At 41.0% G+C, this 72089-nt stretch overlaps 1 protein-coding gene across 3 annotated transcripts; it reads right to left on the bottom strand.

Moving 5' to 3' along the window:
- Nucleotides 1-19752: 19752 nt before the first annotated feature.
- On the bottom strand, nt 19753-47982 carry RBM46 (RNA binding motif protein 46). Of its 3 annotated transcripts, XM_038755238.1 has the most exons (7): nt 47837-47982; nt 46216-46314; nt 43940-44101; nt 41622-42089; nt 38898-39683; nt 27663-27726; nt 20585-20667 (listed from the first exon to the last, which is right to left on the bottom strand). In XM_038755238.1, the coding sequence occupies exons 3-6, from the start codon at nt 44088-44090 to the stop codon at nt 27671-27673; spliced, it is 1461 nt and encodes a 486-aa protein (XP_038611166.1). In that variant the 5' UTR covers nt 44091-44101; nt 46216-46314; nt 47837-47982; the 3' UTR covers nt 20585-20667; nt 27663-27670. The 3 variants fall into 3 exon arrangements, with proteins under 3 accessions (XP_038611164.1, XP_038611165.1, XP_038611166.1); XM_038755236.1 differs by lacking the exon at nt 27663-27726 and having other exon boundaries at nt 19753-20667; nt 47837-47981; XM_038755237.1 differs by lacking the exons at nt 27663-27726; nt 47837-47982 and adding an exon at nt 47513-47602 and having other exon boundaries at nt 19753-20667.
- Between the last annotated feature and the right edge of the window lie 24107 nt (nt 47983-72089).

The raw sequence follows: 72089 nt of genomic DNA, 5'->3' as shown, positions 1-72089 counted from the left end.
TTATTATGTCACAGAAGGTGTGTTAGCTCAGCCGAGGAAAGACTTTTTTCAGCATGACAACCCCAAAAAGCACCTACATATTAACCATCGATATGACTTAATTGCAGAATCCTCATGCATATCTTCAACTTGATCAATAAAGTGCCTATCACTGGCACCCAGTGCATTTTAAAAATGAACTTGATTTTCTCAGGAAAAATATTCAGCATAATAGAACTATAAGTTCTATCACAGTACAGGGTCAGGGTGACCAGACAGAATATACCAGGGGCTCACTGAAACACAAAGAAATGCAATAATTCTGTAAAAAGCTGAAAAAACAACCTTCAATAACAGAATCCTTTAATACCTGCCCAGTTTGAGTTCAATCGCTGTCTTATCTGTCAAGATGGTGTACTTTTAAGAAAGACACATAAAGCATATTCCCTCTCTATCCCCTCACACCCATAGAAACTGCTATCCCCAGGAGTTAGAAGATTGGAAAGACTGTGGCAGTTTCTCAGCCAGGACTGTTGGACTGGTGTAGTAAACTTCCAAGACACTGTGCCCTATGAAGAGAGTTAAACTGACAAATTTTGCATGTTTGGATAGTTACTTTTTACCGTGCTGTCACTGTGTTCCCATGATATTCCTTCGTTTTAGTAGTCTGTCTTCCCAACTTAGATTGTGAGTCCCTTGCGGGCTAGCAGATGAGTCTTAATTGAAATTTTCATTTAATTACCTCAGTGTTTAGGTCGGTGCTTTCTGAGCCCTTGGTTGACGTTAGTAAGAGCAATAATAATAATGATGATGAGATCATAATTCCAGGGTTACAAGAAGTACTGTGGGAATAAATATAAGCAACAGAAAAAAGAGGAGATATAAATGGAGGTAAATCCTATATATAAATAAGTTATTTGCCACTTAACAAAACATGCAGTGCCTGAATTGCAACTCAGTGATGATACCTACCCTAACTGCAGATTTAAAGACAGAGCTGTGAATAACAAAAGACTCTACGTCGAAGGTGATGGGCAGAGCCAAAGCTCATCATAACCACAAGACCCATATTCCAGAGGGATTAATCAATCGGTGGCATTTATTGAGCACCCACTGAATGCAGAGGGAGAGTGCAACAGAACTGGAAGGCATGAAACCTGCCCTTAAAGAGCTTACAGTCTAGCAGGGGAGACAGACACAAAATAATTTACAGCAAGAGAAGATGGGTATGTAGGTAAGTAAGAGCTTAATTAGCTGAGAGCAACTTGGTCTAGTAGAAAGAGCACAGGACTGGAAGTCAGGAGACCCAGATAACCAGTGTGGCCTACTGGAAGGAGCACAGGACTGGGGGTCACAAAGGAGCTCGGTTCTAATCCAGGCTCCTCCACTCATCTGCTGTGTGACTTTGGGCAAGTTACTTCACTCCTATGTGCCTCAGTTACCTCATCTGTAAAATGGATATTAAGACTCATCTGTAAAATGGGGACGTGGACTGGGTCCCTCCTATCTTGCATTTACCCCAGTGCTTAGTATAGAGCCTGGAACATAGTAAATGCTTAACAAGTACAATAAAAACGTCCCCATTCTGCCACCTGCCTATTACGTGACCTTGAGAAAGTCACTTAACTTCTCCGTGTCTCAGAATCCTCATGTGCCGCCCGGCTTTGGTTGTGAGCCTTGAGATCATGTCTGATCTGATTCTGTTTCATCTACCCTAGCACTTTAGCACATGGTAAGCAGTCAAGAAATACCATCATTATGTTTAATAGTAATATTGTTTGGAAGCCAGTATGTTTGTAAGTGTTATGCATGCACAAGTGCATAACTGTGGGTGCATAACTGTGTGGATCTAGGCCACAAACCGATTTGTATAGCCAGAACCTTCCTTGCAGGAAAGCCTACAAAGTATGAGCATTTTGGTGGAGAGTTTAGGGTGCAGACCAGGCCTCTGGGGCCACCCCTACACATCAGAGCCATTACTGCCCACTTGGTCCCATGGAGCCCAAAGCAGCCTCACAGCTAGGGTGACCATTCTTCCAATTTCACTCCGATGGTCTAGTGTTCAGCTGGTCTGTCCCCTGCCTGGAAAAGAAATGGCTCTGGGCACCTTTTGCCCGTTATTTTCATTCTAAACGGCATGTCTCTCCTTCGAGCCTCCTGTCACCGAGCCCTTCGACATGAAAGCAAGACCGTACTCACAGAGGCCTGGGAGTGGAACACTATGGCTCTGGAGCAAGAGGGAGGCTTGGGGTCCCCTGCCTGATATTTTCTTAAGGTCTGCGGACTTCCACAAAAACTCCCATATGACATTATGATGTTACACTGCATAACCTGGGTAGTACACGTAACAGAACGAATGTGTTTCTAGTCCACCAAAGGAACTTTCTGTATCTTTAACTGCCAATGCCATCAAAGACCACTCTACTCTTGGCAGAGTTGTTAGTTTTTCCCATCTGACTGGTCCAGTTGACCAGTCTGGCTCGAGACCCACACAGGTTGGCAATTTGTCTAGTTTCAGACTTGGCAGTTTGAATTTTTAGCAGGTCTGGCCCCTGTCCAGTACTGTTACAATTGATTGAATGAATGAATGAATGCTGGGGGCAGAAGGTAGAGGGGTGAGTATTGACAGAAGAGTATCTGGTTTTTCAAGTGCATCAGTGGTCGAAGGTTAATCCAAACTCAGTCAAAGCTCTGAGGCATGGGATGAAGGCAGTCAAGTCATTTTGACATCATAAAGCCTGCTGTTCAAAAAACCAGAAAATGTCTCTCTAGCCAATAGAGAAAAAATGAAGAACAAGGAAAATTCTTCCTTATTAAGAAAATTAGGACTATACGTGAAAAACATCCATGTTAGAACTTCAGTTCACAGCATCAACTGTCAGTCATTCATTTTATAATCATCGTCATTATTATTACAAAATCTTTACTCATCAGAGAGTGGGCAGAAACAGTCTTGGGGTCCAGTCTGCGCCCACTCCCAGACTCGACTGCAGTTCCTCCTCCTTTGACAATTCCCTAACCAACACAACTTGAGGACCAGAAACGCCAAAAGCCATTGCTATTGAAGTCTTATAAAACAATGTTTTTCCGCCAATGCACCGTGCCACACAGTGGGCCCCAAAGAATTCACTGATGTGCCCTGGAGAATGTTGGAATAATGAGCTCTGCAGCTGCCTGCCTTTGTTTCTTTCATCAACAAAACAAGTTGATGAGATATTCAAAGAAAGCTTGAGCATGGGGTGGCTGCTGGGGAGAGATTAAACCAGTACATCAGAAAGAAATTCCTTTGCCAGCAAATTTTGGCTGGGAATAACTTACAGTCCGTGTGCCTCTCAGCATTCAATTCACGACAAAGATCTGAAGCAAATACCAAGTATGATTCAGAATGGGAAGCTGGAAAATGACTGCGGAATAGCCCTCTACCCACGAGAACGAATGCAATATTGAGACCCTCCTCCCTTTACTCTGTTTCGAAACCAAGCGGTGCTTACTGCTGACAAAATCATCATTCATTCATTCATTCAATCGTATTTATTGAGCACTTACTGTGTGCAGAGCACTGTACTAAGCGCTTGGGAAATTCAAGTTGGCAACATCTAGAGACGGTCCCTACCCAACAGTGGGCTCATATTCTAGAAGGGGGAGACAGAGAACAAAACAAAACATATTAACAAAATAAAATAAATAGAATAAATATGTACAAATAAAATAAATAAATAAATAGAGTAATAAATAGGTACAAACATATATACATATATACAGGTGCTGTGGGGAGGGGAAGGAGGTAAGGCAGGGGGATGGAGCGGAGGGGGAGAGGAAGGAGGGGGCTCAGTCTGGGAAATGGCATTAGTTAAGTACTTACTATGTCTCAATCAATCAATCATATTTATTTAGTGCTTGCTGTGTGTAGATCACTGTACTAAGTGCTCAGGAGATAACAGTTGGTATACCCACTGTATAATAGTAATATATAATTATTGGTAATTGTTGGTAGACCAATAATAATAATAATAATGGTATTTATTAAGCGCTTACTATGTGTCAAGCACTGTTCTAAGCGCTGGGGTAGATAAAGACTAAGTGAGACAGTCCCTGTCCCACTTGGGGCTCACAGTCTTAATTCCCATTTTTTATTAAGAAACAACTCAGAGGATTCGCCGCACCTCCAAAGGACAGCAAAAATGGCATACTGTGTAGTGAACAGTGAATCTCCCCAAGAGGCTGCCTCTTAGAAACCAAAAATAATAATAATAATAATTGTGGCATTTGTTAAGCGCTTATTGTGTGAACGGCACTGTACTAAGAGCTGGAGTGGATACAAGCAAATTGGGTTGGACACAGTCCCTGTCCCATGTGGGGCTCACAGTCTCAATCTCCATTTTACAGATGAGGGAACTGAGGCCCAGAGAACGGAAGTGACTTGCCCAAGGTCACACAGCAGACAGGTGTTGGAGGAGGGATTAGAACCCACAACCTTCTAACTCCCAGCCTGTACTCTATCCACTATGCCATGCTGCTTTTCAAACCAATGAGAGGAGATAAGGAAATGCCAAGATTCTGTTCGAAGGGAAGTGTCACTGGGATGGACTAGACAAGATGAAATCTTGGAGAGAACGAGCTTTTGGAATTTTGGAATCGTATCCAGGTTGAACTTTGATGAATTTCTTAATAAGTCTCAAGTCCTCCCCTTCCTGGCTAGGGTGATACAGGGAAGTAGAGTTGTCCTTCGATTCAAAGAAGTGTGGCCAAGAGAGAAACACTACTTGTAAGTACTCTTTAAAGGACAGTTTTACTTGGGAGTCAATGGGTTAAAAACTCGCTAATATTCCAAGCATCCCGTTTCCTTCGACAACCTGGAACAGAAGTTGTTGATCACATAACTTTCCTCTATTGGTGACAACTGAAGTGATTTACCATTTCACACTATTTACCTTCCTACCATAAATTGTTTTATTTCCCAGTCCTGCCAATGACCTCCTGCAATGTCCTGACCTCACTGCGATAAGATAAATATTGATCCTTTTAAAATGTTCTCACTGATTCATGGAGGTAAATGTTAAAACTCTTAAGTGATCTTGGTATGTTTTATTGAATCTCTTCCAAATTTCACAACTACATTTGCCATTAACATGGGCAGGAATGTCACAGATAAAAAAGATTTGCCCAAGATGCAGAGAGAAGCAGTAGAGGCAGGGGCAGGTAAGAAAAGAATTGTTGCAGTCTCATCATAGTAAGCGCTCAATAAATACGATTGATTGATTGATTGATTGATCAGCAATTCAAACCACATTTCATTGGGGTTTAGAGGAATTCACATCAATGAAATCCATTTTCTTTCAGAGTCGCCTATACTAAAAGGAAAATGTCACCAGGTCTTGACTATCCCTGCCAGATGTGTTCCAAAATCCTGGACGTCTTAAGTTTTAGAATTCTTGGTGCGGCTATTTCCAGTGCTGTGACCCGAGTTCTGAAATTTCGCGTTGACTACTCCTTCCTTACCGTCTTTCCCAGGACAGTTTGGTGGTTCCTACCAGCCTTTTTCTGTGGGACTCATTAAACATGTTCACAGGGATGGGGCCATTTCCATTTTAAGCAAGCTTTGATTACTCGATTTCCATAGTCACCTAGCATGACGAAAATTGCATGCATTAAACTTCCTCTTGCTCCAAAGCTTGGTACTCCTGAGTACAACGGCACATTTGAATATGGTGCAGTTCAATAGGAAAAAGTAAATGGAAAGCACTATTTGAGCTATTCTCTTTCTGAATCATTAAACCTCAAAATCTCTAATGTACAAAGGTTTTCTGGCTCAAATCCTTTCGGGTTTAGTCCACTTACAAGCAATTTTGCTGTTCCTCTATTATCCACCTCTTCCCTTCTCTTCAAAAAGCCGAAGATCATCAAATAAGCCTCTCCTGCTCACCTTAGATGGCATTAAAAATACAGCATTGGATTAGAAAAGGGAAATTCAATACCGTGACTTAATTGAAAGGGACAAGGGAAAGCAACAGAATATCAATAGATGTGTCCGCAAGTCTCCAGAGAGGAGACATAAATCCCCAAAGAGGTCCCATCAGTACTAATCAAAGGAAATGATATGCAGAGCCAGGGATTTTGTCTCAAAATTTGGCAAACCCTTTCCTATTTTAGCAAATTTTGTTTCATTTTTCATGATCGTCCACTGCCCCTACAACTACTTTTTTTAAAGAAAAGAACTTAAGATTTAAGTTACTAAACTTTCAATAGCACTGGATAGTGGCAAATATTCACAAACTTCGGAGAAGACAGACACTGATTATTAAACACTAAATTCAAATTTTGATTTCCTCCCACTTAATCTTCCTCTCCCAAATACTCTTCAAAACCGTACTTACTCCACTCTGCCCAAGACTCCCAATTCCCTCCCCTCTCACTTTCTCTCTCTCTCTTTCTCTCTCTGTCTCTCTTACAAACTTCTTTCTCCTTAAAGAGGGTGTTACTGTGAATCATACTGCAAGAGGCAGGATGCTTAACATGGCATCAGGGCTAGTTTAGGTGGTAGGTGAGATGGCCACCCGACCGGGGGGGAACAGTTGGCAACTCAGTGGCTTTGCAAGTCTGTAAAGATGTTCTGTTGAAAACCTTTGAAGCCCAACAACCTTAAGATCGGCTAATTGTAGATCAAAATTCTTCACAGATGCCATTTCCCATTCGTTTTCATGGTTATTATATTCTCGACTTCAGTTTGGGCAGATTTGAATGTCTCTATATGTTGCCAACTTGTACTTCCCAAGCGCTCAGTACAGTGCTCTGCACACAGTAAGTGCTCAATAAATATGATTGATTGATTGATTGATTGAACCGCCGAATACTCTACATGACAGACACCATTCAATTTTACTGCATAGCAGGTGTGCTACCTGCAATGTCACAGACAGTGGGGAGGCCGCCCTGGATGGGTACTGACCACAGGCTTCACATTCAACTTTTGGAAGCGCTCCAGTCAGTCAGTCAATCAATCAATTGTATTTATTGAGTGCTTCCTGGGTGCAGAGCACTGCACTAAGCACTGGGGAGAGTACAATATAAGAATAAAACATACACACTTCCTGCCCACAATGAGCTTATACTCTAGTGGGGAGACAGACATTAATAATAAATAAGTAAATTATAGACATCCTAGCATAACTATACATTAAGTGTCAGAGCAGGATCATAAATGATGAAGACTTGGAGCCCAATCAGATTCATTCATTCATTCATATTTATTGAGTGCTGTGTGCAAAGCACTGTACTAAGTGCTTGGGAGAGTACAGTCTAACAACAGACACATTCCCTGCCCACAACAAGCTCACAGTCTAGAGGGGGAGACTGAGAGTAATATCAATAAATAAATAGATAAATAAATAAATTACATATATATACAGATATAGACATATGCAATCACCAGTACTGAAGCAATATTCATAATGGAACACCTTCTCTGAGCAGAAAAGATGAGGAAAGTGTACAACAGACAAAACGCTCTATGGTGTGCTGAAACAGGATTGGATGGGTGGCAGAAGAAATACTCATCTCCCCCTGAAGATTGTAAGCTCCTTGTGGGCAGGGATCATGTCTATCAACTCTATTGTACTTTCTCAAGTGCTTAATACAGTACTCTGTACAGAGTAAGCACTCAATTAATAACATTGTGACTGATTGACATAATAAAGCAAAAATCTCAAATGGTGTGGGACAATAGAAACGGCAGGAGAAAAGAGTCAGCCTGGCATACAGCAATCGGAAATGGGGCAACTGTTGCAGCGGAGGCTACAGGACGGTTAGAGAAACAAAAACTGTACTTAGAATTGCGGGTAACAAATGCAATAATTCCACAAAAGTCTATCTCTAACTCCATGTGACACAATGAAGATTGGCAGTAAAGAACTGTCCTATTACACGCTAATTAAAACCTCATCAACAATAGCATGGTCTTCGAACCCACAGTAAATTAAGGGCAGGGACCCTGTTCCTTAATTTTGCTCTAGTCTCCCAAGTGCCCCTGTTCCCCCAGAAAGAAGGTACTCAGTAAGTACTATTGAATTAAAAGAATGACAATTTATGAGTGTGTGTGTGTGTGTGTGTGTGTGTGTTTGTGTGTTTTCAGGGTTATATGAAATAGCACTACCTATATGAACCTTGAACTGCTATTATTCTGATGCTAGAACAGTAGTACCTTTATGAAAATTTCAAAGATATTATTAAATAGTTGCCAAAGTCATGCATGTCTTTTTCCTTCTAGAAGCAGAAATACCTGTAATCTGCCATTCTCTTTCTTCCTCTTAGGAGGTATAAGATTTGAATTACCAATCAGTGCAGCAAAAAACAAAAGAGATTGAATTGTACATTTTCCCACTACACTATTACCATTAGACATTAATATCGAATTTAGCTACCGAGAACAGCTATACCGGCTATGTCAGCCTGGGGCAAAACCAATGTTCCTTTGGGTAAAAAAACCCTAAACCCACTTTTTTTGTTGTTGTTTTTTTTTGGGTGGGGGGTCTAGTGGCTCAAACTGAAGTATAATCAGACAAATCTTTTTGAACCATTCTATAATGCTGCAAATGTTTGAGGCAATATAGAGTCATCTACCCCACTCCAATAGTCCCCCAACCCCCAAGATTAAATCTCAAAATTGGCACCTACCTACTTGACAGCAGCTGCCTAAGGCCCGCTCCAGTCCCTCTTTAGAAAAGCAAATGATGTAAAACCCCAAGCCGGCTTTGTTCTTTCTGCATTCAAGATGTTAACCATTTTGTTCCACTGAGACTGTGCCTGAAGAACACTTAAGACAGGTGTTAACAAATTTGCTCCTCCAATAGACTGTAAGTCTTCCAGTACATTATCAACTCCTCAACTAGACTGTAAATTCCTTGTGGGCAGGAATCTTGCCCACCAGTTCTATTGTACTCTCCCAAGCATTCAGTACAGGGCTCTGCATACAGTGAGAACTCAATATTAACACTTGACAGATTTAAGTCAAACTCCGCAGCTGGGCAGCAGAAGCCCTCTAAATTATAACTGGGCTAATGCCTAATTTGCATTTCGTATAACCCCTTCCAATTGCCCCCACCCTCCAAAGCTTCCGGATAGATGTTATACCTCAGTTAGGATACTCAAAATAGAGTATAGCTGAAAGAAAAGATGTTAGAGACGAAAGGTCCCGCTAACCAAAAGTGCTACTTACTGCATGACTGGGCACACTGTGTGGTTATACAATGTGTGATCCAAAGGCAGACCAAGGAAGGGACTATATGAAAATGCAGACTGCCAGCAGAAGGTTCAGCTGGCATCACTAAGATCTTTAAGTAACAAAATCAGACCAGTTAATAATAATAATCAATAATTGTGGTATTGGCTAAGCACTTACTATGTGCCAAGCACTGTTCTAAGCACTGGGGTAGATACAAGCTAATCAGGTTGGACACAGTCCCACATGGGGTTCCCAGTCTTCATTCCCATTTTACAGATAACAGAGGCACAGAGAAGTTAAGTGACTTGCCCAAGGTCACACAGCAGACAAGTGGCGGAGCCAGGATTAGAACCCACATCCTCTGACTCCCAAGCCCAAGCTCCTGCTCATCATTTGAGGCCACAAAATAGCACTAAATCTCAGATCATAACGGTAACTGTACTACTGTGTGTGCAAGCACTGTGCTGGGTGCTGTCCTGTGAGAAACCCCTTGGTTTATGCATTAGGAATTTAGGGAGAAAGACTAGATTGCAAGGCTGGTTCCAGCCAGGAACAGGTAAAACCCACCACCCCAATATCTTCCTTCTCAGATTTCAGCTCCTCTTAAACTGGAAGCCTTCCAGGAGCCAAGAACTGGGTCCGAATTCTCATCCTTGTACTTTTCTCCTTTGTCTTGCATCCAGCAGGTGCTCAATTGATGCTATTGAATGAATGGATGAGAAATTAGTGGAAAATAATAATAGTATTTATCAAGTGCTTACTATGTGCCAAGCATGATAATTAGTTGCCTCTGTCCCTGCCCCACACAGAGCTAACAGTGTAACGGAGGGTGAACAGGTATTTTATCCCCATTTCAACGATGAGGAAACTGAAGCACAGAGAGGTTAAATGACTTGCCCCAAGTCACCTGGTCGGTAAGTGGAGAAACCAGAAATAGAACACAGGTCTCCTGACTCATAATCCCAGGCTCTTCCCATTAGGGCACATTATCTTGTGAAAGTCCAGAAAATTGTGGATTTCAAGAATATACACATCTAGGGAAGTTTTCAGCTGCTTTGGCAGGGAGGACACCTAGTCCTGATTTATCTCCTAAAGCAGTAAATTCCAGTCCTGTAGATTATTCAGCGTGAGTTTTTGAAGGGCAAAGACTCTTACATAAATGCTTACAAAGGGGAAAATTCTCTCATTTAAATTATCAAGTGATTGTCTCATCTCTGAAGATTCTCTAAAGATCAAGAGACCCATTCTCTTCCCTCAGGGAAGAAATTTGCTAATGCTCTTTGTTTGCTTGACTGCCCAGAGAAATTTTTTTTAAATAACTCTTTTCCACCCTATGGCTCCTTTAAGTAACTCTCCTGAGCCAGCTGTCAAGAATAGTTGCAGAGAAGAATTGTCGAGGTTAATGGGGACCAGTGGAAAAGCCTCTTTAAGTCCTTTACGGGATTGTCTTTCACAGGGCATCCATTTCTGAGGTAAGTCCAGATGGTAAGGCGTGAAATCAATCTTTCAACTTTTGGAGGCAGGAAAGCCAAAAACAGAGACTGGAGGTACAAGTCACAATATGGACACATGACCATACTAAGCTGTGGGCACAGTCATAGCTTGAAGTTCCAAGATTTATCTATAGTTTGGAGGGGGGCACTAATTTTACTCCTGAAGACATGGCCTAAATCAAAAGCACAATAGTTAGGGTGGACATGCAAGCCATGAAATGCATAATCAATCTTCTAGCTAAAAATGGGGCAGTAATTCCCTGCAATAAAATCTTTTTCATTACAATGTTTAATCATTATTTTTGCATTTTCTGAGCTATATTGTCTTAGGTATGTCATCTAATCCCATACCCTGCTAAATAAATTCAGTGTGTCTTTCTGGTGCTTCAAATATCCTCTCATTTTCTCATGGGTCATAAAAGCCACGATTAAAATTAATCTCAGGTCTTGCTTTATGTGTGTGCAGAAATTTTTAGGTGGGCCAAGCACAATAGGGCAGGGCAACAGGTTGATATTTGCAGACAGGGGAGCCAGGCTCCTAGCAGTCACTTGGAAAGTTGTATGGATGTATCCATAATTTATTTTATTGTTTGTCTCCCCCTCTAAACTGTAAACTCTTTGTGAGGCACCAGCATGTCTACTGACTCTGTTGTATTGTGCTCTCCCAAGTGCTTAGTTCAGTGATAATAATAATAATAATAATCATGGCATTTATTAAGCACTTACTATGTGCAAAGCACTGTTCTAAGTGCTGGGGAGGTACAAGGTGATCAGGTTATCCCATGGGGGGCTCACAGTCTTAATCCCCATTTTATAGATGAGGTAACTGAGGCACAGAGAAGTTAAGTGACTTGCCCAAAGTCGTCACACAGCGGACAATTGGTGGAGCTGGGATTTGAACCCGTGACCTCTGACTCCCAGGCTGCTTCTCTAATCAGCACACAGTAAGAGTGCAACTGATTGACTGATTGCTCGATCCATAGGTGGTGCACTGGGAGGGTGGAGGGAGGAAGGGAGACCAATTGGGGGTGAGAGAGAAAAAAAATTATATAATACCAGCATAACTAGCACCTAGTTTAGTTCAATGACAAATCGGTGCCTGATACTGGTGCGCTAATTTGCTCCCTTCCAATTGGTGCTATGGGATAGCCAATAGAAGCCAGAGGTATTCATTCATTCAATCATTTACTGAGCGCTTACTGTGTGCAAAGCACTGTACTAAGCGCTTAGGAAGTTCAAGTCGGCAACATACAGAGACAGTCCCTACCCAGGTATGTGATGAAACACTGCTTTTACTGCATAGCTTACCTTAAGTTCAACATATACCATACTTTGAATTTGAGAGTACTGTATATACTAGTATATTGTACTGTACAAAGAATATAGAACTGTTTGTATTCATACCTACTCACACGCACATACACAAATATACATGTATAGGCTCTATAGGCTATACATGTATAGGCTTCATATGTGTCTTTATACACATATAAAGACTCAGAGCTGGAACTGACCTACAGTGTAGCTCTTACGGAGCTAAGATTTCAGGGATAAGTTGTGAAATGGTTTTCTTAATTAGCATTCACAACTGCCTTACTGTTTATACTTCATCCACATATATTCCTGTGTTTCTTCAGCACCAATCTATTCTCTTTACCTCCATTTAGTTTTCCCAGACTAATCACTTATCTTCATTCTCCATGCCACCATCTAAATGTCAGCTCATTGTGGGCAGGAAATGTGTCTATTAACTCTCCTGAACTCTTAGTACAGTGTTCTGCAATCAGCAAGCACTTAATAAATACCATTATTGATGATGATGATGATGATGATCGTTCTTTTACTTTCATTTTGTCCGATCATCTTTTTATGGCATATATTTTTCTTTGTACTATACCTTCCTCTCTTTGGTTCCCTCGCCTTGTGATTTCCTAGATTGATGTCTCCTTTACTGATTCTTTTTCTCTTGTTTGCCCTGTCCATTTTTCTTCCACTTTCTTCCCCTGCCCTATTTCCCCCTCTATCTTTTCTTTCTCCTCTTTCTGTTTGCTGAGGATCTACCTTTCTACTCAAGCAGATGGCAAAGACAGCTAGTTCCAACCAGGCCTGGTACCTCACCAAGTTCCAAAGATGTGTCCTCAAACAGTGGCGAGATTTTTGTTTTTTATATTTTTTGTTTCCCAGAATCGTCTGAGTCAGTGCCAGTGTCCCTACTATAGGAAGCATATCAGCCTGGTCATACTTCACCTAGTGACCAGTAGCAGTGGTTTAGCAGGGGGTGGAGAAGAGTGTTTCACTGACAACAAGCCAGGAATATAATAATAATAATAATAATGGCATTTATTAAGCGCTTACTATGTGCAAAGCCCTGTTCTAAGCACTGGGGAGGTTACAAGGTGATCAGGTTGTCCCGCGAGGGGCTCACAGTCCTCATCCCCATTTTGCAGATGAGGGAACTGAGGCACAGAGAGGTTAAGTGACTTGCCCAAAGTCACACAGCTGACAATTGGCAGAGCTGGGATTTGAACCCGTGCCTTCTGACTCCAAAGCCTGAGTTCTTTCCACTGAGCCACGCTGCTATCGCAACACCAAATACTGTTAAGGGGAGAGGGGCTACGTATTTGAAGGGGAATTTTTTTTGCCCAGATAACAGGTAATTAAACTAATACTAAATAGTGCAACAGAGCTATATTACCATGGGACAGAAACCTACTGCGTTCTGAGAGGGGCACTCTTCGAGGTCTAAAGCTGAATGGCCATACTGACATGGTTTCCCTCCCTCTCAATCATGCTCTCTCCCCCAGGCTGTTTTCCATAGGAGGAACCCCTAACCAAATAATAATAATTATAGTAATGATGGTATTTGTTGAGCACACACAATGTGACAATGAGATGTGATGTCAGTCCATCATATATATTCATTCACTCCTTCATTCAATCATCAATCGCATTTCTTGAGCACTTACTGTGTGCAGAACACTGTACGAAGTGCTTGGGAAGTACATGTTGGCGACATATAGAGACGGTCCCTACCCAACAATGGGTAGAAGGGGGAGACAGACAACAAAACAAAACCTGTGGACAGGTGTCAAGTCATCAGAATAAACAAAATTAAAGCTAAATGCACATCATTAACAAAATAAATAGAATTGTCAATATGTACAAGTAAAATAAATAGAGTAATAAATCTGTACAACCATATACACAGGTGCTGTGGGGAGGGGAAAGAGGAAGGGCAAGGGGGATGGGGAGGAGTGCTGTGTGCAGAGGACTGTACTAAGCGCTGGGGAGAGTACAACAATAAACTGAGACATTCTCTTCCCACAACCAGCTTACAGTCTAGAAGGTCACAGGTGTGCCAGTGTACAAGGGTGGGTGGGGATGGGGCAGTCCACTTCATCAGGACATAGCAATATATATATATTGATATATATTATGTTGATATATATTATATTCTACATATAGAATATAGCAAAAGTCCAGGAGGACTTTTCAGCCTGGAGGGCTGCCACTGGCAGGCATGGTAAAGGACAAATGAAAGGGCAGTGTGTGTGAGATGGTGAATAGGTGGTTCTGTGTTTGCAACTGAAGGGAGAGGGGTCAGGAGAAGGCAAGAAGGACTTCCTTCAGCTTTTTTCTAAATTGTTTTGGTGACCAAATCCAGAAGGGAAAAAAACAATGATACTGGCAGACAAGTCACTACGAAAGTTATTTTATAGCTTTCAGAAAGTTTGGGCCATTTAGTGCCTTCCTGCTATAGTAATCCTCACTGGCCTGAAAGAGATACTTTAGAATCCAAAAAGACCTCCGGGAAAAATCTGATGAACAGAACTGTGTACATATATAAACGAAGCACTGCCTTAGTGTTTCTTGCAACTGAAGCTAGAAAACAACAAGGTACATTCTGATCTGAGCATGTTGGGTGACAATTCTCCTAATTTATAGGGAAGAAGTCCCCCTGGGCAATATAGATGGAATGAACAGAACTTTTGGTTCCCCAGCCTGGAGCTACCATTATGTTAAGAAAGCAGTGTATAGAGCTGAGCCCACTGGATTAACCAGGTTTGTGGGCACCTTGTCACTCCAGTGTGCTGAAAACTTGCCATTAAACTGTCCACTGACAAACCCAGAGCTCCAAACCAACACATACAAAGAAAAAGCACCTTTCCGTCTTCCCTCGGCCCTTTTTTAATCTAAAATTAGTGAAGATTTTTTTTTTACCTTGAAATAACTTTTTCATTTTGTATGCATTGACTGCATAACACTTGGAGAGAATGCTCTTCTCATTAAGGAGGCACATCTGTTTGTCTTGGCATGGTTATTAATTAGTCCTTGAGAACTAAAACCTCACTTAATTTTATGAAACATACCCATTCCTGTGCAATTAGAGACTGCCCATAGCATTTCTACAGTTTGTTGATTAAATTCTACTTCCAAAAAATTATCTCCGACACATATGAATAATTAAATGTTCCATGTATCACTGTGGACTTTATTTAATTTGTTACAAGGAAACCTACTTACATTGTTAAATTTAAACATTCTCATTTGCTTGGTTGGTTGTATGTCGGTACGTTCAACTCTCTTTCCCTCATCCTCTACTGCATTCAAATGGATATTTGACACCCCAGATGAGCTCCGGAAAAATGAAGTCCTGGAATGTTCATAAACCAATAAAGTGTATTCTATTTGGATAAGTCTGTAAACAGTGATGAGCTCTTCAGGAAGTTAACTAAAGTCAAGAAATACACAAATTGTGCCTCATTTTCCTTCCACAAGACCTCATTCCAAAAGCAATAGACTGAGCTGGAGGTCTTAGTTTTGAAATCTTGATTGCCTTCCTGGTTCTGTCATCTTGGATTAATCCCATTCCTCTCCATAGCTAATTGGTAAAACAGTACATTCCTATCCAACAGGAATATTGCACAGATAATTGTAATTAACTTATTAAGAAGTCTGGAAACCCCAGAAATTGGGAAGCATACCAGCCTGAGAGTAGAGAGGTCCTGGCTCAATATGACTGTCGGCATGGATGCTCTGTGCCTCAGTGTCCCCCAAAGAAAAGTGTTGATGAAAATATTTTCTAATTCTTACCATATCCAGCAAATTTGGGGAAGACAAACAATAGGAGATTTGCAAGGATATTTCTTTCAACTTTTCCCCTCAATAATGTGGAATATAACACAAAGCTCAATTACACTTTGGGAAACACTGCTTAACGGGATCTGTTTTATCGAGGGGATTAGAAATTTCAGAATGCCCCTGAAGTTGCTTTGACTATGAAGTTGCTCACAGGCAACAGTACAACTTCTCTGTGCCTCAGTTACTTAATCTGTAAAATGGGAACAAAGACTGAGCCCTGGGTGGGACGGGGAGTGTGTCTGACCTGATTATCTTGTATTTACCCCAGTGCTTAGTAAACTGCCTGGCTTTACAAATACCATAACTATAATGTATAATAATATTATAATAATTATATTATTATTACTAACAAACCCTCAGATTCAGTGTAATAATAAACAATAATAATTATCTATTTCAGAGCCTACGTAAAACTTCTGCTTCTCATACCATACTTAGAAAGATAAATTGCCAACTTGTACTCCCAAGTGCTTAGTGTTCTGCACACAGTAAGCGCTCAATAAATACGATTGAATGAATTAATTAATTAAAACTGAGGCTTCAAAACTTTTTGATTAAATTCCTGATTTCATGAAAGTAATTTCTAAGAAGGTAGGAGTTTAACTCTAACCAAACGTCTTATATTTCCAGCCAAGGCAGGCATTGTATATTTCATAATTTCACCCCCAATTATTCAGTACCAGGCATTTCTTCCATTCCAACAATTATTATAGATTCTTCAAAATGTACTAAATGAAAATGTATTTGAAGCAGTCAAAAATGTTTCCACAAGCATTCTCCTTTATTACCCTCTAAAATAGCAGAATATAAAATGGCAGCAACACATCACTTCATGGAAATTTATAAATGATTTAAACTTAGGGATTTAATGTTTTCTGACCCAGGTAACATTTTTTTAAAATTAGGAGTAAACCTGAAAAAAATCTTTCAAGTAAAAGTTTTTTTTACTGTTTTCACTGTTAAAATTAACTTGATATTTTCCAAACACACTTAAATTATGCATCTGAATAATGAATTGTCAATATATTACCCCTTAGGGAAAGTGATATCTGGAAATTTCATCATTTAAAGGAAATGAATTTTATTTTCATGGGAATTTTCCTTCCCCTCCATTTTTTAAAAAAAGATCTGGAGTTTCCTGGGTTAACTAGAAAGCAGTATCAATTTTGACTTACCCCTTGGGTCATCCTTCTTCTGATTCCAATAAGGAAATTTCATCTCAAACCATGATTTGGATATTGTTAAACTTTAGATTATTCAGGAAGACCGAAACCCTAAATTAGGCCAATCTTAAGCAAGGTGACCTTAACATTTTTAAAATACACCACAAGAAACTGTGAAGTTAAGGATTCATTGAGACACCGACATCACTTGAAAACACCAGAATAGAGGAACACTACTGAAGAAAAACTTGTGTCAGACATTGTTGAATCTTCCTTGATTATAAAAAGAAAAGCAAAACCAGAACTTTAAAAAAATTAAATCTTTTACCCAAATTCAAAAAACCCTACCCATTTCCCCCTAAATTATAAATCCTTTCCTACAGATCCTACCTGGTGTTGGGCTAGTGTACTCTTATATCTTGGAGTACCCAAAAAAATTGAGGGCTAAATTAATGGGACAATTTATATTTATAAATATATGCCACAGCTATGCAAACCAACTTCTGGATTGTCTAGACATGGAAATGGAAGGTAAGAAAGATGTGGATATCTGAAATTCAGATCACCTTCATTAACCTCAACAGAATCTATTGAGCCTATTCTGTGTGCAGATAATAACCTCAAAACTTCATTTTAGTAAACCACCGAACTATTTAGATTTTGAAACAGGCTAATATGTATTTTACAGAAGACACAGTAATTCCACTAACCTTAAACCTTACTTGCCTGAAAATTCAGATAACTATTTAAGAACCAAAAATAATATTAGAAATGTTAAACCTATAAGTCTTTGAAAATGTACTACAAAAACACTAATTTTCCATGTAGTTATTTCGTTTTGTCTTCTTCAATGAAAGTATAACCAGGAAAATTAGAATAAGCTCTAAAAATTGTAATGAAAAGAAATTAACTACCAGCAATGAACTTCACAAGCTAAATATTCAATGTTTGCAGATGCCTCAGTACTACTCACGCCAGTATGGAAGAAAAGGATTGGTGAAATTTTTTCAGGCTGGTAAAAATATTTGTGGGCTGATGATTTCCAGAAGTATCACCTCATTATAAACAATGTCAAATATATTTGCAAAATTACCGATGCACCAATTTTGGAACCCGACTAGAATAAAAGAACTGTTCATGCTTGCTGGTTGCATTTAAAATATATGTTTAGCCTAAAAGAACTTACAAAGACAGACACCATGTCAGACCAAAAATGTCAAAAAACATTGTGATGAAAGATGGAATTTTTGGGATCTGGTATTAGGCAAGTGTCATCTATTGAGAAGCAGCGTGGCTCAGGGGAAAGAGCCCAGGCTTTGGAGTCAGAGGTCATGGGTTCAAATCCCAGCTCCGCCAATTGTCAGCTGTGTGACTTTGGGCAAGTCACTTAACTTCTCTGGGCCTCAGTTACTTCATCTGTAAAATGGGGATTTAGACTGCGAGCCCGTTGAACAATCTGATCATCTTGTAACCTCCCCAGCGCTTAGAACAGTGCTTTGCATATAGTAAGCGCTTAATAAATGCCATCTTCATCTAGTTCTTCGCAAAACAAGATGTCATTTTTACATCCTGGCTGCCAAAAATGCTTGTGATTCTTATGACACATGAAAAAGTATCAATTTACTGTAAATCTGTGCCCACATTGTGACCTCTGGTAGAACCAGTGCAGTACTGCATATAGGTTTGTAAATGTCCTCGGTTCATAAAATTTTAATCAGTCTTTTCCTAATTTAATGGTGCAGTAAACAGCATTAGTGTAGAGTCTCAGAATTCTGGTTTACTTCAAATTTTTTATTAAGTGTCTTACTTTCCACAGCTTAGTATCTCCAACAGCTGATCTAATTATTTAGATCCTCAGTTAATGTGTGTATATTAATCTGCATGGCTGTGTTAAGCTATTGACAATAGGGTCCCAACATGCGTTTTGGTATTCATCACTACATGGACAGTAGAGGAAGCCAGAAAGAGAAAATGTATAGTAAGTGAAAACAATGAAGTCTAAAGGAGGTATTAATAAGAAAATTAAGGCAGGTAGGGTGTGTAACTTTGTATTTCTATACCTTTGCTTCATCCGCACCAGTATTATACTGCTTATATCCCACAGCCTGTAACTGCCCATATTACCTTTCAACTGGCCCAAGTAGGTGTTTTTACCTCATCCACTCTCATTCTCATTGCCAGTCAGAAATGGTGTGACTCACACTGGGCAAAGGCATCATTATGACTGTAAAGTGAGGTGTCAGGAAGGTCATCTTCCAATTTGAAGGGCAATATACATTATCTATGTGTCCTAGGGGTCAAAGATCAGATAATAATATTTACTGAACTCACACAATCTGGAAAAGCCTACAATAGGTGCTGTGGAGAGTTATAACGTGAAAGCAAGATTTCGTGCCTTTGGTTGGTTGACAATAAAGGAGGGTGGGGAAGGGATAGCCATATAAAAGAATAAACTTCTGCTCATTTTACATGGCATAAACCCAGTGTGGGCAGGGATTGTCTCTATTGCTGAATTGTACTTTCCAAGTGCTTAGTACAGTACGCAGTAAGTGCTCAATAAATACGATTGAGTGAATGAATGAAAATCAGTCAAATGTTTGAAAAAAAATACCTAATTATTGGCTCTCTGTAATTTCCTTGTAAGAACCACCGTAACTCGAGAAAAAAGGTAACTAGACGTGTGAGCTAAACTGAAGGAATCAGTTTGTGCATTTTAATCAACAAAAATACAAATACATGTCAAAGGGAGCAAACATTTAATGTGAAAGTGCTAGAATTCAAGTACAGAACTTAAAAAGTGATTTTAACGTTTTAAAAATACAGGAACATTTCTTAAACTACTAAACGATTAAAACAGCACAAGTTCAAATGAAGCATAACTTTGAATAAATTAACAGCAAAGATAATGTGATTTACTTCTTAAGCTGGCACTTTTCTTGGTTCAAACAGTCAAAGAGATTTTCAAGAACCACAATAGTTGGTTTTTTTATTATTATTGTTACCAAATACAATTTCCTTAATCTTTTTCCCTCATCATTCTTGGGCCACATAATGGTTACATGCTTCTTGTTAAATAATTGTTTTAATCTCTAACATAGGACGTGATCTTTGGCGACAGACCTAACGTAACTAGGGATCTGCATGTTTTAATACTAAAGATATGTAAAGAAATGATCTGAAACACTTTGAACATAAACCACCAAGTTCTGCTGCCCACACTTGGGACCAGGAATTGGAAATACTTAAAATCGTGGTATACTACTGTACCCCTTTTAAGAGAAATCATTTAATAGCACTTAAAAATTTTATTCCCTTAGTTCAGCAAATGTAAGCATTCATGTGCACTGTTAAAGTTACTATTTTGAAACAAATGTATTTTGCATTTCGAAACTAACTGAGCAAGCCCGATCCAAAAGTAAAACAGCTTTTATATGCATTGGCAATCAATTTTCATACTGATTTTTACATTTTCTTCAGAAGAGCGAGGCCTGATTGGAGCCACGGGGTCGCTGTCCAACATGGCTGCAGTTTGCAAGCGATACTGTCGGTGACAAGGGATAGCGTGGACAAGAATAACGCCTTGATGTGTACGGAAGCACGCTGGGTGTCCCAGAAGTGAGAGTGGCATTAACAGGGGAAATACTATTTACTGAGCTGCGATGGAAACTGTAGTCTGTAAACAAATACATGAACAGTTACCTTGCATATAGCTAAATCAAAAATTAATTCAGAGCCAAAGCATTAAAACTCTAAAAATTGCATTATGAGATAACATTTTAACTTCCAGAATATTCATGAAGGTTATGCTGTTGGCAGAGATTATTTCTTAGCATTCATTATACTGTAAATCTTGTTACATACTGGTCAAACAGTATTATTCGTCTTTCATGGACATATGCCAGCTCCAACTACTGGAAAAGTGCTCTTTATTAACCATTAATTTTGGTTTGTGCCATTCTGAATTTAGTTAAAGAAAAAATTATGATTTATCTTGTTCCTTAAAAAAATCTTCTTTCAAATTAGGTTATACTGAAGTCAAGGGACACACTTTGAAAGAAAAATTACAATAATTTTAATTTGCTTCTGTCACTCTTATTATGAATTAAGATAAGCAGAAATGTTTCCTCCCCTCAGAATATAGAAATATTTGATATAGTAGGCAAAATAACTGTACCAAATGAACTATCACTATTGTTACAACTCTATAATTTAAAGTTATCCTCTACTGTTTACATAAAACACTTGAAATAAATCACCGCATTAAACAAAAAGTATTACTAATTCATGAAAAAATTTAAATCTTATAAGGGGTCATTAATATTGAAACCAAATGCTTAGAATACAGTTATGTCTGGCATAGTGGATAGAGCACGGGCCTGGGAGAAGGTCATGGGTTCTAATCTTGGTTCTGCCACTTGTCTACCGTGTGGCCTTGGGCAAGTCACTTCATTTCTCTGTGTCTCAGTTACCTTGTCTGTAAAATGGGGACTAAGACTGTGAGCTCTATGTGGGGCAGGGACTGCGTCCAACCTTATTAGCTTGAATCCACCCCAGTGTTTATAGTACAGTGCCTGGCACATAGTAAGTGCTTAAAGACCATAATTATTATTACATTACTACAAAATTATTATTCCTCAATAAATATAAAAAACTCAATTTTTTTCCTATTTGAATGTGTTTTACATTCAAAAAATGAGTTAAATATGATAGAACCTTTAAAGTAAAATGCAGTAGTAATTTGTGTGTGTTTCCATTACCTGTGCTCTGCAAATCTCAAAGGGCTGAATTTATCTACAGTGCTCTGCACGTAGTAAGCGCTCAATAAATACGATTGATTGATGATCTACCACTCAATTTACAGAGAATTGAGTTGATAATCTTATTTTCCAATATTTTTCCTGCATCACTCATTGTAATTTAAATTACACTTCAAAGACCAAATTTCCAAAAACTCAATTATGCTTTCCAGAGAAATGTAAGCTTAACAAGATAAAACATTATACTATTTTTCCACATAGTAGGTGACCATCTATGCAAGACAAATAATACATAAAGGGTCATCTAATTTACAGCTACAGTTGTATTATTTACCTAATACTTTAAAGAAGGTGTGTGCATATGTGTGTATGTATGTAGGTATATGTACATATATGTATATAATAATAATAATAATAATAATAATAATGGCATTTGTTAAGTGCTTACTATATTTGATGCACTGTTCTAAGCGCTGGGGAGAGGGTACAAGGTGATCAATTGTCCCACGTGGGGCTCACAGTCTTAATCCCCATTTTACAGATGAGGTAACTGAGGTTCAGAGAAGTTAAGTGACTTGCCCAAGTTCACACAGCAGACATGTGGGGGTGCTGGGATTAGAACCCATGACCTCTGACTCCCAAGCCCGTGCTCTTTCCACTGAGCCACATATATTACATAAAGCTCAATTTTTTATCATTAAGTTGAAAGTGATATCAATAAGATAATGTTTAAGCTGCGGGAATTGAACTGACAGCAAGATGACTAAACTCAAGCAACACCAGAAAGGACCTCAATTTTTTACAATGGAAAAATTAAAAATTGATCATATGTAATTCGACTTTACGAATTCACTTTGGAAAAAATACTATCTCAAAAAATATTTTATTTTTCAAACATTTTCTTCAATGGATCACACATATAGAAGGTTATTACGGCAAGAAATGGAGTTGATTTGTGTTAGATTAGGTTAATAAGTTACGTGTATCCTGGGTTCTGACCATCCTCAAAAACCACACTTAGTTCATAAATGTATGTCTGGTCCCTACATTCTGTGCAATTACTGCCGGTAAATCAATTCTCTACCTACCCCCACCACATTACAAGTGGCTTTCCTGCCCCATCCCATGCATTGAACACATTTCCAACACTAGCCTCTTCATTCTCCCCCTCGCTCTGTGCTCCAGGATTTTCTGTGGTTGTTGGAACTTTAATCATTGCAAAAGCAGCGGGCACGGCTGCCAACTCCCGGCCTTCCCCTTTCTGCCTTGTTCTTAATCCATGCCGTGAATGGGGATGGAGATGGACCAAGGACCATGGTAGACCATGGTGCATGAAGGGGTGGGGGTGAAAGAAGGGCCGCTGCCACCACCTCCACCCACGCCCCTCCACATTGCTGCAGCTTTTACCACAGTGGGGAGGTGGGACTTTAAACCTGGAGAGAGTGAGACAGCCGTCACTATGGTAAAATTTAAATTTAAAACAAAGGAAAAATATACTGGCACATAGGTGGATGATGGAAAGAGACCGGAAGCCAGCTGAGTTTGGGGTGTGCGAGAGGAGAGAAAAGAATGTCACTTGGGAACAAAAGAGGGCAGAGAGAGAGAGCGGGTCAAAGGGTGGAGGGAAGATTAACAGTGCAATTTACTACAATTCCTCAGCAGTTGCAACGAGACTGGTTGTGGAAATGAGCCTACCTAATTTCATGAAGGCAAATGGGAAAACATACCCCATAAGAAAAGGGAGGAATGGCCTGATTTACCCCAAAATTCGTATGATGATGACTATGGTATTTGTTAGGTGCTGAGTGTCAAGCACTGTTCTAAGCACTGGGGTAGATACAAGGTAATAAGGTTGTCCCACGTGGGGCTCACAGTCTTAATCCCCATTTTACAGATGAGGTAACTGAGGCACATAGAAGCAAATGGCTTTCCCAAGGTCACACAGCAGACGAGCGGCGGAGCTGGGATTAGAACCCACGACCTCTGACTCCCAAGCCCATGATCTTTCCACTAAGCCATGCTGCTTCTCACTTACCCCAGGGCTTAGACCAGTTCTGGACACATAGTAAGTGCTTAATAAATATCCTAGAAATAACCTTAATTGTATTGTGGAATGACTGTTTACCAGCATGTTACTGACACTTGGCTGATTACCTTTTGTCAACCTGAACTAAGTTTTTTAGTATATGGCCTCGATGAAAAGCCCCTAAAGCCTACTGCAATTTAACTAAATTTCTCTGTGAAGTGTGATTTAATGGTTTTTCAGGTACAGCCAGAAGTGTTTTAAACTGTACTTCATTAAGAAGTAACCCTAACAATGTAAACAATGTCCCAGCTACCCATATTTTTAGTATTCTGAAAATATTAAAAAAAAAGAGTCCCTTCAAAAACCTCCAATAGTTGCCCATCCACCTCCCTATCAAACAAACTCCTTACCATCGGTTTTAAGGCACTCATTCAGCTCTCTCCCTCCTACCTAATCTGGCTGATCTACTATAACCCAAATCCACTCTAACTTCAACCTACTCTCTGTACCTTGATCTTGTCTAGGCCATCACCTACCCCTTGACCACTTTCTCCCTTGGGTCTGTAATTCCCTCCCCCTTCATATCCGACAGACCACCACTTTCCCCACCTTCCAAACCCTTGTAAATCCACATCTTCCCCAAGAGGCCTTCCCAGACTAAGACCTTTGTTTCCCCTACCTGCCCTTCCCCCTGTGTCAACTATGACCTTGGTTGTATACCTGTTAAACATATTAATAGTCACTTCAGCCCCACAATACTTATGCAAATATTCTGAAACTCAACTTTTCCCCTAGCTCTAATAATAACAATAATAATTATAATAATGAAGGCATTTGTTAAGCGCTTACTATGTGCAAAGCACTGTTCTAAGCACTGGGGAGGTCACAAGGTGATCAGGTTGTCCCACAGGGGGCTCACAGTCCTAATCCCCATTTTACAAATGAGGTAACAGGCACAGAGAAGTGAAATGGCTTGCCCAAAGTCACACAGCTGACAATTGGCGGAGCCGGGATTTGAACCCCTGACCTCTGACTCCAAAGCCCGTGCTCTTCTGAGCCACGCTGCTTCTCCAATCTCTAATCCATTTTAATGGATGTCTCCCCCCGTAAAACTTGAACTCCTAATGAGCAGAGACCACTTCTACCACCTCTGCTCTGCATTTGTACTCTCCCAAACACTTAGCACAGTGCTCTGCACACAGCAAATAATGTTAGTTGATTGATTATCACTAATGAAAATACTGCAATACACCACCAGTAATTCAAACTTACTGATTAAAAAGAGCGCATTAAAATAATGTTCTTTGTAAGAAGCACTTAATTGGCTATCCATTCATATTCAGTAGTATTTTCCAGGTTGACTTGGAAGTATTGGAAGTATCATCATCATCATCATCATCAGTCGTATTTATTGAGCGCTTACTATGTGCAGAGCACTGTACTAAGCGCTTGGGAAGTACAAATTGGCAACATATAGAGACAGTCCCTACCCAACAGTGGGCTCACAGTCTAAAAGGGGGAGACAGAGAACAAAACCAAACATACTAACAAAATAAAATAAATAGAATAGCTATGTACAAGTAAAATAAATAAATAAATAAATAACTAGAGTATCTGGAAGTATTAATCCCGTCAATTCAACCTTCAAAACATCGTTTAAATCCACCCTTTCCCCACTATCCAAACTACTACCATGTTTATCCAAGCATTTATCCTGTCCTATCCCATGTTGACGATGGCATCAGCCTCCCTGCTGACCTCCCTGCCTTCTGTCTCTCCCCATTCCAGTCCATACTTCCCTCTGCTGCCGATCGTTTTTCTACAAAACTGTTCAGTCGATGTTCCTCCACTCCCCAAGAACTGCCAGTGGTTGCCCATCCACCTCCACTTCAAACAGACACTTCATATCATTAGCTTTAAAGCACTCAATCACCTTGCCACATCCTACCTTACTTACCTCCCTGATTTCCTACTACAACCCAGCCTGCACATTTCACTCCTCTAATGCCAACTCTACTCACTGTGGGTACCTCAGTTTCCTCTACCTCGCCCTCAATCTCTCACCCAGGTCCTGCCTCTGGCCTGGAACTCCCTCTATTTTCATATCTGACAGACGATCATTCTGCGCACCTTCAAACCTTATTAAAATCACATCTCCTCCAAGAGGCCTCCCCTGCCTAAGGCTTCATTTGTTCTTTCCCCACTCTGTTCTGTGTAGCCCTTGCACTTGAATTTGCACCCATTATTCATTCCTCCCTTGGCCTCACAACACTTATGCAGATATCCATAATTTTATTTATTTATGTTAATTAATGTTATATATGTTGCCAACTTGTACTTCCCAAGTGCTTAGTACAGTGCTCTGCACACAGTAAGCGCTCAATAAATACGACTGATTGATTGATTGATGTCTATATCCCCCTCTAGACTGTAAGCTTGTGGACAGGGAACATGTCTACTAAATCTGTTATATTGTACTCTCCCAAGTGCTTAGTACAGTGCTCTGCACATAGTAAGTACTCAATAAATACACTTGATTGATTGATTATTGGGCAATATGGGGCATTCTAGGATTCCTTCTCTTCTACCACAGTAACAAATTCTCAATAAATACGATTGATTGATTGATTGATCAACTGAAAACTGAAATATTCTCACTCAAAACTTCTATCCTATGATGTGAACTATGGGGCACTGTACTCAGGGTACTGTTTCAAGTATGCCACGGATTCAGTTCATCTGAGAGAACTCAAGCCCACAGACCTCCAGAAAATAACCAGAGAGGTTTTCTCGCCAAACAGACTTCATCTGAGAAGCAGCGTGGCTCAATGGAAACAGCACGGGCTTTGGAGTTAGAGGTCATGGGTTCAAATCCAGCCTCTGCCAATTGTCAGCTGTGTGACTTTGGGCAAGTCACTTAACTTCTCTGTGCCTCAGTTGCCTCATCTGTAAAATGGGGATTTAGACTGTGAGCCCCCCGAGGGACAATCCGATCACCTTGTAACTTCCCCAGCGCTTAGAACAGTGCTTTGCACATAGCAGGCGCTTAATAAATGCCATTATTATTATTATTATTATTATTATTATTATTATTATTATTATCTGCATGATGTGATACGCTGGGAAGGAATTGGGTACTGCTATAATTTTGATACTATCTGTTCCTTAGATAAAAGATACTCTCAACCCATTTCCCATTTTGTACTGTAACAAATGAGAATTGAAACGTAAACATTAGTAATAGAATTGTTGGGTAGGGATTGTCTCTATCTGTTGCCGAACTGTACTTTCCAATCAATCAATCGTATTTATTGAGCGCTTACTGTGTGCAGAGCACTGTTCTAAGCGCTTGGGAAGTACAAGTTGGCAACATATAGAGACAGTCCCTACCCAACTGTGGGCTCACAGTCTTAAAGTGCTTAGTACAGTGCTCTGCACACAGTAAGCACTCAATAAATGATTGAATGAATGAATAGTATTACTAGAAAACAAAAATAACCAAAAATGTACTGTCACTTGTAAATTTATAATATTACACACTTAAAAGAGATCATATGGTTACAATAGACTTTAAATTGCTGCCAATTTAAGTACTGCCAACTTGTACTTCCCAAGCGCTTAGTACAGTGCTCTGCACACAGTAAGCGCTCAATAAATACGACTGATTGATTGATTGATTGATTGATTTAAAGATCAAGCTCCTCAAATGCCAGAATCTACAATGATGCTTCCACAAAGTAGGAATGAAATACTCTTGTGATTCTGAAGATAATACATATATCAGTAATTACTATATCATTTATTAAGACTAAAATACTTTTTTAAAATGACTTTTTTTGACATGTCTGCTATGGAAGAAAATATTCCCAAGGATATATTTATTACCTGTTAATTTATTTTCTCCAAATTCTCTTATACAGGTCCAGGCTGAAGAGATTGCTTTCCCTGTCTGTAAGCATCAGAGACAGAAAAGAATTGAATCTTTAGGATTACTTTATCCTTTTACTTTGGAGTGCAAGGAAGCCTGACAGTTTCAGATAAAATTCAAGCAGCAAATAGAAAATTAATATTTAAAGAAAAAGGAAAGAAAAACAGAAAGCATGATTATAATTTTTAGAGGATGTGGACAATGTGGAAAAAAGCAGATTTTTTTTGATCTTTCAATGAAAATCCTGAGGCAATAAATTAACAGAATAGAAATTAGCCCCTTTCTATAGTTTTCCTATTCAGATCTTCACTACCAGATCTTCCTAAGAAGTAAGGGAACAAACAGTAAGGTAATGCAAGGATACAAAATATAAAATAAGAGATGATTTCTGTTGAATTATTCTATGAGTTGGCATCAAAAGACCCTACTGCAGTGAACCTATAGTTATGTGAATAATCAATATAATATATAAACTATACTATCTATATTATATATAATCACATGTAGCTGTCCTAACTGTTCTAAACAAATTGGTGTTCTATTAACATTTAGCTTTATGAAAGGAAGGTACTGCATGAGCAATAAATACAATGAGGTATTTTGCCCCTATATATATGAAAACTTCATCTTTTGAGGCCTAATTTATAGCTGCAAAACAGAGAATTACCACTTAAAATGCCCAATCTTTATGTGCAAAGCCAAGTTTATATGTAATGCAGATAACTGATTCCTAAGCAATTGTATATATGTTGGTGCATCACTTCATAAGAGTTTAATATGTAAGCTTTTTGTACTCACGATCCACAACAAAGTTAATAAAGAAATAAATATTATGCTATCTTTAAGACTGTTTAACTATGTGACCTTGCCTACTAAAAAAAGATACTATGATAATGAATGGAAAAGGCAGTAAGATAGTAAGTGGGGAAAAAGAATAAAAGGATTTTCCCTTTCTCCTGAGGTAATGAACACTGAAGTTCCTCTCAAGATAAAAGACAAAATTTAAGGAAAACAAGTTACATGATCACATACAGTCCTTTAGACTGTGAGCTCCCCTGTAGACTGTAAGCGCCTATTGGACAGGAATCATGCCCTACCAATTCCATTGTATTGTAGTTTCCCCAAGCACTTCAGTGCTCAACACACAGTAAGTGCTCAATAAATATCACTGATTGTTTGGAAAACTTTGGAAACAACATTTAAAACTAAAAGTATAATGGAGACTCTGCAGAATAATGTTAAACAAAACTACTATTAAGATCTCCAAAACTATTCATTTCAAATCTATCTGATAGTGAAAAGGCCCTTTACTCTCGCCAGTAGCTTCAATACCTACGATGGGGACTTTTAGACCTAATTCTGTCTGAATTCTTTGTTTTATAATGATAAAATCAAAATAACAGTTAAGTATCTATTCTGACACAAACTACAAGTCCACAAAGTTCACAATTTATCAGCCTTCAAAGTTTCACATTCTCAGCAAATGCTTCAGATGAACAGGATCTGGAGTTAATGTTCAAGGCAAAATCTGTATTGCAATACTAGTACTAGTAAATAGTTTTAAACCTTCAGTTTTTTTATTCTAATAAGATTTTATAATTCAGAAAGTCATCTTAAGAAGTTACTTGAGAATGGATAATACAGATAAAGACAATAATGTTAAAAAATAACTGAAGTAAGGTCAAAAATCTCAAGTTGTTTATAACAAAAATACAGAGGATAATTCTTGCATTCTTGAGTAGAACAGGTACTGAACAAAACTAGGGATGACAATTTATAAGTCAAACCCCTGGATATTTTCACACATCTTTCCTGATGGTCAAGATTCCTTCAAATATTATTAAAATATATATATTTAGACATTGTGAGCATTTTGTAATGGAAAGATTAAACATGACTAACTATATCAAGTACTTGTATCTATTAATGTTTACTGGACTCATGACTTTATAGAAAAATAATAAATAAGGCAGAAATCTTACTATTGGATTCCAATAATACTTCTCATTAATTTCAGACACTGTACGATATCTAGGTATGTTTATAACCTGCTTTATCAGAAATCATCTAGATGAAAATTCTGCAAAGAACTCTTTCTGTAGCTCAAAATAAAGAAAAATCTGAAATATAAAGTTACTGGCACTAGAGACAATATCCCTGAAACAAACAGCAGACATGAACCACTGCCTTTTCCTTTCAAGAACAGAAAATAACTGAATGTGTAGGATTCCATTGCACTCCAAATAAGAATGATAGTAGTGTCTTCAATTTTTAAAGTTTTTTTTGTCTCCATCTCTATACTAGAAGGAATATCAGTTTAGACATGTATAGGAGAAATGCAATCATACCTAAAAAATGTTAAATCTAATAAACTGTCCTATAACATCTAAAAACAATTTCGGTAAATTATTTTCTCATTGTGGCATTTGAGGTAAGAGTTATCTTCATTGAATTAAAAGTGTATTCTTCAAGTAACTGAACATGAAATATTCTGAACAAGTAAGGATTTTACTGATCAATGAAATTATGAAACTGAATAGAATGTTTTCCTACATTACTCTTCATAAAACCCTGAAAAAAAATCAGTACATTCTGTTCAGCCACAGTGCATGTTTTCACTACACTCTTGAACATTCTTAGGGAATTAGGAAAAGTTTATCTAATAAGGTGAGTCGGTACGCAGCACAGAACAATTTTGGAAGAAATCTGTCATGTGAATACATGCAGTGTCAAAATGGATGACCAGTACAGTATGAGTGTTCCCTGAAAAAGTGCAATGGGTGGATACGCGAAACCCCAATGAAAAGAGCAAATATACTGAAGTAAGCAAGGAAAGACACAGGATTGAGAGCTAGGAGACCTGGCTTCTAATTCCAGTTCCACAACTTGCTGGCAATATGATTTAGGCAAGTCATTTAAATTTTCAGTGTCTTAAAGTTTTCTTATCTCTAAAATGGGAATAAAATGCCAGCTTTCTTTCCCTGCTAGACTGTTAGCTCCATGCAGAGCAGGGATTGTGTCCAATCTGATGATGTTACCTACCCCAGCATTTAGCTCAATGCTTGGCACATAATAAGCATAATAAATGCCATCATTAAGAAAAAAAGGCTGCTTTTCAAGCAGAGTCAGTTCTTATTGCATGTTGTCAACATGTGTTTTGGATATAATGTCATTAGGGAATTAGGAAATGTTCTCCCCTCAATGCAAATTTGTATGACAATTACATTCTGCACATTCACACAACACACGAACACCTCAGTGCAGAATAACATAATATACAAGGCTCTTCACAAACGTTAACTCCCACAATATAGAAACTGACTGTACCAGAAAATCACATTACCTTGTTCATTTCAAATAGACTGCAAGAATAAAGCCACTGACCCCAGAGATAGAGTCATCATCAATGGTATTTACTTGGCAGTTAATACGTGCAGAGCACTGTATTAACCGTTTGGGAGAGTACGATACAACAGAGTAAGCAGACATGTTTACCTGTCCACAATGAACTTACAGAATGAGTACAATTCTCTTGATATCAGATAAGGAATAACCTTCCATTCTTCTTCCCCCAAAAGTCTTCCTTAATTTAAAAATTTAGATCCTGTAGTATACTGGGTCAGGTCTCCTCATTAAACTTCTCTTCACTGATGGTGGTGGTGGTAGTAGTAGTAGTAAATGGGTGGAATGCAATGTGCTAAGCACTTGAAAAGCACAGCAGAAGCATGAGATACATTCCCTGCCCACGAGGAGTTTACACTTTAATGGGGGAGACCAACATATGTATCAAACCCAGCCCTCTCACAAAAATTCAAGAGCTAAGATCTCAAATGGGCAATGACCAATCCATTAGCCTGCTCCCCCAGGATGAAAATGAGGGCTAAAACTGAGTGACTGCCCTTTCCTCAGCCCCGTCCATCACCTACCATTTCCACTCCACCCAGCTCATCCCTAATCCCAAAAACTCAACACTCTTCTTAACCCCAGGGTTCTGAAAACCAAATCAGACTGAATTTGAAGATGGCCAAACTGGGCCCACTCCTTGGACACAGAACCTGTTCTCATTCTATTATCCTTATTTTTTTAATTCTCCTTCCTAGACTGTGAGCCCTTGTGGGATGGGGACTACGTTCAACCTGATTAACTTCTATCTTCCCCAGCATTAAGAATAGTGCTTGACACATAGTTAGCACTTAAAGCAATAAAAAAACCCAAAAAGCACAAGGGGCATTCCTAACCAAGGCAATCTGGCAACAGAATTTACCAGAGCTAAAAAAAACTGCCAGGGGCTCAGAAGCAAGGGAGCCCAAGTTCAGACAGCAAAGGCAAGGAGAATCAAACAGTTGTTCAAGCTCCAACTTTGGGGATAAAGGTGCAGAAGGATTAACCCCATCCTATGTTATTCAAAGTTGAAAGACCTCAAAGAAACAGTAGATGAATAAAGGTTTTGATGGGCTCTAGACTAGGCTCGTGAATCTCGTCTTCTATGTGATTTTCGGGACCCATTAGAGTTGGTCTGAATACATAAAAGGAACACCAGAACTAACTCTGTCTCCTCAGGAATCTTTGGTCTGGGGATCATACTGAGCCAATCTCTCTAGACTACTCTGAACTGAAACAAACACTTGAGATCAAAAGTACAGGGCAAGGGTCTGACCAGAAATGAGCCCCGTCTCTGAGACAGGAACATTCTGGGAAGATGCTCCAGTCCCTTGACGGTGGTACCAAGTTCTCCTGTGAAGGAAACGTTTTACTGGAGATTCCTGTGTGTAAATTCTGTATGTCTGCTCTTTCAAAGCCCTCAGTAAGAAGAAAAAGCATTTGATCAAGTTTTTCTCTCTCCCTGAGCTATACCTGGAGTTGCAAATCAATCAATGGTATTTACTAAGCACCTACTATATGCAGAGCACGGTACTAAGCCCTTGGAAGAGTACAATACCACAGAATTAGCAAACACGTTCCCCACCTATGACGAGATTACAGTCTAGAGAGAAACTAGCCTGAGTACCATATTATCAATCGTATTTATTAAGAGCTAACTGTGTGCAGAGCACTGTACTAAGTGCTTGGGAGAGTATAATACAATAATATTACCAAGTTGGCAGATGTGTTCCCTAAGAGCTTGGGAGAGCACAACTGATTAGTAAACATGTTAACTTCCATAAGGGAGCTTTACAGTGTAGTGGGGAGTGGTCTAAGAGTGTAATTAGCCTATCATTTTGCTTCTACATATTATAATTTCAGAACCCAGCCTATGACCTTATACAATACTTAGAAAATACTGAGACTTTGAAGAATCCGGATCCCTGAAGTGACATTAAAACTTTCCAAAGATTACTAAACAGGAAATTCTCATTTCCCACATAGTACTGATGCATCTTGTAAAGGTATGAAAAATAATGGGATAATTAATTTTATTACTTAGGAAAAAAGAATAAGGTATCAAGGTATGTAAAAATAATAAGATATTCTTTAATGGTTATTTGCAATATGAACATCTTACCCAGGTTACTGTATTGGTGGAAGCCCATCTGGCTACTTCAAATGTTATGGCCCAACAAATTATGACCCACAGAATAATGACCGTTCAAATTTCATTCCCTGGCAGTGAAGTAAGTTCAGGCAAGGACGTGACTGCTTAAGGTTTGGACAGGTTGGAGAGAGAGATGAGGAGTTCAGATAATGATTTTTTTTTCCCCAAGACCCAGAACCCTGCCAGCTTCTGCTAACCTCACCAATTCTCTGTTCCTTCCCTAGCCCATCCAAGCCTCAGGTAGTTGTTACCACCTAACCATCCTTCCATTATCTACAAATATTTAGAGTGCCTTCATCCCAACAATGAGATTTGTTTTCTGTCCAAATGTCACACTTCAGTGATGTTTTTAAGGAGAGGCTGGAAACAGATTTTGCCTGAAATCGACCCCATGAAAGCTGAAGGAATAAGTTTTGCAATATACAATAATGATGCCTAGGCTGAGAACAAAGCATCATAGGAGGAAATTTACGAAAATGCATAAATGTAAACTTGAGTTGTTAGGTTCTGGAGATGTTAACTACATTAAAAAATGTTTACTAAATCCTCCTTTCTCAACTAACCCCAATTAAATGAACTATGCCTTTCTGATGTCAAGTTATAGTAGTGAAATATTCTACAATGGACTACTCCCTTGGCCCCTCAACACAAAATGAAACTGCTGGGACTCAGCCAGAATCTATGATGCTCTGAGCAAATAATTGCCATCACTCTAAAATCAAACCAAAAATATGTCCTGCTAATGGTATTATATTCCTTTCAACTTTACACTCCTCCAACCCTACATTAAACATTTAAGGTGAATGGGCAGCCCAAATGTTGGACTCAAGGCTCAAAAGGAAAAGAGAGCAGTACTTTTCAGCAGAATTTTTGTTTGAGAAGTTCTAATTAGGGATGCCCCAATAGACAACAGGCTAGGGAAGGTACAAGACTATATACTTATGCGCAAAGATTAGATAAGACTAACTTTTAACATTTATACCCACAGATGTCGTTCTGCAGCTACTAGTATCTTCAAATAAGACCATGTCACTCTCTTTTCATAAATACAGAGAAAAACCTCTACGTGAATTGACTATTGTGTATAATAATTATGGCATTCTTCTACACGCTCAGCGCAGAGGTAAGAATACAAGAGGATATTCAGATCACAGACAGTCCCTGCCCCACACAGGGCTCACAGTCTAATATAAAGGGGAGGGAGATGTCTTATCCCAGTTTTATAGGTGAGGAAACCGAGGTCCAAAGAGTGAAATGACTTATCCACTGCGAACCCAAGAACACCAGTAGCAGCAGAGCGGAGTCTAGAACCCAAGGCTCCTGACTCCCGGTCTCACTAGGCCACACTGTCTGTATTTTTTGTTCGTCTGTATTTTTTATTTATCCATGCATGTGTCAGTTGAAAGACAGTGAAAATGGGTGTGCTGGCAATATTCTAAATAAGTTGGATTTTTAGATGTTGATGAAAAGGTTTTAAGGGATTAAAAAGCAATACTGATTTCTCGGGTAAATTCCACTAGTGATGAAGATGTAACTCTGCTTAGTACAGTGCCTAGCACATAGTAAGCTCTTAAAAGATACCATAATTATTATTACAGCTTCCTGAGCTAATTTAGTTTCAGGGAATTTAGTGATCCACTCATATCACACTGAAGAAGTGAAAACTAAGTATTTGGGGGGTAAGGTAATTAATACAGCACACGAAAGCAAGAGGCAGAATTGAGAAGAAGCATGGCGTAATGGATAGAATATGGGCCCGGGAATTAGAGGACATGAGTTCTAATCCCAGCTATGCCATTTGTCTGCTGTGTGAACCTGGGTAAATCACTTCACTTTTCTGTGCCCCAGTTACCTCATCTACAAAATGGGGATTGAGACTGAGCCTCACATGGGACAGGAACTGTATCCAACTGGAATATAGTAAGTGCTTAACTAATATCATTATTAATATCATCATCATTATTACTATTATTAAAACAGCTATTCATATACTATAAATGGATACGTGAGCCCAAAATATTCAACTGAGCAACTAAGTATATATATATATATATATATATATATATATATATATATATATATATACACATACACATACACACACATATATACATACATTACATATATATACTATATACTATATATATACTATACTATATATATATATAGTTTTCTCGTGGCTCTTGAAAATGAAATATAGAAATACATGAGTGCTACCATTTAGTTTTGTCCCCTGAAACCACATTTTAAAACACTTAAAAAATATTTAGGTGCCACCGTGTGGCAGAATTGTGTACTGCTGCTGTAATTCAGCAATTCTGAATCAGACACACAATTGCAATGACAACAAGTCTTTGATAAAGCGTTGGTGGAATATTAAAATAAGTACCAGGCACTTCCTCTAAAATAATTTAATCAAGTAATGGGGGTTAGGAAAACTTTATTATTACAATATACAACTAGATAATTACCCCCCCCCAAAAAAAATCACAAACTAGCCAGTTAAATAATTGAATAGCTGAATAATACAGTTGATGATGATGATGGCATTTATTATGCGCTTACTATGTGCACAGAACCGTGCTAAGCGCTGGGGGGATACAAGGTGATCAGGTTATCCCACGTGGGGCTCACAGTCTTAATCCTCATTTTCCAGATGAGGGAACTGAGGCACAGAGAAGTTAAGTGACTTGCCCAAAGTCACACAGCTGACAATTGGCGGAGTTGGGATTTGAACCCATGACCTCTGACTCCAAAGCCCGTGCTCTTTCCACTGAGCCACGCTGCTCCTCTGCTGCTGCTACAGTTGATGATCTTGTCATTTTTAAGTCTCTTTCAAGGTCTCTTATGAAAGAGTTCTCCTGTTGGCTTTTAACAGATACATAAGGGGCTGTCTCTATACGTTGCCAACTTGTACTTCCCAAGCGCTTAGTACAGTGCTCTGCACACAGTAAGCACTCAATAAATACGGATTGATTGATTGATAATAATAATAATGATGATGGCATTTGTTAAGCGCTTACTATGTGCAAAGTACTGTTCTAAGCGGTGGGGGGGGGGGGTTACAAGGTGATCAGGTTGTCCCACGTGGGGCTCACAATCTCAATCCCCATTTTACAAATGAGGTAACTGAGGCCCAGAGAAGTTAAGTGACTTGCCCAAAGTCACACAGCTGACAAGTGGCAGAGTTGGGATTAGAACCCATGACTCCCATGCCTGGGCTCTTTCCACTGAGCCACGTTGCTTCTCCATAGTTGAGTTAATGGAATTTTTCTTATAATTCTAGCATTATGAAAAACAAAGATATATCCACTGGTGGGATCCAATTCATATCTTGTCAAATCGCAACAATTCAAAATCAAATGCAGTAAATGTCTCTTGCCACTAAAATATAGCTGTGCAGTAGCTACACATTTTAGATGATAAATCTGGAAAGAAGTAACTACTTCCGGAATTCTTTGATTTTAAAATAAAAAACACCTATCCCAATTCTCCCCAGGGACCACTGTAGCATTTTTGTGCTTTTTGCTTTGCCAGTGGTTTTTCTCTATTAATTTGAGTGGGTGATCCTCCGTGGAAGAGAGTGTTGAGATTCTCCCTCCAAACCCAGCTAATGCCCTCTCATAAAGGAAGGAAAATAATCTATCTCACTGTATCATTTGGCTTTTATGTCTTTCAGAATGTGCACCTGAGAATTTTAATGTATGCTTCTTTGAGAATGTGTCACTATCATTATTGTAACCAATCAATCAATCAATCATATTTATTGAGCGCTTACTGTGTGCAGAGCACTGTACTAAGCGCTTGGGAAGTACAAGTTGGCAACATATAGTGACAGTCCCTACAGAAAATAAGAACCTAAATCATGACCTTTTTCTGCCATCATTAGGAATAACGCTAGTATCAAGCAACAGTATAACAGTATTGAGTGGAATGCCCTCCCTCCGCACATCCGCCAAGCTAGCTCTCTTCCTCCCTTCAAAGCCCTACTGAGAGGTCACCTCCTCCAGGAGGCCTTCCCAGACTGAGCCCCTTTTCCTCTCCTCCTCCCCATCCCCCCACCCTACCTCCTTCCCCTCCCCACAGCCCTTGTAGATATGTTTGTACAGATTTATCACTATATTTATTTTACTTGTACATACTTACTTTTCTATTTATTTTGTTAATGATGTGCATCTAGCTTTACTTCTATTTATTCTGATGACTTGACACCTGTCCACGTGTTTTATTTCGTTGTCTGTCTCCCCCTTCTAGACTGTGAGCCCGTTGTTGGGTAGGGACAGTCTGTATATGTTGCCAACTTGTACTTCCCAAGCGCTTAGTACAGTGCTCTGCACACAGTAAGAACTCAATAAATATGCTTGAATGAACGAATGAATGAATGAATGACATGGAGGGATAGGAGTGGGCACAGTGCAAAGTGAATTTATGTTCCTTCTAAAACTATTACTGTTACTATTTACTGAAACCACTTATAAACAATGGAAAATCAGATTACCATGTAAAATAAGTTTTGAAACAGATGTCAGTCACCAATGTTGAAAACTCAGACCATCTAGCTCAATGGTTCCCAAAAAGGGTATTGCCTTGAAATAATTGTAGTAGTGGTAGTAGTAGTAGTAGTGCCTATTAAGCATATATTGGGTGCAGTGCACTGTATTAAATTCTTGAGCAAAATACCCATGTGATTTATTTCTTGCCTTATAAGAAACTTACACTTTAAAGGGGGAAGATGACCATGAAAATGTTTACAAATGTCCTGAGTCCCAGAGCACTCTTTCTACTTCCCAGCTTTCTGCCAAAGGCAATTTTAAAGGGGTTACTGTTCAATTCGAGACTGCAGCACCCTTCAATCAGAACAGACTAAAACCCTTATGCCTGGACAGATGAAGATGGTGAAAAGAAATGATTGAAATTTATGAAATCACAAAGAGGTTGAAATTGACATTTTTGTCTGCCACAATTGTTACTATAATTATTGTTATTATTACATAAATCCCACATCACCAAGACAAAAAAGCATTTCTGAATGCGGAAGGTGGTAAATTCAGTTAATCAATCAATAGTATTTATCGAAGGCTTAGTGGGTGCAGACGACTGTACTAAGCACTTTGGAGAGTAATAATAGAATTAGTAAACATGATCCTGCTCTCAAGGAGTTTACAATCCTGATACAAGGATACGTAATGCTCTTCGCACTTAAAAGAACCAATATATACTAAGGGCTTGGGAGAGTACAATACAAAATACATATACCAACTCTATAGTACTGTACTATAGTGTTTAGCAAGTGGTTAGCAGAGTGCTCAGCACAGAATAAATGCTCAATAAATACCACTGATCAATGGTTTTCCAGTAACATGAAGTCTTGATATTATTGTAGCTAAAGATTATATAGGAGGTAAGCTGTGACAAAAGTTTTATTCTAGATCCTGAGACACCAGATGTATTATTCATATTAAAATAATCACTAAAGAATATTTCTGCTGCAGCCATACTCTAAATGGTCTAAAAGACATAATGGTCATTACTAAGCAGCTAATTCACTCTCAGTAACTTAGGCAATATATTGACTAGAATTCTATTTTAAGCAATATACAATATATAATAATAGTTTTCTAGTTCCACATTAAAGGAAATAAGAGCTTTTTAAACTTACCTAAATGGAGCAATGTAAACTGGGCTGCCATTTCCTTTGCGTCTTCTAGTGTTGTACAGAGTCTGTCAGGCATGAAATAACTCTGGGCACCATTTGAGAGAGCAGGAATAACTACTTTATACACCAAAAGATTTTTTCCATCTTGACTTGTAGTTGAATACAAAAAATACTCAGGTGGAGCCCAATTATTTTTGTTGCAGTAATAATCCAAATGCATTACTGCAGAATTGAACTGATTCCATTTTAAGGAATACATACTAATTGGAGTAAGTTTTGTCCCAGGGAAATATGGATAAGTGTATCTCTCAATTTCAGGAATTTGCTTTGGACCTCGCTGACCATTAAGACGAGGTGGAAGAAATGCAGGTTTACCCAGAATTTTTATGTGTCCCTCTTCTTTGTTAGGAAATAAAAGTAGGTTTTCAGAGTTAGGGCTAATCTGACCATTAAGATGTTGCTTCCAGGTGTTCTCTTTATTCACTGGTTTTGCCAATGTTACCTCAATACCGGCTCCATCAATGTATTTTCCATTCATAACAGACATAGCGGTCATGGCATCGTCTCGATTGAAAAAATGAACAAAAGCATAGTCTCTAAGTTTCTTAACACGTTCAACAGCCCCTGGCTTAAACTTGTTGAATTCTGCCTTAATTGTTTCTTCGGTCGTGGAGATCATTAAATTTCTTACATATAGCACTTTAACTCTCTGCATTGTTTCTTCATCAACCTCCTTTTCTGGATCTGCCCAGTCAACCTGAATTGTGTGGCCCCAGAGCTGGAATGTTCCTTTGGGGAAAAAAAAGATTCAAAATAGGCAACATTAATCATCCAGAAAATACAATATGCAAAACTGTTGAAGAAAACAATCCATTTACAGAACCAGGCATTTAAGCACATTTTGAAATACTTTTGTCTTCAAACCTGAAATCTTTTGCTACTCACATAACAACGCACATAGTAAGTGCTTAATAAATGTCATCATTATTATTATTAAAGCAAAACCTATATTGCATCTATTTACAAGGAAATACTTGATAGTAATAAAAAAGGTTATTTTTGAAATCATGCATTCTGTTTTACTTCCTTTCTTTTTCTAAACCTTTTCTTTTTTCTAAACCTCCAATTCTAAAATGAAAGCTACAGCCTAATTTTATAAATTTGGATAATGCTGTTTTGGAGATCTGTGGGCCTACTCCTCACCTCTTTGGATTTGCTTATATACCTCGACAATGATTACTGGCCTATCACACTCTATAAAGCACCTGATAATTAGTACTAACCAGTTACTCTAGCTTTAGCAATAATTACATGATATTATATGGGAGATTGGAACAGAGAAACATAAAAAGCCTTATCTAAGAGACTAGAAGTGAACCAAACTCCCAGGAAACATTACAAGAACTGACAATCAAATTCGCAAGAGAAACTGGAAAAAAGACCCAATCAAAGGAATCTGCTGAAAGAGAACAGGCAGAAAGCAAGTCAACACCTTATAAGGCCCCAGGACAGGCCTTGAGGAAGAGGTTTACCTCTGCGTGTTGTCATGTTGGGATGACAACCAGTTAGTGACATGAGACTGTCAAAATTCTGGGCAGAGAACTCCTAGAAATAAAGATCTATGATGTCTCACTTTGGAGAGAATTTCCTGCTCTTTCCTGCGGCAACAGTAGAATTGTATGCAATTATTGAGTAACTGCTGAGTGTAGTGTAGTGTACTGCATTAAGCAGAGGAGAAAGTAGACACAAGCATAGGAAACGCTTCCTGCCTGCCCACATGGAGCTTATAATCTAACAGGAAGGAACAAGTTCATCCCATACAGTGGGCTACAGAACATGTGAACTGGAGATATATAACCTCTCCCAATTCCTTGCTATAGACCCAAACCCCAGGCTGGCAAGCAATTTGTCCCAGGAGGATTTGACAGGTTGAATAGGAACTGTGGCTTCCAACTGACACACTTGTGGTCAAGGCCGTGCCTAATAACTCTGCTATACTGTACTCTCCCAAGCATTTACCACAGTACTCTGCACCTAGTAAGTGCTAAAAAAAAAAACACAATTGATTACTCAATTGACTGATAGTACTCTGGCCAATAAGGACCTCTACCCATTATGCAGGCAGGTTGTTCTTTCTGAGGAGCTATCTAATTTTCATGGCCAAACTATTTTGGCTGGAGATTCAGGGGAGATTTCCTGGGAAGAAATTCACATTTGAAAAATACTCCAGAATTTCATTCCCAAGTCACTAACTCATCACAGCAGGCTTACCACACAGTCTGAGAGTTGTATGCCTCTGCGAGAGAAATGCTCTTGAGTTAAAGACTCCTGTAGAATGCAAACTCCTTGTGGGCAGGGATTCTGTCTACCTATAGTACTGGGTTCTCCCAAGTGCTTAGTATAGTGCTCGGAAGTAAGCGCTCAATAAATATCACTGACTGACTGATTGGGAGAGTACAAAAGAGTTGGTAGACATGATCCCCACCTCAAGGAGCTTATAGTCTAGTGGGGAAACTTACAATCTGTGAACTAGCACCTATGAATGTCCCAGGATCTGTACAAGAACTTGAGTTTTGTGTCAAGAGGAACCCTTACTGTAATGAATCTGGTATTTCAAACCAGGGAAGGTAACAGCACATAATTAGTATTCTTTATAGAATACTTTAGAACAAAAAGGCATAATTGGACAATACATTACTTAGAAATTTTATATTTCAAAATTATTACCTGGAATGAGTTTTCTCCTGGCCATAGCAGCAGCTCTATGGGACTCATATTCTACAAAAGCAAAACCACGATTTTTGGTTTTGTCTGTGGCACTTGGATAAACAATGACGTCCACAACTCCTTCGGTAACATTCTTCATCTCATCCAATATTTCCTCTTTCTTCTTTTCTTTAGGAATAGCTCCAATGAATAATCTGCAATTATCTAAACTCACACAGACACCAATAAATTTCCCAGGACGAATCTCAAAATTATTAAGAATTCTGATAGCCAACTGGGCTGCTTCTTTAGTAGTATACATCACAAAGGCGTAACCTCTATTCTCACCACTAAATTCCATCATAAGTCGGAATTCATATATCTTCCCTGCTCTCTCAAACACGGGAACTAATTCATCTTCATACATATCACGAGGGATCTTTCCAACAAAAACTTCACACCCTCTGGGTGGAGGTGGACCTTCCCAATCTGAAAAAATAGAAAATAAATATCTTCCTTGAAAATTTATTATCACAATTTCTCTGCATTGTTTCTGATACAAAAACCCAAAAGAAAACAGAAACCGTTAACCTATAACCTATAAGCACTTGATAGTCACCCCTACTCTCTCCTTACCAGGACTTAACACACATATCTGTAATTTATTTTAATGCCTGTCTCCCCCTCTAGACTAGAGACTCCTTATGGGCAGGGAACACGTATATAACTGTCGCATTGTACTCTCCTGAGTGCTTAGAACACTGTAATTGATTACTCGTTGTGGGCAGGGAAGGTACCTGCCAACTCTACTGTACTGTACTCTCCCAAGCACTTAGTACTGTGCTGTGCATACAAAAAAATGATCAATAAATACAACTGTTTGAATGATTGATTCCAAGGGAGTTTTAACTCTGGGAAGGATACCTCAGCTGGGTTCCTCAGAACATTTTTTTTTAGCTTTTGGGGTTTTTTATGGTTTTTGTTAAGTGCTTCCTATGTACCCAGGACTGTCCAATCATTCATTCATTCAATCGTATTTATTGAGCACTTACTGTGTGCAGAGCACTGTACTTTGCGCTTGGAAAGTACAATTCAGCAACAAAGAGAGACAATCCCTGCCTACACCGGACTTACATTGTTCTGCACGCTGGGGTAGATACACGCTAATCAGGTTAGACAAAATGCATGTCCCACATGGGGCTCGTAGTCTTAATCCCCATTTTACAGATAAAGTAACTGAGGCACATGAAGTTAAGTGATCAACCAAAGGTCACACAGCAGACAAGTGGCAGAGCCAGGATTAGACCCCTGGGCCTTTTGATTCCCAGGCCCATGCTTTGCCCACTACACCATGCTGCTTGTCTAGAGCAGGCTGAAGCAAATGCCTTCTATATTCTATACTGTCTTGGTACATGACTACTTTCTCAACAGAAGAAGCGTGGCATAGTGGATAGAGCATGGGCCTGGGCATCGGAAGGTCATGGGTTCAAATCCCAGCTCCACCACTTGCCTGCTATTTGGCCTCTGGCAAGTCACTTCACTTCCCTGTGCCTCAGTTATCTCATCTGCAAAATGGGGATTAAACCTGTGAGCCCCACATGGGACAGGGACTGTGTTCAACCCCATTTGTTTTTATCCACCCCAGCACTTAGTACAGTGCCTGCCATACAGTAAGCAATCAACAACTACCACAGTTGCAGTTATTATTATTATTCACTAGACCACACTGCTTTTCAATTCTCAACGCTATTCCATTTGTCAGCTGATTTTTTAAGAATTGGTAAACTCCTTGTGGGCAATGATCATATTTTCATCTTTCTAATACTAATAATCCTAATAGTAATGTATTTGTTAAGCTCTTACTATGTGCCAGGCACTGTACTAGGCATTGTGGTGGATACAACCAAATCGGGTTGGGTATAATCCCTTGTCCTTCATGGGGCTCACAGTCTTAATCCCCATTTTCCAGATGAGGTAACTGAGGCACAGAGAAGTGAAGTGACTTGCCTAAGGCCACACAGCACTCAAATAGCAGAGCCAGGATTAGATCCCATGCTCTATCCACTACTCCATGCTGCTTTTTTTCTATTGTATTCTCCCAAGTATTAAGTACAGTGCTCTGCAAACAATAACTGCCCAATAAATACCACTGATTGATTGATCATCGCTGTCATTGAATCTTGCCCCTTTAAAATGAGGAGCAATAGCAGCAGAACCTATTTTAGGAGTAATTATGCTCTCCATGACTTTGGAGAGCCTTGGGCAGAAGAAAATGAAACCAACATAATTTGAATCTCTGAGCTATAAACATAGAATGGAGTAAATAAACAAATGCTTACCTGGAGGAGGACCACCATATTTTCTTTGCCCATTTTCCTGAACCATGCTGTAACCAGTCTTTTCCATTAAAGCCAGTAATGCTGCTTCACTCTGAATACCAGCTCGAACTTTGCTACATCCATTCATTAGATCTAAACTGTCTTCCATCATCGTTGCAATTCCTATGAAAAGAAGAAAACGTTTAAAACTGTAAATGGCTAGTTATTCAGAGAGTTTCAAAATCTCTTTAGCATGACTGAGAACTTGAAAAAGAAAATCAAGGAAAATAACATTCAGAACCAAACAGCCTAAGGCCCATATCCTGAGTTTTGCTTTCAAAAGGTACAAATTAGATACCCAAATTGTTCATAGACTTTTTCCCAAAAAGTGTATCCGTACACAAGCCTACATAATGGTTTATAGATAGGGTTCCCTAATAATTTTCCAGGAATTCAACTGTACCGCTTCCATCATTTTTATTGCCTTGAGCAACTTACACATGTATATAACTAAAAATAAAAACAGCATATATATATATATGTATATATATATTATTGAAATGGATATAACTAAATATAAAAATATTGGAAAGAAATAGTCATGTCTGGGGGTGTTACTCCTCACCCCCAAACAAAAAGATGGGAACAGAATCCCTTTGAAGTTCAGTGGAATTATTCTATAGGCTGAGATGAATTATACACCATGTGGGGAAATTAAATTAACCTAAGAAAAGTAACTTTTTAATTTCCTAATTTTGTAGTGTCTAAATTCATAACTGTATTTGACTTGCAGCAGAGATCTTATGCACTGTGTCCTGCTGAAGTCTGAAGCCACTTGGTGACTCTGGGATGTGTAGCTCTTCATTAGCTGGTCCAGGACTCTGGTTGGGCTCCTGCCAGTGATGGAGAAGGGTATGTTCCACAGTAGTTACCATCACATTTCCCCTTTTCCTTCTTGAAAATGGTGATATTGGTGAAATTTTTGAAATCTGATATTGCCTTGGTGTTCCGCATGTTGAGGAAGAATCTAAAGGCCATTTGGCTGGGCACTGCTCAAACACTAATGGTTAATCAATCACATTTATTGAGCATTTGCTAGGTGCAAAGCACTGCTTTAACTGCTTGGGAGAGTACAATACAATCAATCAATCGTACTTATTAAGCGCTTACTGTGTGCCGAGCACTGTACTAAGCGCTTGAGCACTGTACAAAGCGCTAATACAACAGAATTAGCTGATACGTTCCCTGCCCGGAATGAGCTGAAGGTCTGCCCTACCAGCTGGACATGCCATTGAGTTGTTTTTGTACTACGTATTACTAAAAATACAACAATATTTTTTATTACTATAATGGAGCACAATTGCAAAGAAACTGATTTTAGAACAGGAAATGTTGATCATACCTACTTTGAAAATGGAGAATTACTAAGGCCCTCAAATAAATAAGGAGTGCCTGATTGGTTATATAATCATCACTTGGAAGTTTGAAGCTGGTAAAATATTAACTCAATGTCTTAATTTTCTCTTTACGGGAAAACAACCAATTTAAATGTAAAAAACTACTTTTTTAAAGCCACTCAACATAAGCCCTATCCAAACGGAAAGTTTTTATACACTATAAACATTTTCTTCATAGTCATTCATTTATTCATTCAATCATACTTACTGAGCACTTACTGTGTGCAGAGCACTGTACTAAGCACTTGGAAAGTACAATTCTGCAACAGAGACAATCCCTACTCAACAATGGGCTCACCTGGGACAACCTAAACACCTTGCATCCCCCCCCAGCTCTTAGAACAGTACTTTAAACATAGTAAGTGCTTTGCACATAGTAAGCGCTTAATACCATTATTATTATGTCTTTATGCCTATAAGTGCTTAACAAATACCATCATTATTATTATGTCTTCACGCCTATCAGCACTTAACAAATACCATCATTATTATTGTCTTCACGCCTATAAGCACTTAACAAATACCATCATTATTATTATGTCTTCACGCCCATGATCAATTTTGTTCAAGTTCTTATTCATATAATGCTAAAGTAAAACCATAGGTCACGCTATCATTTCCCTTACACCACTGTATGCTTCACCATTACAAAACCATTTATTAAAGCATCTATCAACGTGTTCCCAAAAAACAAATTTAACTATATCCTGCCTACCCTTATTTCTCGCCTATCTCTGATCAGAACAGGCTACGGGGGTAATTGGCGTGTATTAACAGTCTCTTGAAGCATATTCATAAAAAATGGCATTAACCGAATAAAACCATCTGTTTGCGGATTACCGTATCTGGCTGCCTGCGTATTTTAGGGAAGATGGATCAACTGAAGTTGCCTTTCCAGTTGCACCAGGAACTTTCCAATGTTCCGGAGGCCGTTCAAGTCTTCAGGAAGGAATAAAAAAAAAAAATGAGGGATTAGGCAGGAGAATTCCTTTTCATTCATTCATTCGGAGAAGCAGTGTGGCTCAGTGGGAAGAACCCGGGCTGGGAAGGCAGAGGTCATGGGTTCTAATCCCAGCTCCGCCACTTGTCAGCTGTGGGACTTTGGGCAAGTCACGTCACTTCTCCGGGCCTCAGTTCCCTCATCTGGAAAATGGGGGTGAAGGCTGTGAGCCCCCCGTGGGACAACCTGATCACCTTGTATCCTCCCCAGTGCTTAGAACAGTGGTTTGCACATAGTAAGCGCTTAATAAATGCCATCATCATCATTATTATTAAGTCCAGAATATCAAATCGCACATTCTCTGGCCACAAGCAGCTTACCCTCTAATAGCAAAAACGAACACAAAAATGTTTCTAGTAAGCGCTTAACACATGCCGTCATCATTACTATTATTATTCATTTAATCGTGTTTATTGAGCGCTTACTGTGTGCGGAGCACTGGACTAAGCGCTGGGGAAGAGATTCAAGGTGGGGGCACGACTCCTGAGGAAACAGAAATGGGGATGAAGACTGTGAGCCCCCCCGTGGGACAACCTGATCACCCTGTACCCTCCCCAGCGCTTAGAGGAGTGCTTTGCACATAGTAGGCGCTTAATAAATGCCATTAAAAAAAAAAAAAACCAGCAACGGGGCCTCGCTGAGGAAAACCAACACGGTCCCAGGAGGCCGGTGGTTCTGCTGCGGTGGGGATCATCATCATCATCATCAATGGTATTTATTGAGCGCTTACTATGTGCAGAGCACTGTACTGAGCACTTGGGAAGTACAAATTGGCAACATATAGAGACAGTCCCTACCCAACAGTGGGCTCACAGTCTAAAAGGGGGAGACGGAGAACAAAACCAAACATACTAACAAAATAAAATAAATAGAATAGATATGTACAAGTAAAATAAATAGAGTAATAAATATGTACAAACATATATACATATATACAGGTGCTGTGGGGAAGGGAAGGAGGTAAGATGGGGGGATGGAGAGGGGGACGAGGGGGAGAGGAAGGAAGGGGCTCAGTCTGGGAAGGCCTCCTGGAGGAGGTGAGCTCTCAGCAGGGCCTTGAGGTTGTCCCACGGGGGGCTCACAGTCTTAATCCCCATTTTACAGATGAGGTAACTGAGGCCCGGAGAAGTTAAGTACCTTGCCCCAAGTCACTCAGCAGGGCCTTGAATCCCGCTGCAGAAACCTGAGGGAGCAAGAGCAATGGAGGAAAAGGGGGGAAAATATATCGCACTTCGGGCCGAATTTGGAAGAAGGTGTGGAATGTGGATGGAGAAGGATGGGGGGGGAGGGGGAGTAATGGAGGCCAACGAATGCGTGAGGGTCGAGACGGGGGCACCTAATGGGGCTGCGGTTTGAGGGGAGGCGCGTCGGAGGAGTGGGACGGGGTGGTTGCCGACATGAGGTGGACGGAAGGGGGGAGAAAAAAGAAGGGGGACGGGGTGTGTGTGAGGCGAATCCTACCCCCGGCTCTACGGGGGTGTGAGGGGAGCGGCGGCGGGCGGACGACGTGACCGTCCGACCGTTGGCGGCCGTTGGCTGCCGCCCCGCCCCACCCTGCTCGCCGCCTCCTCCCTCTCACGTCTTCAATCTGAAGACGGAAAGATGTCGGGGCTCAACGAACCCAACGGCCTTGGGCCCGCTGCGAGCCCTGAGGAGAGGCGGGGAGGACGCGGCCCGGGAGGCCGCCAGCCCGCGCCTCAGCCGCCTCGCGACCGCGCGCAACCGCCACGCAGCCCCCCGCGCGCGAGGCGCCGGCTCCCGCCCGACCCCGCCCACCTCTCGGCCAATCAGGGGCCGAGCTGAAGGGCGCGCGCAGGCGGCGGCGGAGAAGGAGGAGGAGGAGGACAAGATGGAGGCCAGAGAGGGCCTCGAGTTTAAATCCTGAGGGAAAGTTGGGGCTGAGGAAGAGAATCTGTCGCGGGAAGTTGCGCCACCCAAACTATGTGGGGGCGCTGAAGTGTGGCGTATATATGTTTGTACATATTTTTTACTCCATTCATTTTATTTGTACATATCTATTCTATTTATTTTGTTAGTGTGTTTGGTTTTGTTCTCTGTCTCCCCCTTTTAGACTGTGAGCCCACTGTTGGGTAGGGGCTGTCTCTATATGTTGCCAATTTGTACTTCCCAAGCGCTTAGTCCAGGGCTCTGTGCATAGTAAGCGCTCAATAAATACGATTGATGATGATGATGATGATGTCGGTCGTTTTCTGTTCCCTCAGTTCGCCGCACGAGGCGAAGGGCTTGATGAACGATTTTCTGTGAAAAAAAAGCAAACTACGAAGTTAGACGCCGATAAATCCGATTACACTTGACGCCTAGACCTCATAACCCCTTTTCCTGTCATTTTATAAGCCCTGAGCCAAAGGATCCAGCGGCGACTTTGATGGCTTGGGTCATCAAAGAAGCAGCATGGCTCGGTGGAAAGAGCCCGGGCTTTGGAGGCAGAGGTCATGGGTTCGAATTCCGACTCTGCCAGCTGTCGGCTGGGTGACTTGGGGCAAGTCACTTCACTTCTCCGTGCCTCAGTTACCTCATCTGGAAAATGGGGATTAAGACTGTGGGACAACCTAATGGCCTTGTAACTTACCCAGAGCTTAGAACAGTGCTTTGTGCATAGTGAGTGCTTAATAAGTGCCACCATTATCATTATCACTATATTTACCACCCTAAAGGAAAACTCATTTTATTTTACCTAGTCGGACTGCTTACATGCAGTATAGAAACCACATAGCTGTACAGTTTTCTACCTCATTTGTACTGGGTAGAACTCCACCAAGAATAATAATAATAATAATAATAATAATGTTGGTATTTGTTAAGCGCTTACTATGTACAAGGCACTGTTCTAAGCGCTGGGGTAGATACAAGGTAATCAGGTTGTCCCACATGGGACTCCCAGTCTTCATCCCCATTTTACAGATGAGGGAACTGAGGCCCAGAGAAATGAAGTGACTTGCCCAAAGTCACACAGCTGACAAGTGGCAGAGCCGGGATTTGAACCCACGACCTCTGACTCCAAAGCCCGGGCTCTTTCCACTGAGCCACGCTGCTTCCCCAATTCTTGGTATTTATTGCACATCTTCCACCGGCTCCCTGCAGAAGCCAAGCCCAATGTTAAAGGTGCAAATTTAGACCAACATACAACATTCATTTTAATAGTAAAAAAATAGCTTTTCTATATGACTACAGCCAAGGTAAATATGAATTAGTGAAGTGATTTAAACTTTCATATTTTCATGAGACAGGACTGCTGCAATCGTGTCTACCAACTCTTATATTGTAATCTCCCAAGCATTTAATACAGTGCTCTGCACACAGTAAGTGCTCAGTAAATAGATTGATTGATCAATTGATATACTTGAGGGCCACCCAAATCCCCATCATGGATTAGATGTAGCTCCTTGACAGCAGGATTCATGCCTACCGACAATGTTCTGCCATTCCAAGAACTGCATATAATAAATGCTCGATAAATACCATTGATTGATTAATTGATTGATGTAGCTGACAACTGAAGAGTGCTAAACTAGATAGCTGCTTTAGCAGCACCAGGTCACAATTACTCAAAAGAGATGAAACTTCTAATGGAATAAATAAATTGTCCTTGTTCTGATCAAAGAAGAGATAGAAAAACTATTCTATGTACCAGGCTGTGGTCTACTGAAAGGAGCAACTGGCCTGGGGCCTGAGACGAGAACTGGGTTCTAATCCTTAGCCACTTGTCTGCTGTGTGACCTTAGGCAAATCACTTAACTTCTCTGTGCCTCAGATACCTCATCTGTAATGTGGAATTAAGACTGTGAGCCCTATGTGGAACATGAACTGTGTCCAAACTGATTAGCTTGTGTCTAGGTCTGCACTTAGTATAGTGCCTGGTACAGAGTAAGCATAATAAAAAGTACTATTAAAAAAACTAAAAAAAAAAAATGAAGTTACTCTAGGGAGCATCAACAAATTTCATTTGTACTTCCCAAGCGCTTAGTACAGTACTCTGCGCACAGTAAGCACACAATAAATACGACTGAATGAATGAATGAATGAATGAATGAACACCCCTTTTATTTAAAAAAAAATGTTGTTTATGATGGGAGACTCCATCATCAGAGTACTCCTGATCCGGCCACAAAGACTTCGGGTCCTGTGTGAAAGAATTGATTATAGTTTTATTGGTTTATCTAGTACCACATCATGATGATGATAATGGTATTTGTTAAGTACTTACTATGTGCCAAGTACTGTTCTAAGCGCTGGGGTAGATACAAGGTAATCAGGTTGTCCCATGTGGGGCTCACAGTCTTAATCCCCATTTTACAGATGAGGTAACTGAGGCACAGAGAAGTTAAGTGACTGGCCCAAAGTCACAAAGCTGACAAGTGGCGACCTGGAATTAGAACCACATGCATCTCTTGCCCCTGCCAGTTATGTTACCAGTAGAGCAGTGGGTGTAGGAAGCAGCATGGCATAAAGAATAAAGTACGGGTCTGGGTCATGGGTTCTAGTCTCAGTTCCACCACTTAATAATAGTAATGATGGGATTTACTAAGCGCTTACTATGTGCAAAGCACTGTTCTAAGCACTGGGGAGGTTACAAGGTGATCAGGTTGTCCCACGGGGGGCTCACAGTCTTAATCCCCATTTTACGGATGAGGTAACAGGCACAGAGAAGTGAAGTAACTTGCCCAAAGTCACACAGCTGACAGCTGGCAGAGCCGGGATTTGAACCCACGACCTCTGATTCCAAAGCCCGTGTTCTTTCCACTGAGCCACACTGCTTCTCCTTGTCTGCTGAGTGACCTTGGGCAAGTCGTTTATCATCTCTGTGCCCCAGTTACCTCATCTGTTAAATGGGCATTGAGACTGTGAGACCCACATGGTCTTAGAACAGTTCTTAGTTCTTAGAACAGTTCCTGGAACATAGTAAGCACTTAACAAATGCCATAATAATAATAATAATTATTATTATTATAAGCAAGTGAATGGGTGGGCAGGGATTCAAGTGAATACAAGGATTTTACATATAAAATCCATTTATAGTTTCTTCAGAATAGTGCCAAAGCTATACTACATCACCACAGACCAGCAACCTGCTGTTTTCAGGGTAGCCCTCTCAGTCTTTGACACCCACTATAGCCAGCTATTCTTCAGAATTACCGTTGAGCCTCTCCACCACTTGAAATGCCCCACATTCAAAATCATTTGCCACTGGTGGCATAGCCTTAAGCACAACTCTTGTTCCATGCTGTTCCATCCCTACCACTACCACCTCTGTGGGTCTGACTCTAGGGGCCGGGGGTATGGAGGGAGAGAGGGAGAATTAAGCTACATACATTATAAATGCAAAGTAATTGATAACAATAGCCATTTTCCTCCAATTCTAAGTAATTTAAACCTGAAACTCATTTGCGTCTACGTTCTATGTAAAAATAAGCTTATTTTTAAAAGATCAAGATTTAGAATGCTAGCAAAGTATGCCCTGCAATTTCCAAAATAGTCACTAGCTGGAAGTGTTGTTTTGTGAAATGTGACTTTGATAGTGAGAATTGTTCCCTTTCAAACGTCTCTTCCATTATCAAGGATGCTTAAAAATGAAAATAATGTAGTAATTTTCTGAAAGTTGGAGGCTAGCTTTCTGATTAAAATGTTTTCCTTTTCTAAATGATTTTTCCTCTATTAATACTTTATATTTAAATAGAACCGCACTACGCACACAGTGGGGGCTCAGTAAACTCTGTTGATGTTGACAGTGTTGAAATCCTAGTTGTTTCTTGTCGGAAATTAAAATGTATGTAAAATCTAAATAACATGGTAAATAGGATTTGGCTTGATAACTACTAAAAAGACCTGTTAGATAGCAAGCTCCTGTTTACCTACTCAAATACACTCTCACAATCAATCAATCAGTCATATTTACTGTGTGCAGAAAAATAACAAAGTAGACATGTTCTCAGCTTACAAGACGCTTAAAGTCTAGAAAGGGAGACAGACATGAAAATACAGATATGTACATAAGTACTGTGGAGCTGAGGTGGGGTGAATAAAGGATAAAAATACCAAGTGCAAGGGTGAAAGAGAAAGGTGGAGTGGGGAAAATGAGGGCTCAGTTGGGGAAGGCCCCTTGAAGGAGATGTGAGTTTAATAGGGCTTTAAAGGTGGGAAGAAGGATGTTCTATCAGATGTGCAGGGGGAAGGCGTTCCGGTCAGAGACAGGACAGATGAGCTTGAGGTACAGTGCTACTTTTGGCATTATAGGAGTGAAGTAAACGGGCTGGGCTGTAGGAGAAAATCAACAAGCTAAGATGGGGTCGGGAGGGAGAAAAGGTGATTGAGTGCTTTAAAGTCAATGGTAAGGAGTTTCTCTTTGATGTTGAGGTGGATGGACAACCACTGGACATTCCTGAGGAGTTGGAGAAACACGTACTGAATGTTTAAAAAAAAATGATCGGGGCAGCGTAATGAAATGGGAACTGGAGAGGGGAGAACGAGGAGGCAGGGGCTGAAAGGGATAGAAAATATGGACATGAAGGGGGCCGAGGGGACTGAGAGGAGTAGGAAGCTGGGAACAGTTAATTTGTGTAGAAAAAATAGAGCAAGGAACCTGAAAATACATGAAGGTAAAGCTCAGGTTTATGAGGAGAGGAGAAATTGACCCATTAAAACTTAATAGGGGCCTCCAAAACTCAATTGACAAAATGGAGAAAAGTGGTTCAGAACTTTTGAAATGCATAAAGGGATTTTTGGTCTGGGCAGAAGGGTGAGTTTTGATTAATATGAGCTGTCTTCACATATTCTTCTCTTCAGTGCACACAGGGAGGTCTTAACTAAAAAAAGAGGGAAAAACATGTTACAAAAGTTAAAGCAGCTGTAAAAGTTAAAGAAACATTTTTTTTTCCTTTCATTACCAATAAAAGAAATGAAAAGTGAATGGTTCCATTTGAAAGAGGTGAAGGATGTCTTCTGGTATGTGTCGACTTCTTCCCGGCAAGCGTTCAGTTTCCTCCAGCCCGCATTTGGCAGGAATGGCACAAGTCCACCAAAAGCACAGGAACCAGGCAGCATGTTTATAGAGTTCATGGTCTCAAAGCCACATCTTAGTCTCCCTCTGATGTAGAGATTGAGGGGTCAAATCCAAAGGACACATAAGCACCTCTGACATTGCTCGGTTTATCCAGTTTCTGTTCTAATCTTCCTTTTTAAATATAAATCCTACTCAGACTGTTGCTGGGTTTTAAAGGAGGGGAGTGTGGGCCACGAACTATAAGTTGCCATGTATTCTCTCCAGAGTTTAGCACAGTGCTTCACATATTAATAAATATCTGATTATTGGAGGGAAGATCACAAATGATAGAAATAGAAGCACTTCCAGCAGTGGTAAATACTCTGCCTTCTTCTTCATCACACCTCAGGGCTCCCAAGGGCTTACTGGCCATTCCCTTGCCCAACCAATCAATCAATCAATAGTTTGTATTGAGTGTTTACTGTATGCAAAACACTGTACTAAGCATTTGGGAAAGGTTAGTAGAGTAAGTAGACATAATCCCTACCCTCAAGGAGCATATTATCTAGTGAGGGAGACAGCAAAACAAATTAGAGGTAGATGAAGCAACTGAATTTCAGAATATGTAATAATAATTATGGTGTTTTTTAAGCACTCACTACTTGTCAAGCACTGACATAAATGATGTAGGGGGGAAAGGGTGGGGTGAGTGCCTAAGTCCTTAGCGGGTAAGGACTCAATTCCTTAGGTGATGCAATAGTTGAGAAATAGGGTGGGAAGATGGAGAGATTAGTCAGGGACAGCGTCCTGGGGAAGGTGTGAGTTTAGTAATAATAATAATTAGTTATTACGGTACTTGTTAAGTAGGGTTTTGTGGAGAGTAGGGGTCTGACAGATGTGAAGGGGTAAGGAGTCTCAGGCAGGAAGGAGGGTATGAAGGAGGTTGAAGGTGAGAGAGAAGGGAGCAAGAGTAAAGTATAACGAGTAGATTGGCATTAGAGAAGCAAAGGGTGCAGGTTCAGTTGTAGAGGGAGAGGAGTGAGGATAGGTAATGGTTCATTCAGCACTGACTGAATGCAGAGTCCTGTACTAGGCACTGCAAAAAAATACCCAGGGCCTCACAGTCTAAAATGAATGTGGGGGAGGGCTTAGCAAAAGACACAGTAGTGAAGGTGAAGTGACATAAACACAAAACCACATCAATCAATCAATGGTATTTATTTACACAGTTCAGAGTCCAATTACTCCAGAGGTCCTGTTGGATCATGGGATCCTCAGGGTGCTGCCACCCAGGTCGCTGAGAGTCGACAATCAATCAGTGTTATTTACTGAGTGCTTATTGTGTGCAGAGCACTGTTCTAAATACTTGGCAGAATGCAATACGATAAAGCTGGTGGACACAATCCCTGACCTCAAGAAGTTTACAGTCTAGTGGAGGATATAAAATACAGCTAGGGGAAGCGACAGAGTGTAAGACTATGAACAGAAGTGCTGTCGGGGTGAGAATCAAGGTGCTCACAACCAAACCTGCTCAAAGTTCGAAGGAATATAGAGGCGGGCGGCACATTGCTGCTGTTCATCAGATGAACTGGGCTTGTCAAAGCAGCTTGACCTGGGCCTTGTTGGCTCCTCCCCTAGGCTAAGTGACCTCTTTCTTGGTTGCCCTGGGTGGAAACCTTGCTTGCCCAAGCCTCCTTTTTCTGCTGGAAACCACCCATATTATTACAGAAGGATGATTGGACTTGACCCCGTTCTCTCTTTGGGGAAGCATTTATCAAGAACTAGCCTGCAGGACATTTTAGGTCCAAATGTCCTAATTGGAAAAGTCTCCTCCTTGCAAGGCTCTTTCCCAGACAAGTTCTCTCTTATCCTCTCCCTCTCCCTATCCCTCTGAGAAACAGCAGATATTTTAGAGATCCAGATCATGGGCAAAGTTGCAACTAAAACCCAAACACTGAACTTGAAACATAGTGCTCATTTTGATAAATGATGCTGGGACCCAAATCAATAGACCCCCCCCCTCAGGATACTCGGGATCAATAATCAATATTGAGTGCTTACTGGGTGCAGAGCACTGTACTAAGGGCTTGGGAAAGTATGAAGCCTGTACTTCCCAAGTGCTTAGTACAGTGCTCTGCACACAGAGCATATGATTGAATGAATGAATGAATGATACAGTAGAGTTGGTAATAATAATAATAATTACAGTATTTGTTAAGTGCTTACTGTGTGCAAGGCACTGTACTAAGCACTGGGGTAGATACAAGCAAATCGGGATGGATACAGTCCCTGTCCCACGTGGGGCTCACAGTCTCAATCCCCATTTTACAGATGAGGCCACTGAGGCACAGAGAAGTAAAGTGATTTGCCCAAGGTCACACAGCAGGTAAGTGGCGGAGTCAGGATTAGAACCCAAGACTTTCTGACTCCCAGTCCTGTGCTCTATTCACTACGCCATGCTGATGGTAGATTCCATCCCCGCCCATAAGGAGTTTTCAGACTACAGAGGAGTTTAAATATTTGAACAACCCCACCCCTAGTCATCCAATCTGTTTTTTCAATCAGTTTTATCATGGCAGAATTTACTAGCATCACTATTATTTATGGATGGTAACAGGTGAGAATATATCACCCAGGTGGCTTACTCAGAATGCCTTACATGGGATTACTAAATGATCATTATATTTTAAGAAGGAAATAAAAACATTCCCCATTTCACAGAAGAAACTGTAGAGGTTCAGAGAGATTATATACTCTACATCTATACAGAAGGTTATCAACAGACCCAAATCTGAAGTGTCTGGCTCTCAGGCCTGATCAGAGACCTCCAGCCCATAAAGATTTGCTCAATGGTGGAAGCAGATACCCAAGAAAATTCTTAGAGAGAAGCTCTTCCTAGATATAGCAGTACAGGCCTAATCTTCCTCACCCACAGTTCAGCCTATTTGTACAAAAGCTGAATGGGTATCTGGAAGGGAGTGGGAAAATTCACTAGGTAAAATTCTGTCCCCTTGATATCCTCCAGCAGAGCTCACTGAAGTTAGGACTTCCTTTCCACCTCTTCTTATCCACATTTTCCAGCTCTCGCCCACAACATACCTCCTCTCCATTTCTTTAGCTGGTCCTGCTGGAGTTTTACTGGGTTCAGGTTGTGATTTTGTTCCCAAACTGCAGCTCTTCCTCTCCAGATTTTCTCCTTCCCTATGTGTCTGTTGCTTGGATTAGGGGAGAGAGGCAAATGATCCTGTTTAGGAAGGAGTTGAGAGGTAGTTTCACACAATCAGGCAATCGGGCAATCAAGGACTGTGTCCAAACTAAGTGATTTGTGTCTACCCCAGCACTTAGAAGAGTGATTGACACATAGTGTTTAACAAATACCATAAAAAAATCAAGGGTATTTATTGAGAGCTTTTCCTGTGTGCAGAGCACTGTACTAAGCACTTGGGAGGGTACAATGGAGTAGGCAGATAAGATCCCTGCCCTCAAGGAACTAACAGTATAGTGGGGGAGACAAATGTGAAAATAAATAACAGGTAGGAGAAGCAGTAGAGTAAAAGGATCTGTACTTTAGTGCTACAAGGGTGGGGGTTGGTTGAAAACCTGAGTGCTTAAGTGATGCAGAAGGGAGACTAGGTAGAGGATATAAGAGGTTAGTTTGGGAAGACTCCCAGCAGAAGATGTGATTTTATTAAGACTTTGAAGATGTGGAGAGTGGTGATGTGGTCTTTGGGGAGTTCCAGGCAGAAGAGAGTCTGTGGGCAAGGGGTTAACAGCAATCAATCAGTCAATCAGTGGTATTTATTGAGTGCTTACTGTGTGCAGAGCACTGTATTAAGTGTTTTGGAGAGCCCAATACAAGAGTTCATAGACATGTTCCCTGCCCAGAAGGACCTTGCAAGAGTAAGATAGACAGGATCGAGACAATGTGAATAGGTTGGTGTTAGAGGAGTGAAGGGTGCAGGCTGAATTGCAGTGGGAACTCGGCAAGCTAAGGTAAGAGGGGGTGAGCTGATTGATCAAAACCTTTTATGGACGTGGACTAATAAATGCAGGAAGGAGAATTCCTATTGTAGTGTCTCACTATGCTTTTCTAAAGTCAGCCTGAATTGAAGTCCTTTATATTGGGAAGCAGCATGTTGTAGTGGGTAGAGCACGGCCCTGGGAGTCAGAAGGTCATGGGTTCTAATCCCGCTCTGCCTCTTATCTGCTGTGTGACCTTGAATAAATCACTTCAGTTCTCTGGGATTTAGATACCTTATCTGTAAAATGGGGATAGGGACTGTGTCCAACCCAATTTGCTTGCATAATAATAATAATAATAATGGCATTTGTTAAGCACTTACTATGTGCAAAGCACTGCTCTAAGCGTTGGGTGGGATACAAGGTGATCGGGTTGTCCCACGTGGGGCTTACAGTTTTAATCCCCGTTTTGCAGATGAGGTAATGGAGGCTCAGAGAAGTTAAGTGACTTGCCCAAGGTCACACAGCTGACATGTGGCAGAGCCAGGATTAGAACCCATGACCTCTGATCCACCCCAGCCATTAGTACAGCTTGTAAATAGTAAGTACTTAACAAATACCATAATTATTATTATTATTCTGGATAACCTCTCATTCTCCAAGCTGTGCAGTTCCCTTGAGTCATCTTCCCTTTCCCTTTCTAGTTAGCAGGGTGGTGCAGTACCTATGAGTGGATTCCAAAGGAAGGAGTTTAGATCCAATACAGTTTGTAGACCTGGTGTTGCCAACTTGTACTTCCCAAGCGCTTAGTACAGTGCTCTGCATACAGTAAGCGCTCAATAAATATAATTGAATGAATGAATGGTGCCTTTATTTATGAGAAAGACCATCCCATAATGGAAAGACCATGAGTCTGGAGGTCAGAACACCTGGATCCTAATCCCAGCTTTGCCAAGTACTTGCCTGCTGTGTGACCTTAGGCAAGTCACTTAACTTCTTTGTGTCTTAGTTTCCTCATCCGAAAATGGGGATTCAATATCAGGTTTCTCTGCTATTTAGAGCCCCATTTTGGTCAGAGACTGTGTCCAACCTAATTAAGTTATACCTACCTCTAGCAATTAGAACAGAGATTGACACATTGTAAGCATTTAACAAATGTCATAATGATAATAATAGCCCTAATAAGTGAGTAGGGCCAGGGTGAAGAAAGAGGAACTCACTCCCAATTCCCGAGGGGGATGGAGGTGGGGATGGAGGAGTCATGTTGGAACCCAGTTTTCTCCCGATGAACTTTTTGTCAGGCAGCAATGAGTCTGCGGCTGCTGTGACTAATCTTCGAAGAACGCAAGATGAAGAAAACGGGCCTTTGATTTTCCAGTTTCCAATTAAGTCATAAAGCAGCAGCTCCAGTTGGGAGATTAAGTGTGAAAAACATTGAAAGGGAAAACTAATCCCCGCAACCCTAAGTAGAACATGGCTCTGACAGATTGAAATCACAGAATCCTGCCCAGCGGTTCCTGGCAGTCTCGGAATGGAGCTCCGAGGAACTATTCCCTCGGGTGAGATGGAGGCCCGCCCTGGCCCTGCTTCCCCCTCCCTCTGTCGCTCTTAACTCTGAGGGAGCCCTCAAGATGAATTTCAATAGACAGTGTTCCCTCTGGCCTGGACAGGAATGGGTTTTACGCACTGGAAGGAAACAGTTTTCTTGCCAACTCGAGGGCTACCCAACATTACCGACCTCCCAAGTCATCTACACAACTCCAGTACACATATTTACAGAAAAACCCATGCCACTCCCCTCCCCATAATCCCCACCTCACCCCAAACACTGTTTTTTATAGATCGTTAAACAACTCATCCTGACCAGAACTACAAGATATTTGACAAAAACAAGAAACCAAGAGAAGAGAATAAGTCTTCAGAAAGCAGGCCCCCGTGGGGGGCCTGGAGCATAAGTCCACAAGCCACCTCTTTCCTCTGGAGGATGCTAGGATTGCCACAGTCCGTGTCTCCAACCCTGCGCTTTAGTGGTTGACTCCCTCCAGGGCCTCCAGATTAATAAAAGAGGATTCTACATATTGTGTCTGGTGCTCAGGGCCACCTTATCCAGAGAAGAAAGGGATAGTGGATAGAGCATGGCCCTGGGAATCAGAAGAACCTGGGTTCTAGTCCTACCTCTGTCACTGGTCTGCTGTGTGACCTTGGGCAAATCACTTCACTTCTCTGTGCCTCAGTTACCTCATCTGTAAAATGGGAGTTAAGACTGTGTGCCCCACGTGGGATATGGACTGTGTCCAACTTGATTAGCTTGTATCTACCCCTTAGTATAGTGCCTGGCACATAGTAAGGGATTAACAGATACCATAATTTTTTTTAAAAAAACTCACTTTTGGCTTTGGTGAGCAGCCCCTATCAGTACCTACCCCTGACTGACTCTTAGTATAGTGCCTGGCACATAGTAAGGGCTTAACAGATACCATATTTTTTTTTAAAAAAAAACCCACTTTTGGCTTTGGTGAGCAGCCCCTAACAGTACCTGCCCCTGACTGACTACGCTGGAAAGCTTTCTTCCAGGGTTAAATCTGCAGTGTCAGGGGAGGGCGGCTTGCCCTGAGGAGGAGCATGCATGCACACACCCACACACAAATATACCCACACATACATACACATTACAACATTCAAGGAGCAAGGCAGAGGGAAGTCTCAGGGGGCTACAGACTCTCTGTGACCTGGGCAAACCAGGGGCTTTCTTTCAGCCCTGCCTGCACCCTGTGGGGAAAAGATACTGTACCTGCTCCTATTCTTCCATTGCCCAGTAGGTATAGCTTTCTATCTGTGGCCTGTGAGGGAGAGGAGGAGATCTTGCTCCTGTCATGGCCCCTCTCCAGACCAGGCTTTGGGAAAAGGAGAGCACTGCCCCACACAGGCTACAGCCAGGGAAATAGAGGGTAGGATCCAAGCACAGAAAGCAGGGCAGCAGCCATTCCTGCCTCCAGTTTAAAATTTACCACCTTGGACAGGGAGACCCGACATTTGATTAACAGGTCCACCTAAGAAGGACGTGTGATTCTTCTGCAAGAAATCAGTCAATTAATCAACCTTTCAGAAATTCTGCACTCCTTCCCATTCACCTTCTACTTGCTTAACTGGTTTCCCTTCAGAGAGGTGAAGTGAATAAAAATGGGAATCAATCAGTAATGCAAAGAAGAGCTGAATATCTAAACCACTTAAGATCCACTTGCTATTTTGATGTAAAGTTAGGGTAATAATAATAATAATGGTATTTGTTAAGTGCTTTCTATGTGCCAAGCACTGGGGCAGATACAAGGTAATAAGGTCAGGCCCAGTCCTAGTCCCATGGTCTAATTTACAGATGAAAAAACAGGCACAGAGAAGTGCAGTGACTTGTCCAAGGTCACACAACAGGATTAGAAACCAAGTCCCCTGAATCTCAGCCCCATCTCTTTCCACTAGGCCACACTGCTGCTCAGCATCCTTGTTTGCTTAGACCGTCCCAGTATTTGGAACTTGTCCCAGTCGTCTGAGACCGCTGAGTTTTTGGAAATCCCTCAACATCCTGCTTCTCTTGTAGAGCCATTGGCGGGGTGGGGGCGTGGGTAGGAGGTAGGAGGGCAACTATTTTGAACATTGTAAGGGGTGGGAGACCTACTTGGGTGGGGGATGAGATGGGAAGAGAGACCTTAAGAAATTCATGTTGCACACTAGGAACCCTCTGGTCTGCTCTCTTGTTCACCCCTCACATCCAATCCATCACCAAATCCTGCTGGTCTCACCTCCGCAACATCGCCAAGATCTGTCCTCTCCTCTCCATCCAAACCGCTACCCTACTCGTTCAATCTCTCATCCTATCCCAACTGGATTACTGCATCAGCCTCCTCTACAATCTCCCATCCTCCTGTCTCTCCCCACTTCAATCCATACTTCACGCCGCTGCCCGGATCGTCCTTGTGCAGAAATGCTCTGGGCATGTTACTCCCCTGCTCAAAAATCTCCAGTGGCTACCAATCAACCTACACATCAGGCAAAAACTCCTCACCCTCGGCTTCAAGGCTCTCCATCACCTCGCCCCCTCCTACCTCACCTCCCTTCTCTCCTTCTACAGCCCAGCCCGCACCCTCTGCTCCTCTGCCACTAATCTCCTCACCGTGCCTCGTTCTCGCCTGTCCCGCCGTCGACCCCCGGCCCACGTCCTCCTCCTGGCCTGGAACGCCCTCCCTCCGCACATCCGCCAAGCTAGCTCTCTTCCTCCCTTCAAAGCCCTACTGAGAGCTCACCTCCTCCAGGAGGCCTTCCAGGCTGAGCCCCCTCCTTCCTCTCCTACTCCCCATCCCCATCCCCCCAACGCCTTATCTCCTTCCCCTCCCCACAGCACCTGTTTGTACATATTTATTACTCTATTTTACTTGTTCATATTTATTCTATTTGGTTTATATGTTTTGTTTTGTTGTCTGTCTCCCCTTCTAGACTGTGAGCCCGCTGTTGGGTAGGGACCATATCTATATGTTGTAAACTTGTACTTCTCAAGCGCTTAGTACAGTGCGCTGCACACAGTAAGCACTCAATAAATACGGTTGAATGAATGAATGAATGAATGAATGAATGAATGAATGAATGGATGGATGGATGGATGGAGAGCAGAACCAGATCAAGTTCTGAACCAGTGAATTTATGATCTAAATTAAAGTCATGGGTTCAGCAGCATGAGGGAATTTGAACAGGCCAGCATTGTCAAGCTGCTTGAGGCTGATTATGTTGCCAAGGCAGCAAACACAAGCAACACAGCCTGGGAGTCAGAAGATCTGGGATTAGAACCTTGGGCACATTACTTCACTGCTCAGTGCCTCAGTTTCCTCAACTGAAAACTGGAGATGAAATCCTTCTCCCTCCTAGCCAGACTGTGAGTCCCATGTGGATCAACTTTTCTAAACTGGGAGCTGAGATGTCAGTTGTCTTTGAGGAGCCTGGCAGTTCTATTATCCTCTTCCCAAGTGAGAATGATTTGGTTGGTTTGAGTTTTCTCATTTGGTAACAAAATTGAGAAGTCAAGGTGTGCTTTGTGGTTTGCAGAGGTGTGAGCCACTGACCAAGCTGTCTTTTGAACATGTCATGTACGTTAATGATTTAAGAAAGGGGAAGGGGACGCTTTGAAAGAAATGATGTGACAGTGGGTTGGGTTTGTGCTTTCTGTTTCCCACAGCAACCACAGAGGAGGGGATGCTTGGTCTCCATGGGGAACAAAGAGAGGGGCTCAGTGAAGTGGCTGACAGAGCATCGTGATAGGAATCTGAGAATGAAAAAATAGGATTTAGTCCATTTGAGTAATCTTCTTGGTACTGTAAACTGGGCAGTTGTCAGTATACACACAAATACTCAGCCTGTCAAGCAGCTAAACCAGTCTCTCATTAATAATAATAATAATAATAATAATGGCATTTACTAAGCGCTTACTATGTGCAAAGCACTGTTCTAAGTGCTGAGAAAATCTGATGTTGCTAATGCCACCAATATGGACAAAGGCTTCTCTTCCAACACCACACTGTGCCCTGTCCAGACAGACTCATACAAGGGGAAGAGCATTCCCTAATTTCCTAACAGAATTCCACTCAAAATGCGACATCAAAATAAACAGATAATTGCTCTCCCCCACTTCAAAGCCTTATTGAAGGCACATCTCCTTCAAGAAGACTTCCCTGACTAAGCCCTCCTCTCCTCTTCTCCTACTCCTTTCTGTGCCGCTCATACTTGCTCCCTCATTCAGCCTCCCTCCCATCCCCACAGCACATATGTATATATCTGAGTTTATTTATTTATCTATTTATTTATATTAATGCCTATCTCCCTCTCTAGACTGTGAGCTTGTTGTGGGCAGAAATGTGTCTGTTGTTATATTGTACTCTTCCAAGCGCTTAGTACAGTGCTTTGCACACAGCAAGTGCTCAAAAAATATGATTGAATGAATGCATGAATGAAAATAGAGACCATGGAAACTGGGGACCAGCAAGGAGAAGGCGGAGGAGGAGGACAAATGTAAAATCCAGGCTTTTTAAGTTTCCTAGAATTTCTGTAACCAACTTGCATCTTCCTCTCCATCTGACTATCAGTGTGCTTTTCTGAAGCAACTAATCTCCAAGGAATATTTTAGAGCTAAAACCATTCAGAATATTCTGAACAGTACTTCCCACATGAGGGCCTGTTCCAGCTTTAAAGCCAAAGAAAAAATGAAAAACAATTCTACTGAAAAGTCATTTAAAATGCAAATGCAGATTCTGCACAGCCTAGGCCAAACCTAATTGTCGCTTCCTCTGCCTCTCACCCGGCAGACACAGAGTCTCAGTTATCTTCCTCCCAGGGGGAGTGTCCAGCCTGAAGCTGCACTGCCACACTCAGACCTTTCCAGTGAAATTCATTCGACCTAAAAAAAAGCAAAATAGAACAACAACAACAACAACAACAACAAAAAGCCACAAAAAGCTCATAGAAACCAGGAACCAGGAACCACTTAATCCTCTGAAGGAGCATGCTGGAAGCTAGTCGTCATATGTGACATTGTGGCTGCTGACACAAATCCTTAAGAGGGAAGAGCAGTAATTACATGTGAAATATAGAGAGTCTAATTTTCAGGACTAAAAGCCCATATCTTTTCTCATTTTCTAAAAATCCAGCATAGGCAATGAAGGCCTGGTTAGCTATTGGATATTTCTGCTTTAGGTATAAGCGGGGTAAACTTAAAGCTATGCAACTGTAGTTCTTTCTTTTTTAAGTATATGGAAACTGAAATCCTCTATTCGTAGAGACCTGATCATATGAGGAAGTGGAGAAAATCTAAAATCCTGCTGTAGAAAAATATAAAGTTTTTACAATTTGTCTTCCTCTTCACCTGATTTCTCTCCCTTCTCTGACCCCTACACCTACACACACATACACACATATATGCCACACACAAGCACACATATATCAAGCATATCATCATCAAAGGTATTTATTGAATGCTTCCTGTGTGTGGAGCACTGTACTAAGTGCTTGGGAGAGTAGAATCCTGCAGAGATGGTAGGCAAATTCCCTACCCATGAGGAGTTTCCAATATAGAGGACGTATTTGTAATAAAAGCCCAAAACCCTATCCTTCAGACGTATTCTCACAAGTTATCATTTCATCTCCTAGAAAACAAATATATATGCAAAATAATAAGCTAAGGGCTGAATTAGGCTGCATAGCATGGATTGGTTGGTTGTACAGAGAAAGGATGCAATAAGTACTGTTGATTGATTGAAGCCTGTATTATCAATCAATTGATCCATCAATGGTATTTATTGAGCACTTCATTTGGAGAGAGCACAGAACTACCACCATCCTCCCTGTCTCACACTCTAGTAACCTTGGCTTTATCCTCGATTTATCTTTCTCTTTCAACCCACATATTCAATCTGTTACCAAATCCTGTTGGTTCAACCTTCACAACATCACTAAAATCCACCCTTTCCTCTCCATCCAGATGACTACCACATTATTCCAAGCATTTATCCTAACCTGACTTGATTACTGCATTACTTGACTGAACTCCTTGCCTACTGTCTCTCCCTTCTGCTGCCTGGATCATTTTTCTACGAAACCATTTAGTACGTGTTTCCCCACTCCTCAAGAACCTACAGGGGTTGCCCATCCATCTTCACAACAAACAGAAATTCGTTACCATAGGCTTTAAAACACTTTTTCCCTCTCCTACCATAACTTCCTGGTTTTCTACTACAACCCAGCCCAAATGCTTTGCTTCTCTAATGTCAACATACTCACTGTACCTTGATCTCATCTATCTTGCCACCGACTCCTCCCCCATGTCCTCCTTCTGGCCTGTAATGCCCTCCCTCTTCGTATCCAACAGATGATCACTCTCCCCACCTTCACAGCCTTATTAAAATCACATCTTCTCCAAGAGGTCTTCACCCACTAAGCCCTGATTTCTTCTTCTCTTACTCCCTTCTGCATCACCCAGCACTTGGACTTTCATCCTGTATTCACCCTTCCCTTGGTCACACAACACTTATGTACATTTCAGCAATTTATTCATTTATATTAATGCCTGTCTTCCCCTCTAGACTGTAAGTTCGTCATGGGAAGAGAACATATTTACCAACTCTATTATATTATCCTAAGCACTTATTATACAGTGTTCCATTCACAATAAGTGCTCAATAAATACCATTGATTGATTAATTGATTACTAGGCTCTTAGGAAAGTACAATATGACATAGTTGATAGTTATGATCCCTGCCCACAACACCCTTACAGTCTAGAGGGGGGATGGCCAGTAAACAATATACAGATAGGAGAAATGGCAGTTTAAAAAGATTTATTTAAGTGATTTGGCATTGGGTGGGGGGGACGAATGTCAAGTGCTTAAGGGGTACAGATCCAAGTGCATATGTGGCACAGAAGGAAAAGCAAGTAGGGGGAATGAGAGGTTAGTCTAGAAAAGTCTATGTGCAAAGCACTGTTCTAAGCACTGGGATAGAAACAAGGTAACCAGGCTGTTCCTTGTGGGGCTCACAGTCTGAATCCCCATTTTACAGATGAGGTAACTGAGGCACAGAGAAGTTAAGTGGCTTGCCCAAGGTCACATAGCAGACAAGTAGCGGAGCCAGGATTAGGACCCATGTCTTCTGACTCCCAAGTCCTTGCTCTTTCCACTAAGCCACGCTGCTTGGGAAGGGAGTTCCAGACCTGAGGAAGGTTGTGGGCAGGGTTCACAGGCGAGGGAAATGGATCAAGGTATGGTAAATAGGCTGGCATTACAGGAGTGAAGTGTGAGGGCTGGCTTGTAAATAGGAGATCAGCAAGGTGTGGGAGAGCTGGTTGAGTGCCTGCTATTGGTAAGGAGTTTCTTTAGATGGGCAACCACTGGGGATTTTTCAGGAGTGAAGAGACATGAACTGAATGGATCTTTAGAAATATGAGCCAGATAGCCGGGTGAAGGATGGACTGAAGTGGGAAGAGACAGGAAACAGGGAGGTCAGCCAGGAGAGTGTTGCAGTAATCAAGAAGGAATGGGATAAGTGCTTGGATCAAACACTTGGGCAGTTTAAGTAAAGAGAAGGGGTGGATTCTAGAGATGTGGGAAGGTTGAATTGATAGGATTTGATGACATTGACTATGTAGATTGAATAGGGAGATGAGTCAAGGATAATGCCAAGGTTATGGGTTTGTGAGACAGGGAGGATAGTGCTGTTGTCTACAGTGAAGGGAAAGATTTGGGGAGGACAAGGTTTAAGTGGGAAGATGAGGCGTTCATTTTGAACATGTAAAGTTTGAGGTGTTAACATGACATCCAAGTAGAGATGTCCTACTTGGGAATTTGGAAGTCATCCATACTAGCGATATTGGTGAAGCTGTGATAGCAAATGTTACAATAATATGCACATTACAAAAATATCCAGAAAGGTGGCAATCTGGAGAAATGAAGGAGATAGAGCTGTGTAGTTCTACCCTGTGGGAATACAGGTTTTCCCTTAAGATTACTGGTTTGAGCACATAAAATTAAGTCAGAAATCTGATGGGGTGATGGGAATCTCTAGACTGTGATCTCCCTTTAGACTGTGAGCTCGTTGTGGGCAGGGATTGTCTCTGTTGCAGTATTGTACTTTCCCAAGTGCTTAGTACAGTGTTCTGCATACAGTAAGCGCTCAATAAATATGACAATAAATGAATGGCACTTTATAGAAGAGGAAGCATTGGTGTATTATATGAAAAACTCATGAATCCTGAGGAGGCTTTTACACATGAGGCTTACACAGAGAAGCAGCATGGCTCAGTGGAAAGAGCACAGGCTTTGGATTCAGAGATCATGGGTTCAAATCCCGGCTCCACCAATTGTCAGCTGTGTGACTTTGGGCAAGTCACTTAACTTCTCTGTGCCTCAGTTACCTCATCTGTAAAATGGGGATTAAGACTGTGAGCCCCCCATGGGACAACCTGATCACCTTGAAGCCTCCCCAGCGCTTACAACAGTGCTTTGCACATGGTAAGTGCTTAAAAAATAAATGCCATCATTATTATTATTATTATTATTATGAATATTTGAGGAAAAGAAATCAAAAGGCCCTACTGAGAGCTCACCTCCTCCAGGAGGCCTTCCCAGACTGAGCCCCTTCCTTCCTCTCCCCTTCGTCCCCCTCTCCATCCCCCCATCTTACCTCCTTCCCTTCCCCACAGCACCTGTATATATGTATATATGTTTGTACATATTTATTACTCTATTTATTTATTTATTTTACGTGTACATATCTATTCCATTTATTTTATTTTGTTAGTATGTTTGGTTTTGTTCTCTGTCTCCCCCTTTTAGACTGTGAGCCCACTGTTGGGTAGGGACTGTCTCTATATGTTGCCAACTTGTACTTCCCAAGTGCTTAGTACAGTGCTCTGCACACAGTAAGTGCTCAATAAATACGATTGATTGATTGATAAAATAAAAAGTAAATTTAAAAATCACCAATAATGGTATTGATGCTGTGCATAATGACTTTAGCTGCAAAGCAAGGGGGATTGTGGGTGGAATGTGAACGCATGGGTAAATGTATGGTTTTTGAATGTGGGTGTGTTTTCCAGAAGATGACTATATAGTCTTTTGGCTTACAGCATCATTAAAAACAGTACTTTGGTGTCCAAAAAAAAGGGGGGGGGGGGGCGGGGGTGCATTAACCCTTTCAACAAATGGAGTCTGGTGGAGGAGGTGAGCACCAGGGAAAACTAAGTTCCTGCCCCTCCCATTCCCAGCAGCAGAGTCACTCAGTCTGAGATTGGCAGAGACCGAGCCAGCCCCCAAACCAGTGAGTCAGGAGCTCAGCTGCGAGGACATGGTGAATTGTTCAGTAATTATGCTCTTTAAAACCACATACTGGTCAAGCCCAGAAGTCACAGCTCTCCACCAGTCAATTTGTCCTGGGTTCTCTACCCTAAGAAGCAGCCTTGATTTGACAGTGACCTCTCATTTTCAATTGGAACAATAGTTTGAAAATACAGATTTCTGTTGGTTCACTCAATAGGGTTTATTGAATAAAACAGTGTGTCCTAGTGAAAAGAGCATGGCCTTAGGAGCCAAGAGACTTGGGTTCTAATCCCAACTCTGCCACTTCATTCATTCATTCATTCATTCAATCAATCGTATTTATTGAGTGCTTACTGTGTGCAGAGCACTATACTAAGCGCTTGGGAAGTACAAGTTGGCAACATATAGAGATGGTCCCTACCCAACAGTGGGCTCACGGTCTAGAAGGGGGAGACAGATGACAAAACAAAACAAAACATGTAGACAGGTGTCAAAATCATAAGAACAAATAGAATTATAGCTATATGCACATCATTAACAAAATAAATAGAATTGTAAATATGTACAAGTAAAATAAATAGAGCATTAATTCTGTACAAATATATACAAGTGCTGTGGGAGGGGAAGGAGGTAGGGCGGCGGGATGGGGAGGAGGAGAGGGAAAAGGGGGCTCAGTTGGGGAAAGCCTTCTGGAGAAGCCGAGTTCTCAGTAGGGCTTTGAAGGGAGGAAGAGAGCTAACTTGGCGGATGTGTCTTGTCCACTATGTGCACTATGTCTACGCTATGTGACCTTAGGTAAGTCATTTCTCTGCATCTCGGTTTCCTGATCTGTAAAATGGGGATTAAATACCTCTTCTCCCTCTTTTTGAGACTATGAGTCTCCCAAGTGATAGGAACTGGGCTTGATCTGATTGCATTGTATCTATCCCAGTGCTTGGACAGTACTTGGCACATAGTAAGCGCTTACTAAATACTACATTTATTATTATTGCGCTCCTCCTGTGTGCTAAGCCTTAAGGTAATTAGACTCCAACCCTGGCCCATACAAGGGATCATAACCTACAAATAGCGGGCAAGGGGGAAAGGCAACCGTCATGACAAAAAAGATGGAAACATCAGAATAATATAATAAAATGGCAATAGCCATATGAATGACAAGAACTAGTGGAAGTGTGGGTAAAGGCACTATTTTCACGATTTTCATTGCTGAGGCAGGGGTCCAGTCCAGAGTCCAACAATTACAACAGACACAACAGACACAACTTTCCCCATATTCCAAATTTCAGTAAGGAATACAGGGGCTTCTGCTCAGTCTCGTCCAGTTCAGCCTAATGGTATTCTACCCGAAGTGGAACCATTGGCATCAGAGGGATGTTGTACCTGAAATGGAGCCATTGGCATCAAAGGGACTGCTGGCCCTGGGCTCCAGAGGAAGCCAAGGCATCCTGAGTAAAGCCAGCCCATTTGGTTGGTTCCTCGTATAGGTTGCATTGTAGTGTTGTACTGTACTCTCCCAAGCACTTAGTGCAGTGCTCTGCACATAGTAAGTGCTCAATGAATACAATTGATTGATTGATAGGTTTGGGGACAACTGGGGCAGTGGATAGGGGTGTTGAAGGAAGGAAGGCAGGAGCAGAGTTCCTTCCTGAACCCTGGGGTGGCTATTGGTTAAACCCAGGAGGCATGAGATTTTATTACCCTGCCTCCGCATAGGGGGCCCTGAACCTTACTGCCAATCAGAAAATTATCCAACCTCATAGATATCAATCTGCAAGTACTTTACTGGAAGACATGCAATCAAAGTAAATTCCTTATGTTGTGCCCCTTTTATTGTCTTGGCAGTGGCTGCCAATGATTTCACAGAGTTGATCCCTGTTTATTTGCGGGGGAGGTGGGAAAGGGTTAAGCAATCCTGAGTGGCTTCTGCTCTCCCTCCAGGACCTCCTTTTCCTAATTTCTCTGTGCAAAAATGTTTTATAAGTGGACTTTTAAAATGGTTTTTGAAATTCTGCCTCTGTACTGCCACATTGTCTATAAAACGAAAAACAGAACCATTTTCTTCTAAACATGTTCACTTTAGGGTTGATTAATCCCTAAAGAAGAGGGAAAGAGGGTCTGACTTGCAGGCTTTCATGTTGGAAGGCCAGTGGTGGGAAAAGGAACATCTTTCAGCTCCTGGGCAGGAGCGTACAGCTCCCGATTCCCTCTGCATGCTTCCTAGAACACGCATTCACAAAAATGGAGCTGCCCAGAGAGAATGGGAAGCAGGGGTTTAAGGAGGATGCAAGGGTGAGGTACTCTTAGCTCTAGGCCTTCCCTGCCATAAAATAATAAAATCATAGAAGAATGGAGTTGGAAGGGGCTTCTAAAGGTCATGTGATCCAGCCCCCAGCCTTCAGGCAGGTGAATATCTATCTCGATCACCCCAGGCGGATGTTTTCTATTCTTTATCGAGACATCCAGGGATGTAGATTTTAAATTCCCTTTGGAAGCTATTATTTGTATCACTCCTACTATCAAGATATCCTTTCCGATGGCCTGGTTTTTTTTTTAATGCGGAATATCAAATGCCTGGGAAAATGAGTTTTTTCTGCCCCAGCCTACAGAGTCAATACCCTCCCTTGTGAGGTGGAGAGAAGAGTGGGCTTTGTCTGGGGAAGGGAGTGAGGTGAATAGCACTGAGTCCAGCCACCAAACCCCAAAGGTGGGATGGAATAAATCACCACATATGAACAGCAATCCTGGCATGTTCAAGATGGCTGCCATTGCACTCTCCCTCAGGAATGTTGAATGGCTGCTTCTGCAGAGGTAGATCAAAAAGCACTTTTGCCTAGGGCCACCATGGCTGCCAGGAACTGAGGAAATCTCAGAGGGTGGAGACAAGTTTTTCTTTCTCTGCAAACAGAAAGGCATATGTTGCTAGGTCCCTGTCAGGCACAAAGGGAAAAAATCCATCCCAGAATGAGATCATAAGGTGTGAGGCACCGACTTTAGTTGGCATTCTGACTTTCCTTAGACTCTCCTGGAATCAGCAAGTTCCTTAAGGAGGGGTAAATATGGTGAAAGATCTTAACACTCCAGTCAATAGTTCTAAACTATGAGCTGAGTAAGCCAAACCTGTCGCCATATAAGGTCTTGTGAGTTGAACATATACATTGGGCTGTCAATTTCCACGGACACACTCTAAGGCCGTTTTTTAGAAAACTAAGACGTTGCACTATGGTTCACCCATATATAATAATAATAATAATTGCAATAATAATAATATAATAGTATTTGCTACTCGCTTACTATGTGCCAAATGGTGTGCTAAGCATTGGGGTAGATACAGGATAATCAGACAAAGTCCTTGACCCAAATGGGGGATCCCAGTCTAAAGGGGAAGGAGAGCAAGTGTAAAATTGTTACCACTTGGCACCTATGTCTTAGACAAATGGATCTAATATCGACGCATCTGGTGCACAGGAAGGGTTGGTGATGGGGATGCAATTTGCATAAGAGGTGTTTGTCGGTTTAAAAATTTTCCTGGGCGTCCCATCAATTCCACCAATCCCAAAGCCAAGGGGTTGAACTGCAATCCAACATGGTGCTGCCTCCCTCTCTTGGTCAAATGATGCAATCTGCTGCAGGCCTGGTGCCTTCCCCTCCGCAGTTCCCGAGAGGACACCTGAGTGCATGGTTAGTTTTAGGCCAGTCCTCAGCAGGGTCAGCTGGAACAGAGGATTTTGGAAAGAAAATCCAAGCAGATTTATTTTTCTTATTTATTTTTTCTTTAATTAAAAACCACCCAATCATATGCGGACTTTCCTGCTTTCCCCATCCCAGACACTGCTCTGATGCCTGGGAAAAACAGCCAGGAGGTCGGGGGAAATGAGTTTTCCTTCTTTCTCCACTCTGGCCACCGCTAAGGAGC

This window comes from Tachyglossus aculeatus, chromosome 12, assembly GCF_015852505.1.
Source record: "Tachyglossus aculeatus isolate mTacAcu1 chromosome 12, mTacAcu1.pri, whole genome shotgun sequence".
Taxonomy (NCBI): Eukaryota; Metazoa; Chordata; class Mammalia; order Monotremata; family Tachyglossidae; genus Tachyglossus; species Tachyglossus aculeatus.
Note: the sequence above shows the minus strand (reverse complement) of the source record. Positions and strands in the feature narration are given on the sequence as shown.

Bases quoted from the DNA above. Each gene is read 5' to 3' on its own strand.
- RBM46 (XM_038755236.1), bottom strand. From the start codon at position 44,090: ATGATGGAAGACAGTTTAGATCTAATGAATGGATGTAGCAAAGTTCGA. The intron at 42,090-43,939 runs GTAAGCATTTGT...CTATTTTTTCAG, and splicing joins ATATGGTGGTCCTCCTCCAG to ATTGGGAAGGTCCACCTCCA. The intron at 20,668-38,897 runs GTAAGTTTAAAA...ATTTGTTTACAG, and splicing joins GTTTACATTGCTCCATTTAG to ACTACAGTTTCCATCGCAGC.